This window comes from Clupea harengus, chromosome 5, assembly GCF_900700415.2.
Source record: "Clupea harengus chromosome 5, Ch_v2.0.2, whole genome shotgun sequence".
Lineage (NCBI taxonomy): Eukaryota > Metazoa > Chordata > Actinopteri > Clupeiformes > Clupeidae > Clupea > Clupea harengus.
In genome coordinates, this window is record NC_045156.1 from 10,396,218 (window position 1) to 10,465,905 (window position 69,688).

The window sequence follows — 69,688 nt, forward strand, 5'->3', positions numbered from 1 at the left end:
AAACACCGAACATAACAATGACTGATGGTTTGAAGAGAGTAGTGCTGCTCACCTCCCTTGAAGAAGCCTCCCGCCTTGAACTCATCTACCCCAAGCAGCTCAGGCCCCACACCGACGAGAGCTACTCCGCTAGCCTTAAGGTTAGGCTCCAGCTTGCTGACCTCTGAGGCAGTCCACCTGCAGATCTGACAGCCAAACCGCCGCAGAAAGAAAAGCACCACGGTCTGCTCCCGCCACAACGTCCCCAGTTCCACGTTCTAAGACACAAAGAAGGCATTACAAAAGATGTTTGATAGGGTCCCTCTTGGTATCAGATAGGCCTACACCACAAATGGTTAAAGAGGGGTGTCATGTGGCATATCTCCTACAAGCTCTAGTTTTCTGAGTCAAAATTCAAACCACAATAAAAAAAATAGGCTACGCTAGAAACTTAACTGAACCTCTCAACTCAAACGTCAGGCTACTGAGATTAACCACTGAATAACTATAGCGAATGGAGTAAACTCGCCCCAATGAGACAGCACAAACTAAACAGACAGTAGGGGGCCCACAAATAGCTTCAGCCTACCATCTACAAGACTTATTAAGCCTTATTTACTAAAATGTACAGTAATTATGGTAAAGCTTCAGTACGCTGCGCCTTCATTCCACCCAGAGCTGTAGAACAAACCGGCTCTGATTCCTCCTATACTTGTCCCATCAATCACTCGCAGCATGATACCCTGAAGTTAGCTAACGAGTCCCTAATGCACGCCTTTTCCCACGGGGGGGAAGTGTTTACCATTGACATCGCTCAGGGAACCAATATTAACGTTACAATGGTCAATTACTGACACGAATGTTGCAAAGATAATTCTGCAATGCTGTGCCTAATACAATAATGCGTCGTTAACATACACACACATGAGGAAGAAGATGACATCTCTGATGTGTGTCTTGTGAATTTGAATCAAGTTGTGCATATTCTTCTACCAAACCAGTGGCAAACACGTTAGCTAACAAATGGTAACCTATTTTTTTGCTTGATATGTAGGTGTAACTTGAAGCATTGCCTGGATCACTGCCGTTAATGAATCGTTCTTAAACTTTTTACATACCTCCCCAGATGCAGCGTTTTTCAATACATTCGAACTTATTTTGGCTAGGTCCAAATGTGCCATCTTTGAATATGTCTGTCAGTGATTATCGAGGTTCTCTAAACTAAATTCCTAGCTGTCAAACGAGTGAACATTAGCAAGTAAAACTATTACATACACTGTTTATAACAACTGTCATCTGTAACCACGCCCCAGACTATGTAACTATGCATCGCCTTTTAACTGACGTGTGAAATGGACCCATCACAAACCAAGACACACCTAAGAAGGCGGGTTTAATTGCATAAACTTTCAAAGTCTGCAGTTTACACAAGCAGTGGTCTTGTTGGAGAAAACCAGGAAATCTGGCGTTAGATGTAGGCTACCGCTAAAGAACAGGCTACTCTCATATTGCTGGGGTTCAGCTAAATCGGTCATAAACCACGCACCTGGGTTTCATAAGGTTAAACCTGGGAACGGCATTTATTGAGCTCAAAGGTTAACAGCTTTACATAAACGCAACCACACTCGGTTTAGTAACAATATGAGACTTTTGCGTAGCCTATATTTCAGGGGATTTTGTGGCGTTTTTAATCAAGCCAGTATACTGCATAGCCTACTCATTAGATGCATCTAACTAGGCTAGTCACATGGTGTTAAATTAATTATCAAATGAAGAAGGGTGATTACCTTGAGGAGTTTAAATGTTAGTTAACAGAGATTAAATAGCAATGGAAAGCTTAGATGTCAGTGGCGGCACGTTTAACGGGTGTTTAATGCCGTTGTCTGTGTAGTTGGCAAAAATCGATATATTGCCAATACTCAATTACCCTACGCTCGAGTTTGCTCAAGAGGAGATAGAAGAACAACGTCGCTGCCCACCGACAGGAGCAACCCGCTTGAAGAGATTAGTGATACAACATTTCAAAAAATTCAAAAGAATACTTTCTCTGGCTTCTGAACCATACTTTAAGCATACTTAACCATACTTTCACAGTTTAAAAGCCCAATGAAGTTACACAATTTCTAAGGAGAAATTCTCACTTTTTTTTCTTTTCGGACATGTTGGTGACGTCTCAACAGCTTCAAACTGTACTCACACAACCTGAAAGGTGGTGGGCCTAACATACAGGTCTGGCTCACCCAAGAGAATGAGGGCCCGTGCAGCAGGTGATTCATTTTGATCAACAATTGATGATATTCGTTCGTAAACTGCGCTCATCGCCGCTGTTTATTTGTACGAGTAGAAGCTATATTTAAAAAGTGTTGAAAGCGTAGGTGTTGACCAGAAACACGCAGGCTAAACACCCTTCGTAAACTTGGCCCCTCTGTTTTCTAAATCTTCGACATCCAAGTTTTGTCCTGCGCGGTGGTAATTGTTCAATCGAGCCCACAGCATCCAGCAAGTTAGAGAGTGGTGCTGATGCTGCAGTCGAATGATGGGGCGCTGGGGTAACCTGACGTCACGACGTAGAGATAGGCTAGCATGGGAGGGGAGGGGAGAGAGTGGGGGAAGGCTGAAGGATAATAGCTAAGAAATGACTGCACCGAAGATAGCGCAAGTGGGGGAAAAGACGAATCTTTAAAATTCAACACCATTGCTATAAATGACCAAAACCATGGTGTACCTATTTACCTAGAAAAGAACGCAGTATTAAATGACCAGAATCCCCGAAAAGGTAATATTTTTAATGTTTCCATTTGCACGCCTTGTCCAGTATAAGAAAGCGAACACATGGTTTGGTACGACTGTAGGCTAGTCTTTATTAACCACACTCTGAGCCAAATGACTAGTCACTGAGCTATTACCCATCTGTTATTAGCTACTCAGTGAAATTCACCAAGCCGTCTTTACCGCATCTCCTTCGCTTAGCCACACAACCAACTAAACAATAAGAAAGCCAGGAACAGCTGTTCGAGTGATCTATTCATCAGTTAAGGTATAAATCTCTAATAGAAGTGATATAAATGGCACGTCGCAGTATCGTAATAAATTAGCCAGCGGAAAGGGGATGTAGCAGTCCTTTCTGCTAGACTCATCTCCGGAGCACATGGACTATGCGCATCTCCTCCTCACGAACCTGCGCAGTGGTTGCAGTGTTTCGTGTACACGAGGTGAAATGTCATATCACTTATTACGATTTGGCGATGGCGGTTCCCGATACCGCATACGTCTTGGTATGTTTTGTGATATCCATTTACTCTAATCTGTCATCTCTTGTGTAGATGTAATAGCGTGTTTATAAGTGTTTTCCTCTTCGTGTCCTCTAAATGTCATTATGCTACTGTGTTCGTGCTAGCAAGGCAGCCGGCATGGAGTTTGTTTATGTCACTGTTTGATTCATCCCTGTCTCCTTCCATCCCTCTTGAATATCTTCCACTGCATAGCTGTGTTTTTAGTTTTCACTGCTTTTATTACTTTTTTTGTGGTTGTGCACAGAGTCCAGCAGGTAGAGAGTGATGTCATCTCCGGGCATGGGTACGCCAAGTGATCCCCTCCTGGCCAGCCCAGCGGGGAGCAGAGCAGGAGGGATCCATGATGCCTCCTGGAGGCCTTCCCTCCCCAAGACCTCCAGCTTCCCAACCTCCACGACACGCCACCTCAGCCACCGAGCCAACAACTTCCAAAGGCACCCCAAGAGGCGGAAACTCATCAGGCCGTCGCCGCCTCCGCCCCCTAACACACCCTGCCCTCTGGATCAGCTGGACCTGACGGAACTCCCACCACGCCGGACCTTCACTGAGCTTGTGTGCAACGGCTGCATCCTGTTTGGCATCGAGTTCAGCTACGCCATGGAAACAGCCTATGTCACACCAGTGCTCCTGCAGATGGGCTTGCCAGACCAGTTCTACAGTCTGGTGTGGTTCATCAGTCCAATTCTAGGTACTGGACGTTAGAGTCATGTTTAGTAGGTGCCTTGCTATGTTGCATGAATTGGTTAAGTGACTTATTGTCTGTCTTCTCCACCTAATGCACTGAGGTAGATTAAATCTTCTTGGTCTCTCGCCATCGTTATTATGGTCTTCATGTGCAGGGCTTGTTTCCTCTTATGTTCACATTAGACATGAGTCACCATCCACGCCCATTCCTCGTACACTCACATCAGACATGGGTCACCATCTAAGCCCATTCATTTCCATCCTGTTTTCCCTGCATTACAGGCTTTTTACTACAACCAATATTAGGAGCGTGGAGTGATCGCTGCACGTCACGTTTCGGTCGGAGGAGGCCCTTTATCCTGGCCTTGGCCCTGGGTAGGTCAAATATTCTTAGTTTATTTTCCACTGTCTTTTCATTTATCTTCTAATCACATTCACTCTTTCCCCTAGAGTGGGCCGCAGGGCAAAATGGCTGCCCTAAGGGCTTTCTTCCAACATATTCATATATAGATTTATGCATAATCATACATAAATATTAATGAAACAGATGGCAATAACGCCAATGCGAAGAGAGCAGAACACACTCACACACACAAACACATATAACACATAATAATTTGTCTCACAACGGCATAATGTTTTGTGTCAGACTTCAGTTACATCTGTCAATCTTCCAAAACATTTGCCAGATTAGCATGTTCAACCAGATTCATATATGGACCATTCACTTCATAGGAAATACACTCTGAGTATTTAATATTTAATGTGTTTTTGACTACTAGGCCTTCGTCAAACGCTCAGAGAAGTATAGTCTCTGTGGAGCAGTATTTTTATGTGACATAGAATTATTCATGTTTGTCTGCTATTTTTTGTTTTCAGATTTGCAGTAGGCATGTAGTTTTCAGTTCCAGTTGTCTTTTTGATCATGATCTACTGCCTAGGCTACACATTACTGACTGAAAGCAACTTTTGATAGATATGTCCAAAGTAAAGATTAAGGCCCAATCGCATCTCTTATTTTTACCCCTGCCCCTTGTTTTTGAGTGGCTACTCGGTTTTGAGTTGCACCTCAAAACAAAAGGGTCATTTTTGAAAATATCCCCTATGAACTGGGACAAGCCAGTGTAGTCCTTGCCATAGAAATGTCTGCCCTGCACTGATATCAGATGAGTCGGAAAGAGCAGAAAATATTGTGCATGATTATTGGGATTGGGCCTAAATGTAATGTATGAGCCTGATGTTCTGTTTGTCTGTTTACTGTCTCTCATTTACTTTGTATAGGAGCGCTATTTGGCTTAACACTAGTTCTGAATGGGCGGGACATTGGAGCAGCACTGGCAGACACAGCTTTTAATCACAAATGGGGCATAGTGTTGACGGTGTGTGGGGTGGTTCTGATGGACTTCAGTGCAGACTCAGCTGACAACCCAAGCCATGCCTACATGATGGATGTTTGTGGTCCTGAAGACCAGGACCGAGGGCTCAACATCCACGCACTTCTTGCAGGTATGTGGTGGAACTCAAATGGCAAGCGCACTCTCACACAACATCTAGGGTATGTATGTCATGTTGTGTGAATGTAAATTTGCATTATTGTGAAGTGGAGACTTAGATATAGATTTATAATCAGTGTCCTTAGGAACCATGTATCCTTGATTATTGAGTACAACGGACATCTTGTGCAAGGATTCCAAGACTCCAAGGAGTTCATGTTTATCATTAGGTTAAGGTAAGAGTAATAATGTCAGCATGTCATGATATGTAATGAGTTGTGAAAATACATTTTACACAATGTGAGGCTAAAAATGTGTCAAAATGTTAGGTCTGACATTTGGTCCTAGGAACCCAAACATAGTCTATACTCAGCTAATTTCTGTCACATTGAATACAAATAATGTCCTTTGCTCTTGCAACAACCACTGGTCTGTGTGCTGTTCTGTCACATTCCCATGGTTACCTACTCTAATGTTTCTCTGATGCCTTGTTCAGGATTAGGTGGTGGGTTTGGCTACATCGTGGGAGGCATCAACTGGGATCACACTGAGTTTGGCAGAGCCATGGGTGGCCAGCTCCGGGTCATCTACATGTTCACCAGTGTCACCCTCGTGGCTGCCACGGCGATGACCCTCACCAGCATTCCGGAGCGGACGCTACCTCAGACGCATCCGAGGGCCACCAGGAGTGCCCTGAAGAGCCCCAGCCTACCCCTACCCCCCTCCCCACCTGCCCCACCTGGAACTGGTCTGGAGGAGCGGGACGAAGAGGACGGCTTGTACAGCTACCAGTCCTCCAACCCCCAGCGGCGCTACACGGACCCGCTGGGCCACTCCTGCAGCGCCAGCGCACGGCTCTGCGCGGGCCTCACCAGCCCCATCTCCCCCCTCAGCCCGCTCACGCCCAAGTACGGCAGCTTCATCAGCCGAGACAACTCCCTGACCGGCATCAACGAGTTTGCCTCCTCCCTGGGCACCTCCTACATAGACAGCGTGCTGATTGACTGCTACACGGGGCCGCGGACGCCCCAACCCCTGGAGCCAGAGGCCGTGGGCCCCCGGATGAACGCGGGGGACACCCCGCCTCCGCGGGTGCCCCAGCCCGGTGAAGAGGCCCGGCCAGGCGAGGGCCAGGAGCAGGGGGAAGGACCAGCGCAGTCGCTGACCCCAGTCGCTAACCCTGCTGAGGGCACGCAACCCAACGGGAGCGAGGTGATGCAAGCGAACGAGGGGATGCTACCCAACGGGAGTGAGGGGGGCCCCCAGCCTGGCGTAGGGTCTAAGAGGGGGAGTATCCTGAAGCGCCCCCAGAGCCTGGCTCTCATTGAGGATCCCCTAATCACTCCCAGCATAGGGGTGGAGAACGGGCACAGGCGCACTGTTACCTTCAGCCAGCAGGTGGGGCTAGACTTCATTCCGAAACTAATGTAGGAGTATCTACACTGAGATTGAACCAGGTGTCAGGTGTCACACTGGAGTCCTCTGTTAGACACAGAAAAAAATCCTAGGTAAACTGTAAACAGATATATCAGCTATTCAGTACAGTTATGTACAGGTTATGTGGTTATCTTACTAAATTGACACCAGGGAATCATGAGGGGTGCAGCAGAGGTTCTCGTATCTGTGAGCATTATTGTGTTTAATAGACAGACCTGCACACATGTGTAGGCTTATGGTTGGCTTTGATGAAATAGTAAGCTCTGTCTATATGAAGCTACTTAGGCTGCGTTCTCACTGCAAACCTTAGTGCTTAATTCTTAGTGCTTAGTGGCCAATGTCACATTCCAGTATGAACTGTTCACGCTCCTGAACTGACCCGTATGCACAAAAGAACAATGACGAGACGTCACACGCAGCACAATGTCGTGCAGAAGTAAACATGGAGGACACTGAAGTCAGTGTTTACGGTTTTATTTATAAGTTGATGTGCAGTGGAAGCTAGCAAATTCGTGAGCAGGCGATAACGAGGACCACGGATGAGGAGAAAGAGAGCCAAATCTTTATGAGGTCTAACACCTCACTGTCCCTCCACTGACCACCTCCATTGCAGCTGTACTCCAAGTTTGTATTTACATTTAGTCATTGACATTTAGTCATTTTTCCAAAGCGACGTACAAAGGAGAGAGCAATCAAGCTACGAGCAATAGAGACCTAGTGTTACAATAAATACTATTTTACATAAGAAATTAAAAAAAGTGCAGGAATGTAACTACTGTCAGTGCAAGTTAAGTACTAGTTAGAGGAGATAGCTTTACAGGAAGGATAAGGAGAGGTAGAGGAAGGCAGAGAAAGTGCAAGTTTGTATTCACTTTCATTGAATACAAATTCAAATTCACTTTCAGTTTGTATTCATTGACTCCCACCAGCACAGAATTGTGACGAATGTAAAAGTTGAATAATTTCCGATATGTTCAAGATCAGATTCCATGTGATTTATGCTATCCACACTGTCCCTTAACAAAACATATCTGAGTCATATTTGAGCAAAAAAAAAGTGGGCCAATTTCACCTGCAGTCAAAATGTAGCCGTAGTCTTTTCTGCTTACTTTGACCCTCCAGGTGGCAAATATTTTGCTAAATGGTGTGCGCTACGAAAGTGATCTGAGCGACAGAATTGAATCTGGGGATACACAGATGTCCATGAGGCTGCTCTGCATCGCCATCTACAGGATGCCCCCATCTTTGCGCAGCCTTTGCACCAACCATTTTTTGGGTGAGGAAGAAGTCAGCATGCCCTTGTGTTAGTTCATGGTCACATCCAAATTAAGACATGCCTATTTTTATCCTCAATAGTGTTTACCCATCGGCTAGACTGCCTTACTGTACTGCAGAATCACTGAAAGGGACTGTGTTTGTTCGTCAGGCCAAATTCGCTTTATGCTCTCTCTCTCTTTCTTTTTTCTTTCTCTCTCTCTCTCTCTCTCTCTCTCTCTCTCTCTCTCCTCCAGGCTGGCTGTCCTTTGAGGGCATGCTTCTCTTTTACACGGACTTCATGGGGGAGGTTGTGTTTAAGGGGGACCCCAAAGCGCCCCACGACTCAGAGGCCTACCAGCGCTACAACGCTGGGGTCAGCATGGGCTGCTGGGGCATGTGCATCTATGCATTCAGTGCTGCCTTCTACTCAGGTCAGAGTCAGCCCAGTTCTCAGTGTACATCTGTTACCACGGTTACGACTGTGCCATCATTCCATGTAGCGTTCCAAACTAGCATGAATGCTAAGTCTTACGTACTGATTCGAGGTTAATGGTGAAGCTACGCTGATATATTTAGAGCTCTGTTCAGTTTGCTTTTTGAAGCCCAGTACAGTGATTGAGTGTGGTTGAGAGTGGTTGATGTGTTTGTGAGTTTCATGAAGTGTGCAGTGTACATATGTGTGTGATTGAATTGTTCTGCTGAACAATAGACCATTCGAAACAGAAAAACAAGCTAGTTTCTTCACCTTTCAAATTGTCAGTTGCCTTGGATACAAGTATAAAGGAAGTCTCTCAAAACACTGGTGAAATAAAACTTTGAGCCTTAGTCACACCGAATACGCGACCTTGCATGATTCTCTCAGTCAGCAGCCTGCTTGTCATTGGTGTGTTTCGTCTGGGAGCTCTGGCAAGAGCGTCAGCTAAAATGAATCCTTGTGGGCTGGACAGTGTCTCGACAGCTCCCTCTCGTGTTGTAATTGGTGATCAGCCATATCACACAACCCTATTAGAACTATTTTTTCATAGTCATGCTGCATGCAGTATAGTGTTGTCCCATCTGGCTTGAGCATCAGTCTCAATCTTAACAGATTACAGTCCTTCATGTAATTATTCTGCTGTAATCTCCTGTGATATGTTTGCTATTTTATTTCTGTGTTGTACTGTGGCTGTAGAGCAATTTGAATGTGTATAACATCTCGCGTTGCTCTCCCTGATTCCTCAGCTATTCTGGAGAAGCTGGAGGAGCGTTTCTCGCTGCGCACGCTCTACTTCTTCGCCTATCTGGCCTTCGGCCTGGGCACGGGTCTGGCCACCGTCTCCACCAACCTGTACGTGGTGCTGTCTCTGTGTGTCACTTACGGCGTGCTCTTCTCCTCTCTCTGCACGTTGCCTTACTCGCTGCTGTGTGAGTACTACCAGAGCCCACAGGTGAGACCAACCTCACACCCACTGAATGCTTATTACATTTACATTAAGTAATTTAGCTGACGCTTTTATCCAAAGTGACGTACAAGGGAGAGAACAATCAAGCTGCTTATGGTAGATTAGTCATACCCCTAAATGCTTATGATGGAGCAGTCATACTCACTATTGATCGATATGCTTATGCTGTTAACGTTTATGATAAATTACGCACGCGAACTGTACACTATTGGTAGATTAGTCACACCTATCATATGGTTATAAATGATTGTATCTTTATATTGCATTTTATACTGTACATGCATACATGTTGATACATGCCAGTTGTAGGCATTGTATGCTTATGATAGAATAGTCCTCCGGGGCCAGGTCTGGTCAGGTTGCCATTAAGACTCAACAGGAACATGGCAGGCTTTTCTCCTAAAGGCTGCCAAAAACTTGACAAAGCACCGGTCACCTTTGCTGTTGTCTATTTGAGTCAGCGTCACTACTTTAATCTTAACCTATCAGAAAATCTTGGGTTTAGGATCACACTCTTGGATCAAACACCCTCTTACATGTTAAATCTTACTCTAAAATCTTACAAAGGGCTAGTTGTGTCATGTCAGTAAGCCCACTCAGTGAGGCTAATGTCAGATATACCTTGCCCATGTCAGGACAGGAAATTCTCCAGCAGCTTCATGAAAGGTACATTTTCCCCACCACTTTAGGTCTGCTATCATTATGTCGCCCCGTGAATGCATTAAGGCTACCGACAAAGGTTAATTTAGGCTACCGACATAAGTTAATTTTAGGCTACCGACATAGGTTAATTTAGGCTACCGACATAAGTTCATTCTAAATTTGAAAGGAAACCTACTCCAGGGTGTTACTTGATACTCACACCCTAAAAAAATGCACATTGTCGCCTAATTCATGTTCTGTCTCTTGGTGTTTGCCCCTCTCCATAGTTCTGTGGCTCCTCAGAGGAGGGGACCAGGCGGGGGATGGGCGTGGACATCTCCCTCCTCAGCTGCCAGTACTTCCTGGCTCAGCTCCTGGTCTCTGTGCTGATGGGCCCTCTGACCGCGCTGGTGGGCGGGGCCCAGGGCGTGATGTATTTTTCCAGCCTGATGTCGTTCGTGGGCTGCCTGTACTCCTCGCTGTGTGTGCAGTACCAGCTGCCTCCACCAGAGGGTGAGCCCCCCCCAAACGAGGCCCAGCCACTACTGGTGCACATTTAAAAAAGAACCCACCCCACCCCCACCCCTCATCCCGCCTCCAATGTTGTGTTACACCCTCCTCCTAACCAACTCCAACCCCCACACCCAGCTGAAGAAATGATGCTGCACACACACACACACTCATTCATCACATTTCTCGTCTCCCCCTCCCGATCGTGCCATATCAACTCTCCGTTCACTGCTCCATGTTCTTCAGTGAAAAAATATTGCTTTCACAATTGCAACTACTTATGGCTCTTCACATACTTTTAAGAAGAAAGCCCTTTCAAATTTTGTTGCCCTACATTTTCTAATAAGGTGGCTCCGGCCAGTATGTTTTTGCTCAGTTCATGCAGACAAAGGACATAGGGCTCAAAGCAACCTGACAAAGAAAGTAGATTATATTGTTTCCATACATTTGCAATTGGTGCATTTATGAAAGACCTGTGTGACCACCTTTGCTTTGCGAATGCCTCTGGTTGTGAGTGTTTGGTGTGCGTAGCGTTGTGGATGATGAATGTCTCTGTGTGCATGTCCTTGTACCATCTGACGAGGCATGCTTCTCTTCAACATTTGAACTTGCTTGTGAGAATGTTGATGATCTGTTACATTATGATTCCCTCATCATACACACTGGGGCCAAAGTATTTATCAATGTCCCCAATGGATGGGGTGTTGCATTAAAAATGATCAATGAGAATATCAGCTTTGTGTTACCATAGTTGAAAAAAATGAAAAAGCAAAAAACTTCCCAAAGCAAATATAGTGTGAGTGATTTTGTCGGTAGTGAGTAGTCTGTATGTCTTCTCACAAGGAAGTGTTATCTTCTGTTAATAATTTACCAGTTATACTGTCTTGTAGCACTAATTAGAAACACACGCATACACCATCTCAACGTTTGTATTTATTTAATTGATTCTAACACTGCTGACAGATCTGAATGCCCCTAAAGCAATCAGGCTAGATGGGCTGTCTCTCTTGAAGGAATTTATTTTTTTACTAACCTATCAAATGCAGCCTCTCATCCAAGACATCCTTGATGTCCAGTTTTGATTCTTAAATGTAATATGGCACTTACTAGGCTTATATATCGTAATGCATCACACTGAAATCACTGAAGGTCAAATCAAGTAAAATCAACCAGACCAATTTGGATATTGATACCTAACACATGGTCTTTTACTTGTTAGCATCGACAACTTCATAAACACTGCAGTTAAGAAGAAATCTGGACACTAAACATTACCTGGTTAATCTAGTACCTGAAGATTAAGTGAACAGTAGGTGTAATTTTCAAATTAATCATTCCTTTACTACAATACAATACAATACAATACAATACAATACAATGCATTAGCAAAGCAGTCAAAGTATTTGAAAATCAGCTGTGTGGTCTCAGTGTTGCTCCCCATCATGTCACCATTGAAACCATCTCCAGTACGTGGCGTTTTATGCAGTCACAGACATACACCATGGAGTCCTCCCCCCCTCACTCGCCCCTTGCCCACTGTACCGGGGTGCACTCTCAACCCCTGGTCACCCAGGTTCTGTCGTGATTGTTGTAGTGACAGTCATTCTTGTCGTCATCAGGCAGAGTTGAAGTTGAGACTCGGGTGTGAATCAGCTGTCAATGTGGAACCGACCAAAGCCCAAGGAGGAACCAAAAGACCAAACAAAAACATTAAAAAAAAACAACAAACAAACATGAACCCACAATCTGTTGTGCTGTTGGCTCAAGAAAAAAAAAGGAAGGTGCACCTGATAACTGCTGAGCATAGAGACAGAGCACATGGAGAGAGCTCTTAGGGAGCTTTTGAGTGCTAGTAGAGAATTTTTTTCTCTCTACGAAGAGGTGTCCTTTCCATTTTTCACCTCACATGCTGCCAAGCATTAAACTCTTCTTGCCGTTCTTGTAGTCACCAGATAGCCAGCCTATGAACAAGGAAGTGTATATGTACAAAATCAAGCCAATTTGCTTATAGACTTTATTTCCTAAAGCAAGGAAACAATGCACTACCGATGGCTTTTGGACCACTGGATGACTGATGAGCTTGGTGATATTTGTTGATGCTGCGACTTTTTCTTGTGAAATCCAAGAGTTAAAGCCATCCTCAGCGGAATATGGGATGTTGGCACTTCTACAAACATTTGTCATTGGAGCCTAGATGCGCTGTGGAAGATTTCAAGAGTGACAGCTGTCTAGGAAGTGTTACCAGTCTTAAGGTCAACCTTTTTTTTTACCTATAGGGCAAACACACTACGAAGTTTAAGGCTCAAGACTGTCATATAACCAAGGCTTATTCAGGGTGGATTTATATTGTGAGGTATTGATGAAGGAAAAATCTGTATTACATCAGCAAGACCTATATGTTTTAAAGGTCGTCATAAATTTCAATTTCATGTTCAACTAAGCAGGATAATTCAGGATTGGTGATGGGAATGTATTGTTTTTGTCTCTTTAAAATGTTTTTTGCCCTCCCAGGAGTTTGTGCAAAAACTGTGGATTAACTCTCAAACACTGAATGTAATCCAAACAGGATTGAATTTAAGTCGTCATCCTACTGCAGATTACCCCCACTAGGTGGAGACAAACAACCATTTAAAATGAGAAAGCCTATTTGCACAGTATGTTGAAAAAGCCATGAAAAGGACTACGCTGCTTTTAATTTTGTCTACTCACCCATTCAGAGGTAGCATAGTCACTGATATTATAAAGTACAGTGATCATTTTGAGCTCATTATCATTAAGCCATCAATCAAAATATCAAAATCACTGTATACAAAGCACTTCTATTCCTTTGAGTGCTAACAAAATCTTCCCGTGCATACTTTACGTATGGCTATTTCAAATAGACAGCATGCTCTTATCAGATACATTCTGGATCATTCTACAGCATGTACAAGTTTAATCTGCTCCTAAATACCTTTTAAGAATATTGTTTTAAAAAATATATATTAAGTCAACAGGTCAAATTCTGCTATATGAAATGTAAGCACTGTGTAATGTGTCAACATGCAATAATAAAACTCCCCACACCAAACTTAAAAAGACAAGACTGATTTATTTATAATCCAGATCCAGAATATACAGAGCAGTGGTCGAAGCAACCAAAAACACAATCCATAAAACTGCTCGGAAACAGCTGAGAGCACCACACCTGACATGTTGTTCGGTTTAAGACCACTGTAGCGACTGTAGACTTAATACTTCAGAACTCTCAGCTGTAAATTGCAAACAGGAAAAGTAATCCGAGACAAAACTGTACAATGGATACCAAAGGTAGAATCTGACCAAAATGGATAGAGAACAAAAAAACGACCAAATCGTTAAGATTTAAGAGGGGCTGATACGCACAAGACATGCCAGCCCACGCCCCCAAAAGGGGGGATAGCAGTCTTTTTCATTTTTGATTGGGCTCCATGAGACCCCTTCATTGGTAAGTGCCATCTGCTGTATGCACAGATCAGCCAAGCGAGGGATTAACTACTAGCAGCACAAACAAAAGGGATTTAAGAAGCATGTATTAGCCCCCTGCTTAAAACTTATCTTTGGTCTTCCGTCAGTCAGAGAGGTCATTCGTGAAAATGTCAGAACCTTGTGAGAGGGTGCAGATGCTTGTCTGAATCTGAATCAGCTGGTCGGAACACACAGTAGAAATTGTGCTTTGAACTCATACGTACAAAATACTTTTTCCTTTTTTTTCTTTGTTAAAGAGAAACCTAAAAAAAATGTCACTCTGAACCAATAAATAACATTTCATAAAAAAAAAAGGAAAAAAGTGGGCCATGATGTTATGGGACTCCAGTGCAATAGAATATTTTCCCAGGCAAAAAGAAAATGAGTAAAATATACATAAAAGCACAAACTCTACCAGGTCAAATTGACCATGCAGACAGCTATAGAACAGGGCTGCAATGTAAGGTCTAGGCTTTCACTTCAGCTTTTGTGGAATCCTCCTTTTCTTCTGTCTTCTGTTTCTTCGTTTCAACCTTTTCCTGAAACATCAAGAGGTTTAACGATTAGAGGGAATTACTGTAAGATTGAAATGAATGTGCAAAATGTGATTATATGCAAATAAATACCTCCTTCTCCTCAGCGGGACGTTTCACTGCAAGTCCATCAACTTCCTTATCTACGCCATTCTTTGTCTCCTCCCCCTCTGCTTCTGCAGCTGAAGTTTGAAATAATAATACAATATGTGAGTGGTTTATACACCTCATCACCCATCTTCAGGCATCAGTTTTTAATTTCCCAAAGATAACCTTACCTTCATCGTCTTCTTCTTCTTTTTCAGCATGCTCTTTCTTGTGTGAGGCACCATTTGTCTAATAAGGGACAAAAGAAGTAACTCAGAAAAGTGTTGCGCATATAGCAAAACATTTTAAGTTTGTAGATTTCTTTCCTTTAAGAGGGAGGGGGGGGGGGGGGGGGACTTCTCCAGTTTACATCTGTACCTATGTCAATCTCAACAAAGAAACTCTGGTGGGGGAGGGAGAAATTCAACACCTGCACATCGACGACTAGAAGGAAACAAAAGCTTTTGAGGCCTGCCCCTTAGATTACTCACTGTTCCATTGCCATTGGCAGGTGCGTCTCCGCTGCCGTTCTCTTTCTTTTTCTCCACCTCAACTTCTTCGGTCACCTCTTTCTTTTCCTTTACGTCTGTCTTTTCCTTCACGTCTGTCTTTTCCTTCACCTCTTTCTTTTCCTTCAGGTCCTGTGAAAATACATGAATGGTTGAAATTTTAATTAACTTAAAACTTAGATGTAACACTTTCCGTGTAACTCGGAAGCCTTGATGTATCATCGAATATCACCGGCTTAAAAAATACACAAATAACTCAATTCATTGCGAGACCCGCTTAAAAGGTCGTTGGTTAACTGACTAAATCGCCATTGAAAGCATTGGTTAACTGGCTAACGTTAGCTGACTTAACTTTAGTAAGCTATAAAAAAGGTAACTTATCTAACCTTGTAACGTTTCAGTTGAGGCTAACATTCAGTTAACTAAGAGTCTAACTGCTGGTATTAGCTAATACTACAGATGAATAAAGGTTAAAATGTTGATTGGACTAACAGTTACATAGGAAGTTTACTAAATGGAAAACTGTGAGTTACATTAATTAGCTTCATTAATAAATCAGCACATATCGATGGCAGTATTTCTCAATATTTCTCATTCGGCCGATTCAATTTAACGGTATCTTAAACCACTTTAACGTTACCCAAGGCAGAATATAAACGCTTGTTACTACAGTCAACTGTAGGTAGGGCTACTTAATTTAACTTGGGTTTTAAAAAGTATTCAAGTTTCAGCAAGCTATTAACCTTAAGTTTTAAAAAAAAGAAAGCTTTAGCCTTTTCGGCTGAAGGTTTACACCCCCCTTCCCTCACTGACGACGCGCGCTCCCTGCTGAAGACAAAAGAAATACGGCTCGAGGACCATTTCTTAGCGCGCGCACGGGGAGGTTTGCTGATGTGAAGCGCTTCCCGCCTATTCACCGATTGATTCCTCGCTGTCTATCATTCTTCTCAGGTCTTAACGTTAACCGTGAGGATACACAGAAAAAGTTCACCATAAGGACGTAACGTTAACTACAACCAAGATCAATGAGTTAAAGTTCAAAAAATAACTTCTCATCAAACATTAATGAAAGGCATATGGGAATCAGTGTTCTCTTATCGCGATATAAAGTTATATTAACGTTAATCACTGAAGAAAAAAAGTGATAACCAACATTGGCAACGCCAGGTAACTTAAATTGGCACGTTAATTCCCCATAACCTTAACGTTTATTAATTAGCCAAGTTAACGTTAGCTATGGATAACATCATCCTAAGAATGTTAACATTACCTAGACCTCATCGTATTAAGAAGACATTTCGAATACACTAAAACGAGCTACTTTACAATTTAATTATACCCACCCAACATCATCTCAGTCTTTCTCTGAAAAGGGCTCCAACATAATCCTAACTTCATTTTCGATAGCACGCCAACATTTGCCTCGACGTTAACGTTAGCTAACATTAACATTAGGTTACCTAAAAATTTAACGTTGTTCTTTGTTGACGTTAGGTTGGTAAAGAAGTCATATTTTCGTACACTTACCTTAGCGGTTATCTCTGTGATGGTAGTTGAATCTACTGCAGTATCAGCCATAGTTGATTTTTTTATGTTTGGAAAGGGAGAATATGTTATCCTTGTGGTGATATTGCTTGAGGATGAGACAAAGCGTCTTACAGCTGAGGTGAAATGAATTAAACTAAATACAACTTCAGAAGTGAATGCGACTCTATAATGACGTTAGCACTGGATTGGACAACGGAAAGTTCTAAGGACTTCAAGCGTTATGTCATTGGAGCAGTCACTGTCATTTATTATAAGACCCGCCTCCTAGCTCCTCCTACTAGCAGCGATACTTGATGAGGAGAACAATTTTGAGGGACTGCGGATGGTAAAGTAGACTCATGTTAGCTGTGTAATGTAGGATTTTAGAACACTAATCACTGCAATTATCTCTGGTCTGGTACGTTAGGTTACAGCTTGCTTTCCAAAAATCTTAGTCTACTCCTGCTAAAGTAACTTTCCTCTGAAAGTTCTCTTTTCTTACGACGCTCTTTTCCTCACAATTTCAAACATGTTGACATTAATTATTTGACAACTTCAACTAATTACAGCCTTAGCAATAACTACTCTTCAGATTGGCTTGGCTTGGTTGACTCTACAGTAGTTTGGATGTCAAATTTGTCTAACAACCAATACATTACATAGTAGTACGTATTCAGTTGTAGCCGAATTACAGACAACAGTGTATTTACAGGAAGCGGCTTCTGTGTTCAGACACGCAATAGGCTATATGAGCCGGGAGTCCACTGCCATTTTTCAGGAGGAAAGTGGATGTGCAACTTCAGGTCACAGGGTCAGCAAATAATCTGTTCTTGTCTGGTTTTCTTGTTTGAAAGACAAAGACCAAAGGAAATGGGAGGGAAAAGAAGACTGTCCGAAGCTTTTTCAGAGTGATGCTTTTGTATGTAACAGAAATGTACTAATGTGACAGACATTCAATAAATTCAACTCAATTCAATAAAAAAAAAAAAAATCATTATATTAACAGTGTTGGTGCTGTTGTTGTTAACAGCTCCCAAAGTCAAATATTTAGTCATCCATGGGGCACGCTGAGGGGCTTGGGAATGTGCAAATACATGAAATAAGTTCTTCTGACCAGAGATGGTTGGCCATCCCTGCCATATGCTTGTGTGGGTGCGAGAGACTTTGGCTCTGATGGCACACGTGCCGAGCGAACCACTTTGGGGTCTTTGTTTACAGCCACTGTTTCATTAGCATGTTGTGTGGAGGCCATTGTGACGCAGATGGAGACATACTGGGCAGCTGTTTCATTCAGCACAAAGCCTACACACATTATAACAGCAAACCCCCCACAATTTGCCACTCCAACAAACACACAATGGCAAATAAATGCCTGCCGATCCTAAATCAGGGAAATGATCAGAAACAGGTCTCAAATGGTCAGGTCTCATGTTTTATAACTTTATCACACCACAAATTACGTAAAATGAAAGCTGTGTACTGACCTGATTGGTGTCCATTTAAAAACATCTCTCGGAAGAGTTACAGCATTGTAATGACTAACCTAGTTCCCACTTTATGGGGCCACTTTAGGCGAGTCTTGCTTTCCAATTCCCCCTTTCACTTCTGTTAATACATAATCTCACTGGGAATCTGCATATCTGTGAACCACTCACTAGTCATATTACTGGGAGAAATCCTGGGTAAGATATTACCAACATCCATGCATGTAGATCAATAGGATCTACAATGGCTATGAAAAGGAAGGCTGCTGTTTCCCTAATGACACGTCATAATCTGAACCAGTAGGGGTAGAGCATTTTACATTCGCACAACTCCAGGTGCACAGGCATAAAACAATCTCCCTCTCCCATCATGTTCAGTTTAGATCTCACAGAAAGTTTTGTAACAAAAGCCCCATGGTGGTCACAGATGGCCCTGGCCCCTGTCATATTCTGTGGTTGGGCCAAAGTGGTCCTTTTGTTTCTTGCCGCCTGGACTTGGTTCAATACCTCACGTGGGCTTCGGTGTCCTGGATGGGGTTTAAATGAATACAAATGGGGCTGAAAAGTGAGGAATGGATGATATCCATTTGTGTAATTGAATTAGAGAAAACACAGAGCGTTTGTGCTGGATGAAAATAGAGAACTCCATAAGAACCAATACTGTGCATCCCAGCAGAGATGTTCTGTTATGAATTATAAGGACTGTTTTAGGTCGTCCACTTCTTAATTTGTAGACATGTTTCAGAACTAAAAGTGAATTTTAATATTTGTTTTATTAAATCTAATTCATTCTCAAAAGAAAGGAGATTTTTAAATGAGGAAAAAGGGGATACAAATGGATACCTGAGGCACTTGAAGGCAGTTCTCCTTAAAGACAACAGGTCTATTCATCTAATGACTGATTTTTTTCTGTTAAAACTAACACTATGTAAACCACTTTAGTTGCATGAAGTATGAACAGGCAACTCGGTAGTAAAAAAGGAAGTTTCCTCTGTGTGTGATTAGGTCTCTGTAATTACATGAGAGATAACAGAACTGAATGTGTTCACAGTGTGTGGTGCTTGCAGTTTGTGTGTGTGTGTGTGTGTGTGTGTGTGTGTGTGTGTGTGTGTGTGTGTGTGTGTGTGTGTGTGTGTGTGCTCCTGCAAGGAAGACTAACAGCGAAGATAAATGAAATCGCTCAAAGCTTATGTTTTCATTTAGACACAAATGGACAGGAACCCGTATACAGAGGAGCCCTTTCATTTAGTAAATTAAGTCCATGTGCAGACCACAGAGTCCTTTTAACGGTCTCGGTCTTTGCCAGCAGGCCACCAGCTTGTCTACAGTACAGATCCAGACAAGTAGCTTTCAGAGACGAAGAAGAAGAAGAAGAAGAAGAAAAAAAACATGCATCTTGTCCAAGCATTACTCACTCCCAGCAACTGGAAAATGAGTGCAATCGGAGAGAGTGGAGGCAGTCTGCCTTTGTGAGGTCATTTCCTGTGCCCAGTGCTCTCCACAGAGAACCTATACTACCTCCATTTGTTTCCATGGTTATTGGAAGTCTTCCAAAAATGGGTTTCTGCTTAGAGGGTAATTTGATTGAGGAGAGGTTTGAAAATGGATGGATTAGTTCAAGGGAGAGAATGAAAGGAGGCAGCATTATTACACCACCAATTATACAAAACAGTGAATTTCACACTTGATGTAACTCAGTCAATTTTGTTGGTATTTATTGTTAATTTTCATTGATAGAGTTCAGGTCAAGAATGGAATTAGGCCCAATGCAATCATGTTCTAGCATAATGTGTTGTGTATACACACAAAATCTAAATGAAAGCTTAATTTCAAGGGCTAAGATATGTAAAACTGTGAGAGGTCTGCAGAGGGAAGGAAGTCATTCCAACAAATACACTTGATTTTGGAGACAAAAGAGTGCAACCTGACCTGTGGAATGTCAGTGTTTGAGACAATAATGGGCAAGGATTGGTACAGGTCAAAGGTCAGGATTAGGAGGAAAGGGGTCACAGTAATTGGAAAAATCAGGGGGAATTCTCAGTGGGCTAACTGTGCTCTATTGTTCCTAACAGTAGGGCCCAGCATGGAATGAAATGGGTTTCTCATGGTCCCGCGCGCACCTCACCTAATCCAGAATGTAAAAAGCCAACTCTTTTCAAGGAATCTAATCTACTGTACCACTGTTTGACACAACACACACACAACACACACACAACACACACAGACAATGCAGGGGCTCAGAAAGTATATGCATCACAATGACACAGCATGGGGCCTGAGCGTAACAGCATAACTAATGTAACACCACTCCACCAGCATCTATTAGCCAGGCCATGTCGACGAGCACTGATACACAAGGTGTTGTATGTCATTTTAATGCTATCTTACAGTACTCACTCTACAACAGACATTTCCTTATGTAACTTTGTTTGGCTACGTGATGTAGCTCAGCATAATCCCAATATTTACACTTGTTGCTAAGAAACATCATCCACTAAAATACTTTTGCCAAATAAAACTATTAATATAAGACAGAGAGATAGGGCCTTGCAGGGACAAAATAGATGAAACACTGAGCACAAGAGATGGTGAGGAGAGAGAGAGAGAGAGAGAGAGAGAGAAAGAAAGAGAGAGAGAGAGAGAGAGAGAAAGAGGGAGGGAGGGAGAAAGATGCCCTGTGTCTAATGAACACTCCCACCTTCTAGGGAGTAATCCTTGCTACATGACCCTCTTTCAGTGGAAATTTCCACTCCTTTGCAGCAGGGAGCTATGGCAGGGAGGGTCCTCCAAACTGTGCCCACCCTCCTCTTCACCTGTGTAGGAGGACCAGGAGTTACAACTTGTTATACTTGCTTTTGAACTCACCTCTAGCCCCTCCCACTGGCCACAATTGTATTTTTCTTCCACCGCCAGTCGCTGACTAGATTCGGTTTCAAGGTCCAGCAGGACTCAACATGTGCCTGACTGAAAAATGCAAAACACTATTCCCTATTCTACATGCCATGAAAGGGTGAGTTCTTCCAAATTTTTAGGGAACATGAAGCCATTGTTCATTGAAAATATGAATTGCAACAACCTTTGCAAACAAATTATATATTATTATCAACAGACGTCATCCCTGACATAATTCCACTTGTCATTCCAGACAAATGCATCAGTATGAGATTACCCACATTTTATCCTGGGGACGGGTTTAAATGGCATTTTCAACACAACAACTGAGATAAATCCAGTTTACCACACTTCCATACTGACCCTTGCATGGGGGATTAAGGCTGGATGAAAGAACAAAAACAACTTTTCATGGAGTATGGGAATTCTGTGAGCAAAGAAATACCTCAAAAGTGTGTAATTCCTTATAGGTCAAGGATTTGATGCACACGTCATGCTAACAGATCCTTTCTTTCATGTGGCTGGGGTTTGGGAAGGGTTGGCCTGAAGACTGATGGTGATGGTAGACGGTGGTGGAGGCAGCACTGATCGCACCCTGATAACTTTCACTCCGGGAGGCTGATGGGTTTGCACAAGGGAATAAGCAGAAAGCCCAGTAATCCAGATGGCAAATTAACATTTCCCTCCCTGGCTCCATCTGACATCTCCCTCAGTCTGCATTTGTCAATCTCTCTCTCTCTCTCTCTCACTCAGCACCAGCAAACCTCTAACTACCTACTAAGATGCAGACACCTTGAATTCAGCAATTAAAAGGCAAGTAGAATTAGGGGCCAAGTTCTGATGCATATCGTCTTGTCTTAGATATAAGACAAAATTATATAAACTGAAATTATAGCATATAAATTCGTTTTTAAGGGCCTTAAAAGGCTGAAAAGTAAGAGTAAGGAGACAAGACCATTAGCACTGTGAGACACAGGGCGGCAGCTGACACTGAAACAGGCCTGACACGGATCTGGTCCGGACTTGGCACAGATCTACTTCCAGACAGCTGAGTGGATGTCTCTGGTGAGATCAAGCATCGGTGGCTGGAGTGGAAGAGTGTGTGTCTCTGCTTCTATGGCGAGGCGGGCCGACCTTACACAGCCATTGTGAGGCACCAACAAAGAGCCATCTGCAGAGCAAGCTGAGCAGATAGGAAGGGGGGAGACACACACAGGGAGGGACGTGGCGGTGGGGGAGGGAGAAAAAAACAAGAGAGGAGACCCAGCGAAGGAGAAAGAACTAACAGGACTGAGTGAGAGATAGACACATTCACAGGAAGAGTGGGGAGTGAGTGAGCAAGAGAGAGAGAGAGAAGTAGAGAGAGAGAGAGAAAGAGAGAGAGAGAGAGAATAAGAGAGAAAGAAGTAGAGAGAGAAAGAGAGAGAGAGATAGAAGTAGAGAGAGAGAGAGAGAAAGAAAGAGAGAGAGAGAGAAGTATTGAGAGAGAGAGACTTGTGAGGCTTGTGAAAGAAATGACAGTGAAGGCTATGCGAGGTGAAATCAACTGCCCCTGAGAGACGGCCGGCTGAAAGACTGAAAGACCTTCAAGAGGTTTGCAACTGGAGAGGAGGCCACAATCACTCTAATGCACATTTCCTGTGCATTCTGGGATAAAATTAAAACTCACAAAGACAGACAAACTATAATTAACCCTTTCCTGAACTCAACCACATCACTTTGAAGCTGGGACTGTGTTAAGGGTCTTTCAGACTGGAGCAGAAAAATGTATATGACATGTAACAAAAAATTGTGCACTACTTATTAACCTAAGATAGTTTAGAATATAGATGTGCCCTCCAATCAAAGGAAAGTGTGTGTGCCTTGTGAGCCTCTGCAGTCACAGTAATCTGAGGACCCACCCCCCCCCCCCCCCACACACACACACACACACACACACACACACACACACACACACACACACACACACCTCATAGTTATTGCCTGAGGCAAACACATCTTGCTGGTTACTGCAGTTGCATGTTTACTCTCATTGTGTATTGGCACTGATAAGTTTGGATTTGGTGATGATAAAGAGGCTATGAGAGAGTGATAGCAATGTGACAGAGAGACAGAGAAAGAGAGACAGGCACTCACTGCCTAGCAACACCAAATATGACATTGTTACCCTGTGAAATAGTTATTACCACCACTTTGTGTCAGTCACCCGTCACCAAGCACACCAAGCCCAGGAAGAAGGGTGAAGGGTGGGGAAAAGGCATCTGAGGAAGAGAACCTTGCCAGCCTTTGTTTATACTGACTGCCTCATGGCCAATAATAGCAGGTCTGTATTTAATTCACAATATAACATATTCTGATGATGACAATCTTTGTGTGGGAAGTCGTATTCATTGTATTTAAAGTTATGTTTAGTTAGCTTTTTGGAGAGTTAACTTTCTGACCACCTGTTTGAAAATAAATACTATGCTATGATTGGCCAGAAAATGCCTTACAACCCCATCCACACCCCCTTAACACAAAGGTGTCCTAGCATCTTGTTAAAAAGGGGGTAGCAGTGGGGGTGGGTATACACTCTTAACTCTCTACATTTTTGAGGTGAAGCTGGAGGGAAAATCATGAAAATGCCCAAAAACAAACATTCTGACAGAGGCATAGAGTGATAGTGAGAGACAGACAGAAAATGAGAAAATGTGAAAACAAATCTCCACAAAAAAAAAGAAATAAAGGGGTAACAAAAGATAGAAAAAGAAAAGCAAGCTAAAGATGCGATAAAGGACATAAAATGTGACTTTTTATACTGCGAGTTTAGGTTGTCACAATAATTGATAAATAGCCTACGCATTATCATGACACTCACTCTTTTTTCCCCATTATCCTTTTTATCGAGTAATCGAAATGATGGCATAGTTAAGGTCTTATGCCAGTTAACCTACTCTAGTTTAGAGTATAAATTAGGAGCTATAATAACAATTGGCAGTTGGTAGGGTGTGTTAATATGAACTATATTTATATGAACAAATGATCTGTTAAGTTAATGTTAAATGTATGTATTTGGGGGGGGGGGGGGGGGGGGCCACAAAGCCTCAAAGCTGCCCAGGCACTCTGAGTGTGTCTTCCTTTTCCCATTTAAACTGTTTAAGCAGTCATATAGAGAGACTTCACTGAGGGTTGACTGAAACCTCAGTATGATGTTTCCTGGTGTTTTAACGCATTTAGTAGCATTTCTGATCAGTACTATCCTCTTGGTAAAAGTATTTAACACATTTTAATAACTTTATTTGAAACAAGGTTATCTGCAGCCATTTCATCAACTCTAATAATCGTGATAGAAGCAGTTATCATGATAATTTTCAAAAGTTAGCATGATAACAACCTTACTGCGAGTGTGTGAGCGAGCGAGCTGAACCGGATATGGAGTGTAAATGAGGATAAGAGCACAGTTGAGATAGAGAGGGAACAAATGAACAGGATATGAGCCAACTTGCAGAGTGAGAGATAAGAGTGTGTGGGTGAGTCTGGATGTGCGCATGCGGATATGAAAGTAAAAGTTTGTATGTAAAAAAAAAGCTGAGAATAGCATGCACTCTGAAGAATGTGACTACATACTGTGAGCTCAATTGTTCAACAGCTCAGAATGATAAGATATTTACAACTATGCAAAACACAGCGCATAATCTTTAGAGAAATAGACAAAAAAAAAACAAGAAAGGAGAGAGTACAAGAAACACAGAGAGGGGGGGAAAGTAGAGTCCAGAGTACAGAAATATGGCATGAGAGAGAGAGAGAGAGAGAAACACACACACACAGAAAAAGAGAAAGCTAGAGAATGAGTGGGAGGGAGGGACAGAGTGAGGGTATGAGAAACAGACAGAGAGGGAGGGAGTGTGTGAAGAGAGAGGCAAATAGAGAGAGATAGCAAGGGAGAGACTATATAGAGAGAGACAGATACCGAGAGGCAAGGAGAGATTGGAAAGAGAGACAGAGAGAGAGAGGAAGAGACACAGATATAGCGAGAGAAGGGTTGTGTGTAGAGAGAGAGAGTGCAGTGTGACTGGCTAAACTGGGGAGCCATAGTGGGCGATGTGGCGCTCTTGTCAAGATGAGGAAATGAAGCTGTGTTGTGATTAAAGCCAGGGTTTCCATGGTGACGCAAAGGGCCCTGCACACAGGGACCTTTTGCTGTGAGTGGTGGGGGTTATACATGGGTCAAATTTCAAAGAGCGATTTTCTTACTCCTCCCACTTTGTCATAATCTGTTTTTAGAAACGTTTTTATTTCTCTCTGCAGTCATCAATGAAGGTTCACTTCCCCATTTAAACAGTTACGATTACTCTGCCATGTTTTTCCCTCAGTGACAGTAAGAGAGTATGAGTTAGAAAGACAAAAAGAGAGAGAGTGAAAGAGTGAGAGAAAGGGGTTGAGAGAAAGAAAATTAAAGAAACAGTACAACTTCCCGACTTCCTGATTCATATTTCCTGTTACAGCTTTTGTACCAGGCGATTTCAGGCTTAGAATGAAGAGGATAATGAATATTGCGCTTGCCTTAGATACCTGGTCCATTTTTTTGCCGTCTAAAACCACTGATTTGCTCAGGGAAATTGTTCACCACCTTTGTTGCTTTTGGCTCAGTGCTGGCTGAAAAAAATGACCCTTTAAAAACAGCCAAATCCCATTTTACTTCCCACTACATTTCATTTCAGCTGTAGGACATCATCTATTTTTGTGATGTGATAGTACAAGTTAGTCTTGGGATGCACACCCCCTCTGTTCAGTTATACATGGGGAATTAATTAAGGTTATACAAAACATGACAAAAAAAGTTTCACGGTGAAAAGAGATGTTTAAAAGGGCAGTTATGATTACATTACCTATTACATAATATTGAAAATATTTCAAGTTAAAGTTTGATCTAATTTTCCGTATTTAGGTGTACTGAATCCTCGCCAGCATTTTCAAGTACAGTTGGTGACCAGGAATGAATACAATTGGTACATGCTGCCCCCTTCAGGTGAAGTACAGGATTGCACTGACATTTAACTTTATTGTGAAGGCTCACTGACGGTGGTGAACAGACACACGCATGCCAGATGGCAAAAAAGGACATCAAAAGACCAGATGCCTGCTTAGTGAACAAAGGACTCTGTGTTTGATGATTGGCTTAATCTTCACTTTACTTAATTTGAAACAACAGATGATGTTCCCCATTCCAACAAATACATCTTTTCGATTACATTAACTTCAAAGATAGGCGTAAAAAAAAAGTAAAAACTGAAGGTGATAGATCTAGACAATTCATAATCGGTTTGAGGGTCCCATGCCGAGAGGAAAAGTGGAGCTTCTTCAAAATTAGGTAAAAGGGGAAGCATGCAAGGCAGAACCAGCCCTAGCAAGTCACCACTCTCTGTGCCGTTACCCTGTTACTCAACTTTCAACAGAAAATAACTGAAGTTTCAACCTTGCTGAGGTTAAAAATTCATTTCACACATAGCTAAGCCCTTCTTACCACATAACTAAATGAACTCCTTTACTATAAATGTAAAATCATTTAAGTTTAAATATTTAGCAGATGTTTTTATTCAAAGTGACTTACAGAAAGCATATTTTGTATTTGTGTTGCAAATCACAACAGACCGTGACCTTAATGTCTTCTGAGAAACATAGAAAACTATCCTCATAACATAAGACTGGAGCGGTTCTAAGCATAATCGACGGTCAGTAGATATTTGAGCCCTCACATTCAGGTCCTCATCAGTTCCAGGGTCCGTTCTAGAACCAGATGACATCTGCGTGAACATGCTCAGGTCTCTGTGACGACACGCAAGCGGCTGCTGAGGATGGTGCTGATCCGGGAGGCCTTCACGTCCCTCCCTCCGCTGCTGCGAGGGCCACCCTCTCTGCGTAGAACCTGCGGAGTCACAACATTAAGGAACTGAGAAACTGTCATGGTAACAACAACATAACATGACCAACAGATTACTTTTCCGCAGTAGGCGGATGAATATGTGGGAGTATGTGACTTGTATTGCATCGCTCACCCCTTTCAGGATGCGCTGACGGAGTTCTTCCTGGGTCAAAGGGCGCTCATCTTCATCGGTAAGTGGAGATTCCTCAGTGTCATAGTCATCCCTGAGAAGTGAAGAGAACACACACACACACACACACACACACTCAGACACACACACAAACACAGATGAACAAATGTAATGTTTGGAGGTACCACCTACAAGTAATTCTGTTTTGAAAATGCACTGTGCATTATACAAAATACACAAACCACACAAACGCACCCATGCTGAAATACATATGCAGTCATTCACATCCTTAGCGCACACAACAAACCACACTTTTACGTACAGCCACCACTTCCTTCTGGCAGGACATACCGTGTTACTGGGGGCTGGATGGAGATATTCTGCTTCTGCAGTTCTGGATTCTGACCCAACAGAACCTGAGCCACCTCCTTTGGGTCATAATCTTGGTCCAAATCCTGCAAGAAATGAGTGGATACTTACACTCATCTTTGGAGGCAGATGAAACTATACTATTTCACTTCTGTTTGAGGCTTGCACAGAAATACCTTAGAGTTGACATAAGCTTGCACAGACATGCCTTAGAGTTGACATACGCTTGCACAGACATACCCTAGAGTTGACATAGGTTTCCACAGACATACCTTAGAGTTGACATAGGCTTCCACAGACATACCCTAGAGTTGACATAAGCTTGCACAGATATACCTTAGAGTTGACATAGGCTTGCACAGACATACCTTAGAGTTGACATAAGCTTGCACAGACATACCCTAGAGTTGACATAAGCTTGCACAGACATACCTTAGAGTTGACATACGCTTGCACAGACATACCTTAGAGTTGACATAAGCTTGCACAGACATACCTTAGAGTTGACATAGGCTTGCACAGACATACCTTAGAGTTGACATAGGCTTGCACAGTGAGCAGCTCATTGGCTCTCTGCTCCACCTGGCCCAGGTATGTCATGATGTTGTTGTCCCTGATGCCTGAGGAGGAGCCGAGCAGGTCCTCAAGAACAGCGCGATCACAGTCGATCTGCTGGAACAAACTGTTGACTCCTGCCACAAAAAAAACAAACAATATGATTCAGTTTGCTTCCACTGTCTTAAATGCCACCAGTCCAATTTCATTTCACTTATCTTTCTTTGTATCTCAACTGCTCTTTTTGAAAAGAGCATAAATCTTTGGCCTTCAGCTGTCAAGAGACATCAGTGCACACGAAACCAGACACACACAAACACAGAGACCTGAATACACATACACACACACACACATACCTGTGTACACATACATATGCACACACACACACACACACACACACACACACACACACACACACACACACACACACACACACACACACACACACACACACACACACACACACACACACACACACACACACACACACACACACACACACACCATAAGGTCAGACTGGTAATTTTCTGCACAGTGTGGCTCATTAGTGTATATTACCAGTCTTGATCTGGTCCAGGATCTTGCTGACAGCGTTGGCCAGGGCCTCGTGCTCCTGGGCCTGGGCCTGAGCCTCCCTCTGCTGCTCCTCCACCTCCCTCAGCACGACATGGTGCTCCTCTTCCTGCTGCTGCCCTGCCAGACGGAACTGCTCCAGTTCTTCTTTGGTCTGTCTCACACACACAGACACAGACACAGACACAGACACACAGACACAGACACAGACACAGACACAGACACAGACAGAGACACAGACAGAGACACAGACAGAGACACAGACACACACACAGACACAGACACAGACACAGACACAGACAGAGACAGAGACACAGACACAGACACAGACACACACTCACACACACAGACACAGACACAGACAGAGACACAGACAGAGACACAGACAGAGACACAGGCACAGACACAGACACACACTCACACACACACACACACACACACAGACACAGACACAGACACAGACACACACTCACTCACACAAACACCCACACACCCACACAAAGACACACAGACAAAGACACACAGACACACAGACACACACACACACACACACACACACACACACACACACACACAGACACACACGGACACACATACACACACACACACACACACACACAGGCACACACACACACAGATGAACAAATGTAATGTTTGGATGTACCACCTGCAAGATATTCTCTTTTGAAAATGCACTTTAAATCATTTGAGACCGATGAGATAAAAAGATACAATTTGAAACATAATTTCATCCTACAATTAGATATAGTTTAAAAAGTAGAACATTGATCTAAAGACATACATATACACGCATACTGTACATTTGTACACTTCACATCCAAGGGGGAGAGACAGCACTGACCTGATTAATTTCATCTCTGAGAGCCTCAGCATGGTTGTTCTGCTCATTGACGTAGTTGAAGAGAGCAAAGTTCCGGTCTTCCACTAAGTGCAGATGAACAGTTAATTAAGAACACAGTTCAGAGTACATGTTGGTAATGCATTTACTGTCATGCCATGCGTAGTGGCTCTATGTAGCACTGTGAGTAGGATTTTGGCGCTCCCTAGAGGTTCAGATGGTCACATGTCTGAAAAAAGCGAACCCCTGCCTTTAGTGTCTATTGTGTATTTATTGACATTCCTGGAACTAAAGTCTAAAGTCTTCTAAAGTCCATAATGAAAGTAAGTATTCTGCCATATTTCTGTGCCATTACAACTCATTACATTAAGTTGTTTTATGGAGTGAACACTGCATCACACCATTACAAAACCACTTCAATACCTGTCTGCCTGAGGACCACTCAAGAGTTCAGGTATATTATACCACTATTATATCAAACAAATTTACATACTCCTAATTCCTTATATATACCTTTTTCCCACATCCACTGTTCCATGAGCACATTTTAAAACGTTCTAATGGCATGGTAATGTAACACTGAGGTATGGTAGGCCCATATAGGGTGATGGGCATCCACATCAGAATAACTCAACTGACCCTGAATGAACTTAGTCACCAACACGTCCAAATCGTCCTCTCCCGTCACGCTCCGGATCTTGCAGAACACTTCCTGAAGAGTCTCCGCACTGTCCTCTCCTGACTCTGTCCTTCTCTGGTCCTTCATCTCTGTCGAAAAGACGTTATCGCAGCGTACATCATCAATGTCATCATCACTCGCACAACAACTAACACGTTCATTGCTTTTTATCAAAAAGATTTAGGGGTCAAGACTGAAACTCAGATGTTCAACGGATTCAACTCACATACACACACACACACACAAACACACACACACACACACACACACACACACACACACACACACACACACACACACCTTGCTTGCTGCCTATGTCCTGGCCCTCATCCTGGGTGCTCCTCTCGTTACACTTGGTGCTCATGAACTCCTTGAGGCGGCGTTCGTGTGCGATGACCCTCTCCAGCTCCTTCATCTCAGCGCTGTACTGCACCAGGTCCTTGACTGCTTTCTCTTTCAGCATGGTCATCTTAGTCTGGGCCTCCACCCTGAGCAGGCCGCAGACGCACAGAAAGACAGACACACAGACACACAGACACACAGACACACAGACGCACAGACGCACAGACACAAGCTTCTTCTAGTTATTGTCATCTCAAAAGTGAATAGGGAATTTGTAAAAGTCAACAGGCTACACAAACTACATAAACTGCATGAGCTTTGGATGTAGAGAATATCGAACAATAGTTATCCAATATCCTCATAATCTATCACGGACACAGTAAGTTACGTCCTCACCTGGCATCATAAGCAGCTGTGGACATGCTGATGACGTCTCCAATATCCCTGCGAATCTCCAGTAACTCCTCCAAAAATAAAATAAAATAAAGCTCTGTGTAGGCTGATGGTAGGAAATATTACGTCCATTCTCATAATAAGCTCTGATTGGCTAGGCCATGACCTCTGACCTTCTCCAGTCGGCGATGCAGCTGCTGGAAGCGTAGGCGTTCCACGCGTAGCGTTTCCAACTCCTCCCTCAGGCGGCTGTTCCTTGTCAGCTGCTCACTGAAGCGAGTGAGGGCCTGTCAAGGTACCCCAGACCCCAGAGGTGAGTTTCACTTCTTAAAACAAGCATGCACATATTTTTATTAGCATGCTAGGGGGAAAAAACATGTTGTACTAAGGTAGAATTTAGGAATTGCAACTTACAAACAATGTACATACTTAGAGCATAGAATTAGAGCATGAAGTATGATATGACAGAGATATGAAAAGGTGCAGAAACATTTCATTCAGGTACGTTTAGCATCATATTGTAGCATGCAGGGCTGTGTGCTCCTATGTTGTGTTCCAGTTATGGTGAGGTCACCCATAATTCCTAGCATGTAAGATGTAATGGTAATTCTATGTTTAACGTTCAAATTAAGAGCGTATCCGTGTTCCCCTCTTATGTTTAGATCAGCATGTATCAAATAATCACGTGATGCTCTCTGAGGAATGGCTGCTTAGACGGTGAGCTCCTGACACCAGAGTGTACACTACTAGTCTAAGTTTACTTCCTGCAAATTGCTTAACGGCATCATAGTTTGGCCAACTTCTAACATGACAATTCAACCGCCAAAAGAAACGCGACGACAGGCCGACAAGATAAAAGATCAGCATGTATCTTCTGTTAGCGAGTAGGAGTCTGTGTGTTATGTGTGATGCCTCGTGTAGTTTCCTTGCGTGTTAGCATCTGTGCCCACCCTGCGTATAAGACCCAGAGCCTTTCCCTCATTCGGTGTCAGTTGTCCTCCATCTGATTCAACAGTGCGGGTGCCCAAGTGAAGCCTCGACTCTGTTTATCACTGCAATCTGTAACCTTTATTATAATTTTCGTGATATACACTTCCTTTTGGGGATTTAGGAAGAAAAACTGGAAATTCAATTTCTGTCCAGATCTTTGTCATCTATTTCCGGTTAGTCTTGATGTCCTTACAACAAGAGGGTTTTTCCCATAGATATATTATATATATATACCCGCACTTGACACAAATAAGTAAGGGATAATGTATAGAACGCCGGTCATTATCGGGAAAATAAGCCCCGACAGGTCTTGCTTTGCCCTGAAGGGGCTTACGCTTAATACACGGCTACTTGCCAAAATGAAAAAATAACTTAACACAGTGAGTCTTTTTACAATTTATTTGTTACCATTCTTAATGTTGATCAGCAGAGAAATAGTTCGCCAAAGACGTTGAACTTCAAAGACGTTGAACATTCTTTAGAACACAGCTGCTCAATTATCGTCGCAAAGCAATGGAATACGCTGGGGTTGATAAGTTACCGGACTACTTGTGGAGTGCTACGAAAGATGTGAATCCGAGGCAAAAAGGCCACTTCCCTTGACAGCGGTCAATTATGCATAGCAACGGTCAAATATGGAAAAATAGTTGACCACAGAACGTTGGGACGCTCCATTCAAGTGAATGGAGCATTCTACAGCATTAAGAAGAGCCGTGTAAACTACATTTATGTTCAGCATATGCTCTGTGGTGTTTTTGTGGTGTTGTTCTCACCCGGTCCAGTTTGTTCTCCAATGTGCGGGTGGCCTTCTGCGTGTGATTGGCCTTGTCTGTGAGACTGTGAGCGATGCTCACCTCTCCCCGCCTCACTTCCTCCAGCTTCCTATGCATCTCTGACATCTGGGTCCACCAGAGACGCAGAAAAGCAGAAACACAGAAACAGAACATCAGCTCACAAGTCAAGCGTTGAGTTTTAACCTTTTTTGGCCTGATACACAAGAGTAAGGCCAACTTACTATACATGTATAAAATCTAAGTTTAGGTCTTCTGCTTTCAGTTATATATATATATTGTCAGTTGTTTTGGATAACAGCCTCTTCTAAATACTTAACCATAACCATATGCAAGATATGACAGTGCCTTAGGCCAGTGTTTTCTTTCTTAACGATTTTCTCCTATCATTATGTACTGAAAAGGAATTCTATTGGCACAACCCGCATGACTGAATCATGTATTCATTTTTGAGTATATACATGTATATGTGACTGTACGTGTTTGTGGGATGTTGTGTATTGCTTGTTTTGAGTGTGTGAGAGAAAAACAAAGTGTGTATGGGGGAATGTGTGTGTGTGTGTGTGTGTGTGTCATAGGTATGTATGTGTGTGAGGAAACCTCTTGCTGTAGATCTGCTTGGTTCTGCCTCTCCTTCTCCATCTGTTCCTCTACCTCGTCCTTCTGTGTTAGGTGAGAGCGCAGTTGCTCTGCATCCTCACTGTCCTGCTGACGCCGGGATGCACTCTTGGACGCTCCCAGACTCTTCTGCAGTTCATCCTGCTCTTTCCGCAAACGCTCAATCTCCACACTACGCATATGCGTGTAGGGTGGATTCAGGTATATTGGGACATTTTTTGTAATTTTATCTTCTGAGCTTAAGTTTGTCATCAAATTACAAACATAACCCAATAAAATAAATGAGACTTTTCTGAATTCCTCAAGGTATCCACATTATTTAAGTGTAAAAAATAAGTCTTCATTATATTTTATGAATGCATGGCTCACTATTTTAGTGGAGTTGACACAAAACTAATTTTAAGCAACTTGTTTGGTAATTTGGGACAGTATGTTTGGTAATTTGGGACACAGACGTATGGGTGTAGATTAATGTATTGAACAATAATTAAACATTTAAAAAAAACATTGTAATGGATTTGTTAACCATAAATATATCTTTAAGGTTGTGCATTATGTGTTATCTTCTGATCTGGCCTGCCCTTTCAAGTTATCTGTACTCCTGTAATGCTCCCTTCATTCTGTGCTCCTTCCACATGTTGTAGCCTACTTGCCCTTTACTTTTCCCTGTTTGTTCACTCTCCCTTGCACTTCACTCTCCCTTGGTCTGTCTGTATCTTTCCTGGGTGCCATTCTATTCCCCAAAATGAATAAGTTTAATAAATGAGAACAACTTGTAGATTAGGCAAAGTGCAGACGAGTCTACACCTACATACATTAACAGTAAGATAGGTTTACTGCTTGATAGCTCACTTAATATGTGTTGTGAATACCACACAAGGCCTACATTTGCTTTTGCTTCAATGTTTTAACAACATGGCCATTATTATTAAAACATTTTCAGGATATTATTGACATAAAATAATCTGACCCAAATTACAAGGCCCACTACACACAGCTCTGACGGTTAGCAACTCTAACCTCTAATTCCTTCCGCTAAAAATTGCCTAGGATACATCACTTAGGTTTTGTGTTGTTATAAATGTGACTTTTTCACTTTTAATCAGGTTATTTATGACTAAACTATTGACACATTTAATTTTATACCCTAAAAATGTTGCCCCAAATTACCTGAAACATGCTGTCCCAATTTACCACACCAAAATTGGAAGAGATCTGATAGGCTGCAGATAATATCTTTTAGAAAAAATGCATTTGTGAATCTAAACGCGTTAGGAAAGTTCCAAAAATCCACACAGACGAATGCAGGGATTTGTAACTCGTGTTCGTCAGGTTGCAAACAAATGTCATGGGGTCATTTATTTGTGAATCATGAAATACATTTGTGAATCGCGTTTCGTTTGTTTGAATCGCGTTTCGTTTGTTTGTGACTTGCGTTTCGTTTGTTTGAATCGCGTTTCGTTTGTTTGTGAATTATGAAACAAATCTAACTCCATATGCGGACAGTAGCTGAGTTTATATCCAACTTTGAAATGCGTTTTGACCACTCCAATAAGAAATCCTGACTGGAAACGTTTAAAATTGGCATAAAATCGAATGCGAATAAAGGTGGGGTGGAGTTGATTTGTAATGTAATACTGCGACTGAGGTGGTTGGAAACGGGTATATTCGCATACATTCGCATTTGTTGAAATGTTATCAGGAGCTTCCGTTAAAGTTTATGCTTCTGTTAACCTTATGCCTTGATATCACAGCTGTTCACAACTTCTCTCTTAATTATAAGTATCCATTTTAAATTCACAGCGGATGGAAAAGCGGACAGACTCGTATCTTCAGCCGAATTTTCATGAATGCGCTTCGGATATGTTAATGAGTAGAATTGTAACCCACCTACTATCACAGTCACGCGCACATTGGCTCACTGGTCCATAGTTTACACATTTCCATATTTAAAAAATCAGGATTTAGAAAAAAAAACATAGTGCATAGTGGACAGGGTGCTCACTAAAAGTAACGTTAGACGCACCGTTGCTTGCGTATGAGCTCCTGTGACTGGATGCTGTAGGCCTTTCGGTCTCCTTCCATGATACGGAACTGTCTCTGGAGTTTGACCATCTCCGTGTCAGCTGAGGTGCACCACAAAACACACAACACATGCAAAGCTTCTTCAATTAGTTGCACAAGACACAATAACGATGGACAAAATCTAAAACTTAAAAAAAGTGTATTTTTCATGACTTGGGTTACTATATTGTTGCAGAGTCTCAATTTTATCATACCAATTCCGTCGATATCAATATCGCTGCTCTCGGAGCGGAAACTTGAGGCCGACCTTCCTCGTGGCATTTTGTACCCCCTGAAAAAGCCTACAAGAGACCGTCAGTGCCAAAAAAAGTGGGCTAACCATTCAAAGTACTAGTAGCGCTTATTTCAACTTTTCCAAACTCCAACGATAAAGAGACCAAGAACAGTTTGCAGACTACTGTGGACTGATAGAAATGACAGTGTTGTGTCCCTTCTTCAACACTCTGATCTAGTTGTTAGCAACCGTAACCAAGTTGGATAAGGTGCATTGAGCCACAACAAGGGGCGCCAAATCCCCACATTTAAGTTATAACGCAGACAGGGAGACACCAGCAGCTGAAGGATGTCGCTTTGACCCCCAGGAGCCTGCAAAGATACAGCAGCCCGTTCTGCATGCATGCACATATGGCGACAACGTGGAGGTAGAGACCTACATTTCTTTACCAGTAGTGGGGCCTACTCTTGTCAAACACCCAATGTAAAATGTGATATCTCTTTCTGAATCTCTTGTGCTCTAAACCTCTTTCATGTGAGTGTGTGGGCACCTGTTTTATTCTGTAAACCTCGGAACCTCTCATGCCCAAAGTTACAGTTTGTTGATGGTTGCTATTGGATAGTGTTGAGCACTGTGTGTTGTTGAAATAAAGCTTTGTTTTTTTTAATATTCTACTCAAACTCTTTTCTTCTCATTGTGGAGTGCTATTTTAACCGCGCCGCCCAACTGCGCCCCCCCCCCCCCCCCCCCCCCCAAAAAAATGTCACCAGCCGCCACTGGACCTAGGACTAGGAAGGGCTAAGCTACACGACTAAGCCACCCTGGGAAATAGTTATAAGGGCACACAGGTCCGTTACTGAAGAGACAGAGACGTGGTTTCCATAAATTAAAAAAATATATGTTTTATTAAATAAATCACCAGATAAGCTGCAGCAGGAGAGATCAGACAAGGGGCAGTACAGACAGACAGACAGACAGACAGACAGACAGACAGACAGACATGACAAAAACAATATAATAATAAGCTCAAAGTGCATAAAAGCAAAGAAATAACGTGCACAAAGAAATTACATGCACGGTGATCCACTTAAAAATAGACATCAAATAAACATAAAACAAAAAAACTAGGATAGAGTGCATTAAATGAAATAAAATGAACATAGAGAGGGGATAGAGTGCATAAAGTTTTAAGATAAAAATAGATGAAATGTATAGCATAAGATAAAAAACAAAACTCTGCAGAGATATAGTTTACCTAACCCCTTAATATCACGTTATAATATGATGAAGATCAAAGTAAAACATTAAAATGTTTAGCAAGCTGGCTTCCCTGATGTCTATAGGCAGTAGCTATTTTCCATAGCTTTGGGGCGTAATTGATAAAGGCTGCGTCCCCGATTTTCTTACGGCTTTTGCTGGGAACATCCAATAAACCAGCATTAGATGATCACAGTGATCTTGAAGGCCAGCATTTGACAATAAAGAAACAAAACAGAACCTGGACTGAGGCTTACCAGTAGGGGCAGATAATTAGGCAGAGGGGTAGCTAGCATTAAAGCTTTTAAGGAGCTTTTTTGATGAAAGCATGTGCTGTGCTCTTTGCTAGTATCCTAAGAAGTGTGAGGCCTAGTATATTTGTGCTGTTTGTATTTAATAAATTACAAGCCACGGAATTTGTGTCTCCCTGCTGCCATTTTGTGCCTACCCTAAAGATTCTCGACACTTTACCTTTTGACACTCATACCCTTTTTGTTGACCACCTGACCTCCAATCAGCCACAATGCGGTGAACATACTGGCACACCTGCATCATCTATGTGATACACTGTGGTGGTGACGAGGCAAGCCACTCACTACCCCACTGACCCGAGCCACTGAACTTTGGTTCTGAACCTTCATTACAAAATGACAGCCTAATATCTTTTAGACTCATGGCTTCATCTTGAGAGAGGCTTAGATGATCTTAATTATGTGCAATTAACTTAAATTTTACAAATACTTGAAATACTTGTGAAATATGAAAATAGACACATACAAAATATTGAAAATGTTTATTGGTGAGCCAGATCCTAGTTTTTGCTCCTATCCCAACCAATCATCTGTTTCTTCAGGAGTTTATTGCTGGTGGTGTACATCTGAGTAGAGTTGTGACGATCCAGGTTCCTGTCGGCTTTTTCATTCTGTTGCAAAATGAAGGCTAGCTGGGCTTGGCTTGCAGCCTCTTTCTCTTGTGCTATCCTTTTTATCTTCTTCTGTTTCTTTTCTTTTTCCCAGTCAAGCCAGGATCCCTCTAGTTTTTGTCTGGTTGCCTCTGTGTTCAGTAGGCTCTTGCGCTTCTCCTGTTCTCGCTGGGCCCGGGGTATGTAACCTCTGAAAGCTAGAGACAGAAAAGATTTGATAACTTATTAAAGTAACTGGTAAAATTAAAACAACATAACTCAAGAACATGAAGTCAAAATATTTAGATTTTAGGAAAGATCTCAGACAGAATATATACAGATATATTGGGTACTTACCTCCAAAGTAAGGTTCATCCCCTTCCTCCTCTTCCCTCTTAATAGTCTTCTCAATCTTTGTCTCATTTCTCTCTTTCACCTTTTGATTGACCCATCCAAGGAATCTTCTTCTTTTACTCTTATCTTGGGCCATCGTCCCATCCTGGGTTTGATGATCTTCACTCCCATCATCATCGGTTTCTGTCAATCTTCCCTCTTCCTCCCGTTGTTCCATCTCTGTCTGTCCCTCCATTTCTTCCTCTTGTCTCTTTCTTGCCATTTCTTCTTTTTCTGTCTGTCTCTGAATTTCCTGTTCTCTATCTCTTTCCATTTCCAGTTCCCTCTCTCTTTCCAATTTCTTCTGATTTTCTAATTCTAGTTGGAGTTTCATCTCAATCTCCTGTTTCTCTATTTCCTCCTGTCGCTCATTTTCTCGCTGCCTTTCTCTCTCACGTCTCATTTCATCCTCAATTTGTTGGTCCACTTTCTTTCTCTCTTCCATCTTATTCTGTTGCCTTTCTTCTTCCCATTCAAGCCAGGATCCCCCTAGTTTTTGTCTGGTTATCTCTGGGTTCAGTAGGCTCCGACGCTTCTCCTGTTCTCGCTTGACCCCTTTTTCTAAACCCCCGAAAACTATAGAGAGAAAAGATTTGATAACTCATTAAAGTTACTGGTAAAATTAAAACAAGAAAACACAAAAAAGAACATGAAGTCACAATATTTAGATGTGGATTTTAGGAAAGATCTTAGACGGAATATTTACAGATTTATTGGGTACTTACGGTGAAAGGTTAATCCATCACTTTCCTCCTCTTCCCTCTTGATAGTCTTCTCAATTTTTGTCTCATTTCTCTTTTTCACCTTTTTATTGACCCATCCAAGGAATCTTCTTCTTTTACTCTTATCTTGGGCTACCGTCCCATCCTGGGTTTGATGATCTTCACTCCCGTCATCATCGGTTTCTGTCAATCTTCCCTCCTCCTCCCGTTGTTCCATCTCTGTCTGTCCCTCCATTTCTTCCTCTTGTCTTTTTCTTGCCATTTCTTCTTTTTCTGTTTGTCTCTGAATTTCCTGTTTTCTCTCTCTTTCCATTTCCTGTTCTCTCTCTCTTTCCATGTCCAGTTCCCTCTGTCTTTCCAATTTCTTCTGTTTTTCGAATTCTAGTTGGCGTTGCATTTCAATCTCCTGTTTCTCTATTTCCTCCTGTCGCTTAGTCTCTCGCTGCCTTTCCCTCTCACGTCTCATCTCATCCTCAATTTTTTGCTCTCTTTTCTTTCTCTCTTCCATCCTCCTTGTCTCTTCTTCCCATTTTTTCTCCAGCTGCAGTCGTCGTTCGTCCTCTTTCTTGATGGCTAGCTCTTCCTGGAGCTTGCGCCATTCCTCTGGGTGTTGAGACCAGTACTTCTCCTCTTCATCTTTCTTTCTCTTCTCCTCTCTCCTTTTAAGCTCTTCTTTCCATGCCTCTTGTGCCTTTCTCTGCCTCTCACCTGCATTTCTCCTTGCCTCTCTCTGTTTCTCCTTCTCTTTCTCCAGACGTATTTGCCATTTTGATTTGAAAGGCTGTCCAGAATTTATTCCCGGTGCACTAGTTTTTTCATCAGTTTGAAGCTGGTTTTGAAGTTTTTCTCTTTCTACCTCTTGCAATTTCTCTTCCTCTCTCTTTGCTTCTTCCACCATCTGTCTACTCTTTGCCTCTTTCCTTTGTTTCTCTATTTGTTCACATCTCTCTTTCCCCTCATTATCCTTTTGCTGACCAGTTGCCTTCCACTTTTCATCCATTTGTCGCAGCTCGGACTCATTTCTGTCTTTCATGCTTCTCTCAGCTTCCTTGAGTATCTCTGCCTCTGCTGCCTTTTGTAATTCCATTTCTTGTTTTAGCGCAATCTCTCTTTGTCTCTCTTCAATGTGCCTCAGTCTTTTCTCTTCTTCTCTCTCCATCTTCAACTCTTTCTGTCCCATATCTCGTTCTCTCTCCTCCATCTCTCGTTCTCTCTCCTCCATTTCCATTCTTTGGGTCTCCAGGAAACTATCTCCCCTTTTTTGTTTATCCTTTTCAGTTTGAAGCTGCTTTGAAAGTTTTTCTCTTTCTACCTCTTGCAATCTCTCTTCCTCTCTCTTGGCTTCTTCCACCATCCGTCTACTCTCTGCCTCTTTCCTTTGTTTCTCCATTTGTTCACATCTTTCTTTCCACTCATTCTCCTTTTGCTGAGCAATTGCCTTCCACTTTTCCTCCATTTGTTGCAGCTCAGACTCATTTTTGTATTTCATGCTTCTCTCAGCTTCCTTGAGTTTCTCTGCCTCTGCTGCCTTTTGTAAGTCTATTTCTCGTTTTTGCTCAATCTCTCTTTGTCTCTCCTCAGTATGCCTCAGCCTATACTCTTCTTTTCTCTCCATCTCTAACTTTTTCTGTTCCGTCTCCCTTTGTCTCTCATCTATCTCCCTTTTTTGGATCTCCAGAAGCCTTTCTCTCTCTTTTTGTTTTTCCTCTTCGATTTTCATTTGCCTTTGTAGTTTTTCCCTCTCCAGTTCTTGCAATCTCTCTTCCCCTTTTTTAGCCTCTGTTTCTGCCTCCTCTCTTTGTTTTTCAATCTCTCTGCATCTCTCTTTCCATTCATTCTCTTTTTGCTGAGCAATTGCCTTCCACTTTTCCTCCATTTGTTGCAGCTCAGACTCATTTTTGTCTTTCATGCTTCTCTCAGCTTCCTTGAGTTTCTCTGCCTCTGCTGCCTTTTGTAAGTCCAATTCTCGTTTTTGCTCAATCTCTCTTTGTCTCTTCTCAGTATGCCTCAGCCTATACTCTTCTTTTCTCTCCATCTCTAACTTTTTCTGTTCCATCTCCCTTTGTGTGTCCTCCATCACCTTGTTTTGGGTCTCCAGGAGTCTTTCTCTCTCTTTTTGTTTTTCCTCTTCGATTTTCATTTGCCTTTGTAGTTTCTCCCTCTCCAGTTCTTGTAATCGCTTTCCCCCGTTCTTAGCCTCTGTTTCTGCCTCTTCTCTTTGTTTTTCAATCTCTCTGCATCTCTCTTTCCACTCATTCTCCTTTTGCTGGGCTACTGCTGTCCACTCCTCCTCTGCTTGTTTTAGCTTAGCGATGTTTGTCTCTTGTATGTTTCTTTCAATTTCCTTGAGTTTCTCATCCATCTCTGCTTCAACAACTTTCTGTAACTCAAGTTCTCTTTGCCTGTCTTCATTATGGCTTTGCTTCAGTCTCTCCTCTTCTATTCTCTCTTTGTCCAGCTTTCTCTTCTCCATCTCTCTTTGTCTCTCTGCATTATCTCTTCTTTCTACCTCTCTTTGTTCTTCCATTTCAATCTGCATTTGCTGCTCTTTTCTCCTTTGCTCTTGTAATATCTCTTTCTCTTTGTTGGCTTCTTTTTCTGCCTCTTCTTTCTGTTTTTCTATCGCTCTATATCTATCTTTCCATTCCTCTTCCTTCTGTTGGGCTGTTTTTGTCCAGTTTTCCTCCATTTGTTTTAGCTCAGTCAGATTTTTTTCTGTCATTCTTTTCTCCATTTCTTTGAGTATCTCCTCTTTTTCTGCTACTGCAGCTCTCTGTAATCCCAGTTGCTGTTTCTCCTCCATCTTCCTTTGTTTGCTCTCCTTCCTCTGTATCTTCAAGAAGCTCTCTCTCTCTCTCTGTAGCCCCTTTATGATCTGCCTTTGTTGTTCCTCTCTTTCTAACTCTTGCAATCTCACTCTCTCTTCCTTGTCCTCTCTCTCTGCCCTTTCTCTCTGTTTTTCAATCTCTTTACACCTCTCGTCCCGTTCATGTTCCTTCTGCTGATCCAATACTCTCCACTTCTTCTCCATTTGTTGCAGCTCACTTTGGCTTTTCTCTTTCAGCCTTTGCTCCATTTCTTTGAGTTTTTCTTCCATGTCAGGTTCAGCAAATTTCTGCAACCCCAGTTCTCGTTTGTTCTCCTCCATTTCCATCCTCTGAACCTCTAGAAGTCTTTCTTTTTGTTTAGTTTTTTCCTCTTTAATTTTGATCTGTCTTTGACATTCTGTTCTCTCGAGTTCTTGTAATCTGTTGTACTCTGCCTGGGCATCTCTTTCTGCCTTTTCTCTCTGTTTTTCAATCTCTTTACACCTCTTGTCCCATTCATCTTCCTTCTGCTGAGACAATACTCTCCACTTCTCCTCCATTTGTTGCAGCTCACTTTGGCTTTTCTCTTTCAGCTTTTGATCCCTTTCCTTGAGTTCCTTTTCCATCTCAGATACTTTCATTTTCTGCAACTCCAGTTCTCGTTTTTTCTCCTCCATCTCCCTTCTTTGGATCTCTAGAAGTCTTTCGCTCTCTCTTTGCTTGTCTTCCTCCATTTGTATCTGCCTTTGACATTCTGCTCTCTCCCGCTCTTTCAACCTCTCCTCTTTCATGGCTTTTCTTTCCAGCTTTTCTTTCTGTTTTTCTATCTCTTTGGTGTTATTGTTCAACTCCTCTAGCTGCTTCAGCTCCATCTCCCTCCGTCTCTCTTCTCTCTGCCTCAGTTCCATGTCTCCCTTCTTCTTGATCTCTCTCTCCATCTCTTTCAGATGCTCCATCTCCCTCTCTGTCTCCTGCCTCTCCTCCTCAATCTTTTGCTGCCTTCCATTCAAACATTGCTCCAGTTCTTTTTGTTTTTGTTTAAGTTTTCTTTCCATCTCTCTCTGTTTTTCTTCCATTTGTTTTTCCAGTGTCTTCTGTTTCTCTTCCCATTGCTTCTTCAGTTCTTCCTGTCTCATAATTTCTTCCAATTTCTCAATGTCTTGCTTCAGTGCTTTTTCTCTTTCCAAGTCAATCAATCTGTCTATCTCATTCTGCCTTTCTGTTGCTCTTTCTTGCTCCTGTAGCTGCTCCATCTCTCTCTGCTTCTGTTTTTGTAGTCGTTCCATCTCTTTCTGTATTCCTTTGTCTCTGTCCAACTCTGCATGTCTCTCTGATGCCTTCAGTTGCTCCATCTGTCTCTTTCTCTCCTTCTCTCTCTCCATTTGTTTCAGTCTCTCTGTCTTTTGTAGCCTCATCTTTTCTCTCTCTAGGTTTTTCAACCAGTTTATCTCCATTTCTTGTTCATCGATAACTTCAGTTCTTGGCCCTAGCTCAATTCGATCTCTCTCCTTTTGTCTCTCCATCTCTAGTATTCGTTCCTCAGTCTGTTTCAGTCTTTCCATCATAAGCTTTTGCTCCTTAGCTTGCTCAATCTCTCTCAACCTCTGAATCTCCATCTGTAATATTATTTTTAATGGTTTAATGGCCATGCGTATAACTGGATGAAACAGATTAATCCATTTGATATATGCCCATACTGTTCATACAGGTATGACCACACTAGATTGAAATAGGTTGGTTTATGTATGTGTCCAAGTTTACAATGTCTTGTGGAGTTCCACAAGGATTAGTTCTTGGGCCTGTTCTATTCCACCACATGCTACATTATCCTCAGTGTGCTTAGCATATTGTCCCTACTTTGAGATAATTTCGCTGGCTTCCTATATTTTTTCATTTTGATTTTAAATGATGATCATCTCAAGAACATTTAATAGCCTGGGGTCTAAATGTGCTGTCCATGTGATGCAGACATATGATTCAGATTTCAGATATATTTTCTATTACCTTATATACAACAATGTCTCTCTTGTGAGAACCTGTGTTTGAAGTCACATGCATGTTTTAAAGACACTTACCGTCTTCCTGCCAAGAGCACATCCATAAGATTGGCCAATGCCCCACGGTCCTGCCCACTCGTATCCGACCAATTTTTCAATATCTCTTGTGAAAGCGGCCCCTCTCTCTTCCTCCCTCCTTCTCTCTCTTTCTTGTCTCTGCTGTATTTGCAACTGTTCTGTTTGTTGTCTCTCCAGGGCTCTCCTTTTCTTGTTTTGGTAGTAAATTTCAGCTTTTTGTAGCCCCTCCAACTCCTTGCGAGCCTGTTTGTATGATATGGTAAGATAAGATAACACTGTATTGATCCCCAGGTGGGGAAATCTGGGTCTTAACAGCAGCACAAAGACAGATGAAGCACACACATAAAACATTCAAATAAATAAAAATACAATAAAAAAGCAACAATTGCGCAAAAACAACTCCACGTGTTCTGCAAAAGGAGTATGATAGTAAGCAATACACAAATGAGCAAAAACAGGTTCAGGTACTGACAGTTATTTTAGTGTCCAAATTGTAAAGTGTCTTTTACCATGTCGTGCAGTCTCTTGTCCGTTCCTGACCCCTCCTGGATAATTTGTATTAATTTTTCGATGTCATGGGACAACTCCTGCTCTTGCTGTATTGCCATCTCTCTCTGTCTCTCTGCCTTCTGCTTGGCCTTGATGTTCATCTGCTGCTCTCCTCCTCTCTCTTCCACTACCTGCTGCTCTCGCTTCGCCCGCTGAAGTCTCTTCAACTCTCTCTTCCTCTCCAGCTCTCTCTCCCTTTCGACATCACGTTGTCTTTTGTCCTGCTTAAGTCTGTCCATCTCTTGTCTACTTCTTGCTTTCTTGGCTTTCATATCCATTTCCCATACACTTTCTGTGGTGTATTCATCGGACACAGAAACATTTCCGGACTCAGACTCCTCCGAGTCTGGGTCGGAGACTCCATCTAGCACCTTGTTGACCTCTCTCGTAAACTCCTTCAGCTCCTTCGTCACTTGTCTTTTCCTCTCTTCTAAGCTGATATCCATCTCGTTCTGCTCAGCATGCGCCATCACCTGACTAGCCCTCATGTTCTCAACCTCTTGTTCCTCTATCTTTCTCAGACCTCCACTGAGGTATGCGAGTAGACGTTCCTGGCCTTGGCGCCGTATCTCACTCTGCTTTTGCCATTGTGCCCGGACGTCCTCACTTATGGTAGCATGGTGATCCGTTGTGCTGAGCTCTCGATGTTCCTCAGTCTGGTCCTCTCCCCTTACCCTCCTCATCTTGGGCTTTAAAGCCTTCAAAAGGCAAACAAATCAACTATAAAATAGTGCACCTCTTTATCACAAAGTAAACAGCAGTTTATTTAACAAATGTTTTTCCTTTTGGAATAAACCATTTTTGCAACCATACAGCACCCCATTATACAGTATTATTTTCTTATCATTAGTATTGATATCTGTGCACATAAACACGTATTTTTTAACCTTGCATTAAAAATATACTGAAGACTTATTGACTGGCATTATATTGCTCCTCATACCTTCTTAGGCTTTGATGCCTGCCTAGATCTCCTGATCGATCAAATATCTGGTCTGGGATTTACAGTGTGAGGGGGGGAAACCCCACAGTCTGTCACCTTTCAGGTCTTCCTATAACAAGACAGACATACATATCAAATGTCAAATCTTACACATTAATGTCCTAGGTACAACTTGTTTGATCCAATTATGAGGAAGTAACAACATTCCATACAAAAATAGTTTTGCCTGCCTTTATATTCCTTATAGTGACACAATTTACAGACACATACATAATAATATTAATTTAAAAAGAAAATTACCATAACGTTAGTTTGCCAGTAAAAACAAAATAAAAAATAACTTACCTGAAAGGGGACTCTATAGTTCTTACAAAATATATAAAAAATCTGCTCCTTAGAAGTAAATGTGTGTACTCTCAACTCCTTGGTCATACAACTGACAACCTGTCTCTATGTGTTCTACTTTAAAACTCCAGACGTGTAGTAACCTCTGTGATGTCATGCCTATCACTGTGACATCAGTGTTCCCTTTACCAGCTGTCACTGACATCATTAGATAAAGTTGTGACACAAAAGGCCCATTTTGGGCTGCCAGTGTTTTTTCAGTTAACACTTTTGAGTGTTTTATTTTCCTTATTTGACACTAGAACTACATCAATCAATTTCAAATATGAATCTGATTTGAGATATTTCTGAATTGGGCATGGCATACCTGATGACGATTAGTTACTGTAACTATATTTTATCTACTGTAAGCCATATCAACTAGAAGTGATGATTTGATACTATCACGATATTTGGGTCATGATCTGATATTATTACACTTCTTTACATTTTATGATACAGCAATATAAGTATAAATGTATCAAGCATATCCCTTCTGTGATTTATTTCTCCCATATATCACATTTCTTGTACAGGGAGATTCTGCAAGAAAAAAAACGCCATGTTCTCAGAGTACACATATGAACCAAAATTAAATTAAAATCATAATATTAAACAAATAAATATCGATACTTGTTTGTAATATGAAATACAGGATTACTAATACAATCTAGAGATGTAGTAGCATGTTGCTCCCTAAGGAGGGCGCACTATGCACAACCATAGGGTAAAGAGGCTACGTGCATCTACCATCTCATTGTGCTTTGAGATCTCGTCTGGAAAACGTGTCCTTGAACCGACTACCAACTGTTGCTATAAAACGCCACAGAATATTCGAATCTTTTTATTATTTCCATTTATCAAAGTTAATAAATATTTTAATTAGAATCCCAGCTGTAAGCGTGAGAGAAGACATTTCTGGTGAGCTTGAAGTGTAAATTTACATTAAGAAAAAAAGTTCACAGAGCCTCATCTCCCTTGAAATCCCACTTACAAAAACTAATATAGGTAAAATAGCTTTTAAGTTCTTTGCTTCCCATAAATGGAACACTGTTCAAGTGGAGTTGAAATTAACCAAGTATTTGTCTGTCAACCAATTTTAGAGCCTTTTAGATAATAAGGATGTGCCTCAATGCTGTTGTTTTAAATGATTCTCTGATTTAATTTTACTTTATGTTATTTTTTTTATACTTAATTTATTACTGAGTTGTTTAATGTGTTTTTTTTTATTTATTTTGTCTGTTTTGTTATGGTTTGTTTATTTATTGTTCTTCTGTACTATGTAGCCTCAATCATGGCATTGCTGCAAAAGAGCCCTGTGGTCAGTCAATTCTCCCTGAATAAACAATGATGATGATGATGAAGTTAATGAGGTGTCATATTTGAAACCCTAAGAATAGAATACTTATTAGTCTTCACTATTTGTGTAGGTTAATTACTAGAAGAGTTTGTGATGGCGAGCCCAGCCCACTGAGACTGGACGGTCGTGGAAGCGGTGTGGCCTACCATAGGATCTGTTCACAGAAGACATCTGACACCAAATAAGAACTTATACACAGTATTTCCCCTACCCGGGAAGAAATAATCATAGGGATAATATACACACACGAAACTGAACTTTTTGGACCCACACGCACACGGATCAAGAACTGACCTGTTGGATCTCAGCTCCTACATTTGAGAAACCGTCATTGAGAGTTGCAACACAAAAGAGATTGACTGTGTTTTTTTCCTATTTTATTTGTTATTCTAAGAGCTCTATTTTTTATTTTCTTTTATACAAGTTCAGTACTGTGTACATTACATTGCTGTTGTGAGGCAATAAAGTTCCATCTGTTCAACTCATCAACATCAACTCCTGTGAGTTAGTCAAGGCATACCACTCCCTGAACCCAGGTGGATGTTAGTGCCTCTACTAGTACCCCTGGTAAGGGCTACAGGTGCTACACATTGTATCGGAAAAAAATATATGCACCTCCCGCCACCTAGGCACAGAGTTTACATTAGCATAACTGTGACAAATAGAACAATGTGTAAATATGAATGTAGCATATATGTTTAATCTTGAATTCATCTTTACAATATGGGCAGAAGTCTGATTGTGGTAATGGCAATATAATTCATGACAATCTGAAGTATCTGGTTGCGTTTCTGAGAAGAATGATACTAGTAATAATGCACATGACTCTGTCTTAGTCAGCTGTAGATGAGCAATCAAAGGGTTAGTTGGGAAGGAATCAGTACTATTGAATTGGGTTGTAGCGAATGCATAGGAATGGAGGTTAGGGTGTGTAACTAGCCATTTAAAATATTAAGGTCTCTTCTGCTCTTTGTCTCTTCTTCTCCTCTTGCTCTTGCCGCCTCTCTGCCACCCTCATTGGGGGTTGGCACCTTGTTCTCTCTCTGCCACCCTCATTGGGGGTTGGCACCTTGTTCTCTCTCTGCCACCCTCATTGGGGGTAGGCACCTTCTTCTCTCTCTGCCACCCTCATTGGGGGTAGGCAACTTCTTCTCTGTCTGTCTTTTCTATCTCTCCCCTAGTCATCCCAAATCACGAAGGTGATGCTGTAATATTTACTGCTCTAATGCGTACTCCTGTCTCTATTCCTATCATATAATGTCTGTCATTGGTAATTGTAACTATTGTTTACTGTTGTTACAATCGAGGCGATCAAACCGCCATTTACAATACTATCTATCAAGAGTGTATATATGTGATGGCAAAAGCAACATAACAGACAAGCAACTCTATAATTTAAAATGAATAAACACACAAATATCTAGTGAGCGGGATTATGTTTTGAATGTCAGCTACTGTCCATGGTACGTGTGTGTGCACAACTGAATGAAGAACAAGGCAACATACAACATCTGTGTCTAGTATTAGGCTCCTTGTGATAACTAATGCAACCAAAAAATGTGCACACAGATCTTACAACGGTTTGTATATGTCAGTGTTCAGGTTCCCTTCGTATCAGTAACATCACTGTGATTTGCTTTGCTCACTATCTGTCACTATCATGAGCTCCAGTGAGGTTTGAATATTGATGGAGTAAAATGTGCTGAGCTAGGAGGCTTGCTTGGATGGAAGCTTTTGGTAATTTCCAATTTTGAAACGTTCCTATTTCAAGCACAGTGTTCCTCATGCCCACTAACTCTTTTAACTAACTTTAATACTGTAATACATGTGTAAATATGAAAATAACACATCCTGTAAGAAGTACATCCTTTGTCATTGAAAACTTTATATGTTGTAAGATGATGCCCTGTTGTAGGGTGTGGATGAGGTCTACCTCACTAAATCCTCCTATCCCAGCCAATCATTTGTTTCTTCGGGAGCTTGTTGGCGCCGGTGTTCCTCTGGTGGTTGTGGCGCTCCAGGTTCCTGTCGGCTTTCTCGTTCTGCTGCAGAATCCAGGCCAGCTGGGCGCGGCTCCTCTCCTCCTTCTCTCTGTTCTTTCTCTCCTCTTTTTTCTCCTTCCGGTCTCTCTCCCACTGAAGCCACTCAGACTCCACGAGCTGCCGTGTGGCCTCTGCCTTCAGGAGCTTGCCTCGTTTCTCCTGCTCTCGTTCAGCGCGGGTGCAGATCCTACCCAAAGACAAGGAAGGCCCGCCAAAAAACCCTGCAAAGATTCATAAACCAAAACAATTATCCATTATTGATACAAATGTATTTAATAATACATTTTGAAAATGGGCATGCACACAGTTCCCCTGGAATACCCGGGTGTTACATTACATCATAAAATTAAATTCAAAGTTCTAAACTGTTTTTTTTTTTTTAAATGAGCTGAGGTTTTGGAACTTGCCTGAAACGTATATTTCATGCCCCTCTTGAGTCTCCCTCTGGATTGATCTGTCAATCTTTCTGTGATATCTCTCTTTCATTTTGTCATTGACCCATCCAATCAGTCTTCCCCTCACACTCTTCTCTCTGTGGGGAACCTCAACATTATACTCAGAGGGGATTTCATCTTCCTCAAGGTTTTTGCTGTACTCGCTTGTCTCCTCTGCATCTGTCAGAGAGAGGCCGTCATCCTCGTGTATGTCCAAGCTTCTCTCCTCTCCTTCTTCTTGCATGTCTGTCTGCCTTTCCATCTTATCTCCCTCCTGGCATTGTGAGTCTGTTTCACCTTCTCCCAGGAGATCTCGTCTTTCGGCCTCTTTCTTTCTCTCCCTTTCTGCCTCTTGGTCAGATTCTCTTTGTTTCTCTTCCAGCAGCCTCCTCACCTGTCTCCTGAACTTTTGTACACTTTCACTCACTATTTCACTTTCCACCTCTCTAAATCTCTCCTCTCCTTGCTCTGCCTCATCTAACAGCTTTCTCCTCTCTTCCAATCTTCTGACATCTATCGCCTCTCTGCCTCCCTCGTTCCACTCCCGGTTTTGGTTCCTTTCCCTCAATTTCTCCTTTTTCTGTTCTTTCATCAGCGTGTGCTGCCCCATTTGTCTCAGTCTCATCCTTTCAATCACAAGCTCTTCCAGACGTTCTTTTTCTCTCTGTATTTCCTCTTTTTCCACTTCACTCTCTACTTCTCTCAGTCTCTCTCCTTCTCTCCATTTCCCCTCTCTCTCCAGCGCTTTTATTTGTTCCAACTCTGTCTGTCGCTGCCTGTCTTCCCATGGCTCTTTCAGTCGTTTCACTTTCATCTTCTGTTGCATCCTAGACTGATCAGGTTCTTCAAATGCCAGTTCCTCAGTTTCCCTCAAACTGCTCTTGTTCCTCCTCTCATTCAACTGATATATTTCTTTCTCTTCCTCACTCTGCCACCCCAGTAGATGTTCTGTTCCTGTGGTCTCTTCAGTTTCCAGATCTTGCACCTCTATATCATTTTTACGTCTCCTCATGTCTGATGTCTTCTCTCTATCCCTCTGTCTCACCATTCCTGGAGGTCTTCCATCTGTATGTCGCCGTCTCTCTTGGACTGTCAGTCTGTCTGTCACGTCCTTCAGTTGTCTCAAACCCGCAGTCATGCTCTGTAATTTATGTTAAATACTGGATTAGAGTATAAACAGGTTCAAAACGTTTTGTTCTAGTTTGTCATTTGCTCTTAACACTACTTCTCGGTTGTTACATTATTGTATTAAGCCTGTTTTTGAAAAGCTACTCAAACTTGTTTGACCTCTCTTAGCCTTTTTTCCTCATGTGTTTGTTTAGAATCTGTACATCTCTTCTATCTACCAGCATCTGTCCCTATTTCAGTCTCTTTTGTTCTTCTGACTCAGGTATGTGCTAAAGTCACCCCTGTTGTCTCTACTCTTTGTCTTTCCAGTGTCTTTCTGCCTTTCAGTGTTTTTTCTTTTATAAATTACATCAAGCTCTGTTAGTCGTGGTTACTCCCTCACAGGCTCTCTGTTCAATGACAAGTCCTTGATGGTGTGCCACCTCGTATCTCACCCCTGTCCCACTAAAGGCGAAGGTCGACGCCAGTGGGCATTAGCCCTGACGGTTGCCTGCAGATGCATTTCTCTTTGCCTCCCTTCCCCTCAGTTCTGTCAATTAATTATCATCCTTCCCTCACCCTGTCTCCCCCTGCCTTTCCTCTTCATATCTTGGTCTGATGAATACTCTTCCTCAAATTACAAATGCACTTTATTCCCTAACCCCATTTGGACATATTTATCTGATTATGTTTTTTTCTGTGTTGTTCAGGTCTAATTTGACTTTGTGTTTCTGTAATTGTGTTGTTCCCTCCCACCTGTTCTCTCCTGTCTTCCTTCGTGTAGCTGAAGATCTCCTTCTGATCATCTGTTAGAGCCTTTATGGTCTCGCTGCTGGAAGTAGCATTGGCAGTTGAGAAGGCATAGGTGGCGCTGTCATCATACTCGCTGTTGTCATTGTTCCAAGCAATTTTCCTTGAACTTGCTGGCTTGAGTTGTGAGGAACCCCCTGATGATCTGTGAGTGTTGCTGCTCATAGCTTCCCTTTGGCCTGGGATCACGATAGGGTCTTGAATCCATTGTCGAAAACCACTCTCTGCCATCTTTCTCCTGCCCCTCTGCCAAAATATAGTTAGTATAATGCAGGTTCCGAATTTTTATTTGTTATAGTTTTGAAACAAAAAGTCTTGAAAGCAAATCAGAGCTATGGTGTAGCATGTTAGTTTAACTAAACCTGGTAGGCCTACCCGTGTTTATTTAATAATTTATTTATTACATAGAGTTAGATGTTAAACATACCTGAGGGGCACCTCTGGTCAATAGCCCTATTCAACACAACTTCTGTCAGCCTAGCTAACTGCTTTATTATTTAATTGTAAAATATTGTCAGTTCGAAAAATGCCACAAATGGACTGCTTAACCATGGTAGCCACGGTGACCTTTCTATGTCATATCCATGGTGATAGCACTGCTGGCTAGTTCTGGAATGTTCGAGCCTGTTAAAACAAATCTCTAAGAAATTCCTTCCAATAGACAAACAATTTTCCGTACAAGTTTTTATTTGAAAAAGAAGAATGTAAAAAATGTGTTATTACTGAAGCTTCTATATGGAAGGTCCACAGAAAGGAAATACCTGTTGTAATATTATTTCGCTGCCTTGTTTGTTTACTTCTCATTCAGACAATGTTACTATGGTAATACTATACTGTATGTCACGAATGCAGTATACCATTGTAATGCCCTAACTGCATACTCCAACATAAATATTCACATAATTGATATTGAAATTGCCTAATTCCAGACTGTTGCTCTGTCAATCTCCTTGTTACTGATGATCAAAATATAGAACACCGTTTGTAGAAATGGATCTCTGCTACTGTCACGTCTGCTCTGAACTCCGCTCTGGCCACGCCCCCTGTTCAACGGTTGATGCTGTAAGTAGACGATGGGTTGACTCAAAAACGATCCGCATACGGATGTAATTCTAGAATGTTGATTGGTTAAGATGAGTTACCAGGCAGGAACGGAAAACACCATTTATTTGATTGGCTAATACCAGGACCTCTACTTTTCCCGCTGAGCTGCAACGTCGTTTGCCTGACATTTAATGTGGTGTCACGTTTAACGTTGCTGTTCAACATTAATAGCAACTGAATTACACGTGTGTTAGGTGTAATCTGTAGCGTTAAATAACATAAACTGAGAGTGATTGATAAAGGATATATGTTACACATCACAAACACACATAATCGATGGGTTTTTTGTGTGAAAGTTATTTAATTGGTTAGCTAAAATTACAGTATCTTACATAGGCTGACATGGCTACGATAGCTAACTAGATAGCTACTGTACTGTGTTTGGTTAGCTCAAGCTAGCACTCTTACAAACACACATACATACACAATCGATAGGTTTTTGTAAAAAATAGTTCATTGGCTAGCTTAAATGACAGTAATTTATGCAAGCTGACTAAGTTTGGAAGACTTGAAAACTTCAAGACCTGAAGACAAAAGATCCTTTTTGAAGACAAAAGCCTCTGTTGAAGTTACCTAAACTTCATCAGCAGATTACACATCCCCATCCAGCTAAGGTAAGTTGATTTACTTGCATTACAAATAACCTCAGGTAATGTTACAAGTCGCCAACAGCGAGCCTTCCCTTTAGTAGTGCTATATGCTTAGTTACCATGCTATTAAATAGAGGACCTTCACTTTTAATTTCGTGACATTTTTCTTACAAGTAATGTTAGCCCACAGTAGCATATCCTGCTGTCAAACGCTTCTGGTCAGTGCGCATTTGGCACGAATCAGTCACGTTAAATGCAGCGATCAGGGATTTAAATCTCCCGTGCTATTGCAATAGTTTCGATGTTTTTGCTCTTTTTCACGATGTGTTAATGACATTGTACATTGTAGCATAGCCTGCTGTCAAACAGTTGTGGGGCAGTTGATGAGGGAAAATAAAGCGCTAGGTTGCGCTGCGCGCCAAAACTTTATGGATGACATTTAGCACGTTAAATGCAGCGATCAGAGGATTTAAATCTCATATGTTTTATGTACATGTACATTTACAGACTTTCTATGTGTTTCATCAACTAATGCTGTCATGTTCTCTCTCCCTCTCTCGTTTGTGACAGTGTGCTACGTTGTGTTTTGTGTGTTTGTGAAGTGTAAGTGGACATATTGTGTTATATTTAGACATCCTTGAGAGATGAGGAGTTTTGCACGTCTGGACGCTATATTTTATTACCTTGCAAATGGTTCCCACACTAGGAGTAGTAAGATACAGATGTCTTCTGTCGGTAGAGCAGCAAAGCAGTATGTGTTAGATATGGTATGTTGTACTATGTTAATTCAGGTAAGAGACGTCTGGTTGTACGTACCCCTGAGGAGAGGGACAGGGTACTGTATGAGTGCCATGACAGTGCAGCCACTGGAGAGCACCCTGGTGTACAGAAGACTGCACAGAAGGCAGTGCAGCATTTTTATTGGCTGACTTTGAAAAAGGATGTAGAGGAATTGGGTTGGGTTCCTGTGAGCCATGTCAGAGGCATGACAGAATTAAGACTGTAGCACCTACGCTACACCCTATTAAGGTCCAGGGTCCCGGGCAGTCATGGGATTGATTTAATTGGGCCGCTCAAAACGACATCCAAGGGTTACATCCATATCATTAAGTTTTACTGATTTGTTTCCAAGTGGGTCATGGCTAGGCGCTCTGAGAGGCAAGAACGGTCCAGGGGTAGGACTTATGGTGACACAAAACTGTTTTGGCACAGGGTGGTGTCAAAAAGATTATCACTGATATGGGAAGAAGAGTTTGTTAAATGACTGTAACAAAGCTCTTTTAAACCTTTGGGATAGAGGATGCTGTACTTCAGCCTACCACCCGCAGAGCAATGGGCAAGATGAGCGCTCAAACCAGAACATTAGCGCCATCTTGCAAAGTACTGTAATGAGGAGGCAGAATGACTGGGACGTCTATCTGCAACACGCTGTTTATTCGATAAACACCTCGAAGCAGCGTTCCACAAAGGTGAGCCCATATTTTTGCAATTATTCGGGTTCATCACGGCAGCAGCGCGATCAAAGGTAGATGACTTTGAGATCGCGAACAGTGAAGAGACGCTGCAGAGGAACGTTGGCTGGACCGTTAAGGTGGAGTCCATGACAAGCCAAAAAGTGTCCAGATTGGTTGACAGGTTGAATGTTCGCCATTTGAAGCCATATGTTCGTCGAACAGACACGCCCCAAAGATTGTCGGCATCGCTTCTGATGTCCAGGAATTGAGTGTATTGTGCGACATCTCGATGGAAGCTGTAGGTGCTGAATGTAGGTATTTATACATCTCCCACATATGTACTGTCATGTCAGTTCAATGTAGAGTGTTGAATGTGTTTTATGTTCCTTTTCCTTAAAAAGGTGCAGATGTTGATCACACATTGGAAGTTGTCGTGCCACGTTTCGCGACTTAGACAGTCTGGCAGGCCCCAGAGTTCAACTGGCTGACCGATGATGTAAGTAAAACTTAGAAATACATTTTTATTTTACTTTTTTCCTATCATGTTGTCATCAATTTCTTTTCTTTCTTGTAGATTGTGGAATACGTGCGTTGCAGTGATTGCTGCAGATCACAAACAACGTTCCACTGTAAGTAGTTCTATTTTCTTCTAGTCTGACAACTTACCAGTATCTGTTATTGTTTTGTAGAAGTTTACTCTGGGTTTTTTTGTTTTCACAGGACAAAGACCGTGTTCCACGCCCTTACCACAGACGCATACACGTTGTGGTGTCGTGACTGGACAGCACATAGTTGTGTTACGGAAAGACTTTAAGCTGTATCAATGGCATTAAGCCAGATGGCGTGGTGCTACTGCCCCGTCTCGTTGGTCTGCGTTGAAATAAGCTTTACAGGTTTGGTCAGCGGACACTGGGGTTAAATGCGTTGTACTGTAGCTTTATAGGTTCGGTCAGCGGACACCTGGGGTTAAATGCGTTGTAACTGTAGCTTTACCAGGTTCGGTTAGATAAGGTAAAGCTGTGCCCTGCTGCTGGCGTTCCCTAGTCAAATGCCAGTCACTTGGAGTTAGACATGCCTGGCTTCTGTCACCGGTCCATGGGTTAGACTTTGTCTTACAGGTGTGGTTAGCGCACACCTGGGGTTAGAAAGATGTGCCTTTTTTTACTGTCTTACAGGTGTGGTCAGCGAGCAGTGCGTGCGTTGCGCTTGTAGGAAGTCCTTTACGGTTCCCAAGTGCGGCGTGCTATCTGTCAGCGCACACCTGGGGTTAGACGTGCGTCACAGGTTGTATTTACTGTTTTTTGTAAGGGGACAGGTAAGTTTGGTTCTCTCTCCATTTTCCCCTTTAAATGTATGTTATATGTATACCATGTTCTATGTATGTCCCTGTGAAGTTTGTATGTCTGTCACATATGTCTGTTATACACATTTGTTATTTAAAAGTATCTAAGCATCCTTTTCTTTTTCATTAACCTTGTGTGGAGGCTATCCTATAAGCCTCAGTGTGGACGGCGTGTGTTCCCCGCCATCCACACCTTTCCCTAATTGAGTAATCACACCTGTAGATATACCCAATTTCCTGTGACGAGCCACACCCAGTGCAATACTCGCCCAAGTGGCTAAAATAAGTAACATTAAAATAAACCTAACTAAAAGGTGGATAGAAATGGCTCCTACACCTTGTCTTGTCTTGTCTTGTCTTGTCCTGTCTCACTAACACCCCACCCATAACCTGTACCTTGACGTGGTGAGTGGGTGTCAAGTTATCAGGGGTTTTTTAACTTCTGCCCAAACTTGAAAAAGGCCTTGGCCATCAACAGGGTTAAAATGGTAACGACTCTGACGGTTTCTTCATTCTTCTTTGTTTTATTTGAGTTCAAATACTTCTTTAATGCAACACGTCTTATCAGGTTGAAAACCTTTACAAGAAACAAAACATAAAATACAGCACTCCATCAAATACACAAACAACAGTGCATGTAAACTACCACAAAACTCAAACACTAAAGCACACTTTTGCAATAGATTACCAGATAACATCAAACATTGTCTTACCAGTAGCATCCCTGGTAGTGGCCAGCAGGTTAAGTCCCCCATTAGCAGTCACCATATGCTTTCCAAACACTCACACTACCTGTGCTTAAGTGACTTGACTTCCTGTATTTCCTGTCATGAGGACCACTTCCTGCTTCACAATAAAAGTTGTATTTTCAAAACAAAAGTCCCTTCCCGGTTACAATCTGACAGCACACCTCCCACTTGAGCTCCTGGTGCCAGAACCCAAGGAGGTCACGTCACTCTTCTCTGGAGCGTGCCACTTGCTCCTTACAAAGAGATTCGGGCCTGCCAATTGACACCACTTCTTCCAGAACTTATTCACCTCCGACTGGATCACTCTCAGCCTTTTGTAGGGGTAACCCTCAAACTGGAAGTCTCCTGGGTCTCCTCTCAAGCTCGCCCCAGCAGGAGAGAGTTTGGAGTGAAATCCTTCTGCGGACATGTCACTGACAATGTCAGTATGAATGGCTCTGGATGCCATGCAACTGAACACGATACCCCACACCTTCAGCCTCACTCTCTTCTTCACCTCATCTTTCACTTCATATGACCCCTCTTCTTTTGAGGGTGATGCCTCCCACTTTGATTTCTTTGGAGTCTGGTTTTTAAGGCCTAGCCAGCTATCAGCAGCCCGTCTTACCCAAGCAACGACATTCACCAGCCTGGACAAGCAGCTAAATCTATTGACCTCCAAAAGATTTTTGAAGGCTGAGTTTGAAAGTGCTACTCTCAGCACAACTTCACCCTGTCTCATTTCTGGATCAGTTCCGATGCATCAGGGCAGACAATCAGGTGGGTTGGGTCAGTATCATTTTTTTCAACAGAGTCTTCAGCTTTGGTGTGGTCCTGGGTGGTGACCCCTCGGCATCTCTTCACTTGACCTCTTGTCATTACTGCTGAAAAGGCCTTCCTCTGCAGCTTACTGATGCTGTCCCTGGCGTCAGTTACCACTTCCTCAGCTGACTGACTTGGCAGGACAAATGTTTTGTGCGTCTCAGAGGGTGTCCTCGTTGTGGTGTCTGCTACTCCCCTTTCCTGCCTCCCACTTTGCGTAGACTGGACCCATGGCTTCAGAGAAAATCCACCTGCTTGCAGAATTTCCTCAATCTCCTTGGTCACTTCGCTCAGTCTGTTTGCATTATTGTGGGATGTTAGGACATCATCTGTGTAGCTGTCTTCCTCCAGTATCCTTCGCGCCTCCTTGCACTCAAGGACGTCACGGTGAGTTGCAGCTGTATGCCTAGCTTCACCGATGGTGTCTTGCATGTGAACTGTCTTGGTCATGAAGGGGACCTCAGCAGGGATCTCCTCATATTTGATGGCAGCTGTTCTCATAGAACGAGCAAAGTGTGTCTTTGACTCATGTGCCGTCATGTTTACTTGCTCAAACAGATCAGGGTGCGCTCCGCCCACTGTCTTTCCAAGAGGGCTCTCCCACAAGACGAGATCTCCAACAACTTTCACCCTTTGTGGGGCAAGTCTCCCTTCTCTGTGACTTATGAGCAACTCAATCTGCTCAGGTCTCCTCAGCTCCTCAGGTTCAACTTCTGGGAAGAATCTCGTCAGCTCTTCAGGCTTGACAGCTCGGTGAACTTTGGCGATCTCCTTCAGCCCATAACAGATTAGTTCATGGGCCCTCTCAGTTCCCTTGGAGGTTTTGATTCGAACTCTGAGGAGGTATCTTCTTGTGGCTACTTTGGTAGCCATTCCACCCACTCCATGCACAATTAGTGTGATCTTCTCACTCCTAAGATTCAATCTTTTGGCTGCTTTATGAGTAATGTAGTTGGTGTCTGAAGCCAGATCCACCAGGGCTCCGATTTTTTGACCTGCATTAGCGGTCACTTCCATTAACATCATAATGACGGGAAGTTCTCTCAATCCACTTTCTTTGAGGAGGCTCACCTGGTTCTTAGCTGGACAGCTGACGTTCGACGAATTATTGGTGAAGGCCTTCCTGCACCTCTCAGCTAACTCGGGGGTAAGTTCACCCAAGAATCTCTTCTGTTCCTCAGTTAAGTTCTTTTTGTCTCTGTCATCTGTTTGAGGTTTCTCAAGTTCACGCCTCTTGCTGTTCCCTCTTGGACAGAGAAAGAAGTGGTGATCTGAGGAGCCTCTCTTTTTGCAGTCTACATTCCTGCACAGGTAAGTGTCTCTGCAGCCATCATCATACTCATGACACCCTAAGCACTCCCTGCATGCACCAATCCTTTCCACAAGCAGCTTCCTTTTCTGATAACTTCAGAGCCCTGAACTTTTTGCAGAAGAAAATCCTGTCCCTTATGTTTCTCATCCCACAGATAATGCATCCATCCTCAGCATCTTCACCCTTTGTGGCTTGAGTTGAGGCATATTTTTTGTTAAATGTCCTTTCTGCTTTGTCTGACTCTCTGGCTTGTCTGTGATTTGTAGGTGCTCTAGCCTCTCGAAGATCTCCTCTTGCTTCTTCAGAAAAGCTAATAGCATGTCAAAGTGCTTATCTTCAGTGACATCATTGCTGGGATCCACCATGAACATTAGCCAGTCCTTCTTCAAACCCTCAGGAAGCTTGCTCTCTTAAAGACCTCACCACCAGTGGGTTTTTGATGGCGCCGGTACTTCCTAGGTCTGTGAGGTCAGCGAGAGCTTTTCCAATGGTCTGAATAAGGTCTACTACTTTTCTCGGCTGATTTCCTCTGACTGGCTGAATCTTTCTCGAGCTCATCAACAATTTCTAGAGCAATGGCACATTTGTTACCATAACCTATTTGCCAGCACTCTGAAGACATCATCAGCTGTGCTGTAAGTCGACAAGCGGAGATCTTTCACAATCTTTTCTTCCACACTATCAAGAAGCTGAATCTTTTTTACCTCTGGCGAACCGGTTGGCTCTCCCTGCTTCTGAAGGCTTTCCCAGTCTGTCCTCCAGCGGTGGAAGTCTCTTTTGGCAGCCGCTAAACGTGGGGCAGTTTGGTTGGTTTTAATTCTCACTACTGGTATTGTCGGTCCAGTGTGTTCTTGTTTCACGCCAGTGCCTTGCTTCTCCACAGATTATTCTCCGGGCTCTGGCAATTCACGCTTTTTCATGTCTAGCTCATTGTAAGCTACTCTCAGCTCCCTGCTTCGCTTTCGAAAGTCTCTTTCCTCTGCTGCAGGAATCCATGACTCCCAGGCTGCGAATGCGTCAGATGTTTCTTTAATCAACTTTCCCCACTACATTATGTTGGATTTCAATCCTTCACAGTTACTGCTTTCCACAGGTAGTCCATATGTATGCCTACAGGCTTTTTCTGCTTCTTTCAAAAGCAGCCTCTAGCATCTCTGATCCATAATCTGCTCCACAGGTTGGTTTGAACAATCTGCTTTACGTCATTGAACTTTTGCTCACATTCACTGCCGTATTTACTTAGGTCTGCATCTTGCTCCAGACTTAGCACATCATCTTTACCATCTTCTTTGGCTGCTAGCTCTGCTTCTAACCCAGTCCTGTAGTCATCGTTGGCCTCAATAACTTTCCTTGAATCGGCAGAGAGCTTTGCAAATTCTTGTCTGAGTTCTAACTCAGTTAAATAGCCTGCTTTCCGACTGAGATAGTTAGCTTGCTTGGTTAAGGAGGTCTTTGCAACCATCCTGTATTTCTTAAGCTGATCCAGTGTTTTTGCCGAGAGCTTCGGCTGCCATCTTGAATGTGATTTCTCTTTAACTTCCAACTTATTTATTTAGGTTAACTGATTGGGTTCCCAATGCCCTCTTGGAATAGCCTTGCTGTCTAGCAACTCTCCTCTGCATCCACACTCTGGACTCACTGAAGCCAATAATCTTCTAGTCTTGATGCAGCTCTTTGGTTATCAAATCAGCTTTGGTTTTCAAACTGTCAGTTATCAGGGGTTTTTTAACTTCTGCCCAAACTTGAAAAAGGCCTTGGCCATCAACAGGGTTAAAATGGTAACGACTCTGACGGTTTCTTCATTCTTCTTTGTTTTATTTGAGTTTCAAATACTTTCTTTAATGCAACACGTCTTATCAGGTTGAAAACCTTTACAAGAAACAAAACATAAAATACAGCACTCCATCAAATACACAAACAACAGTGCATGTAAACTACCACAAAACTCAAACACTAAAGCACACTTTTGCAATAGATTACCAGATAACATCAAACATTGTCTTACCAGTAGCATCCCTGGTAGTGGCCAGCAGGTTAAGTCCCCCATTAGCAGTCACCATATGCTTTCCAAACACTCACACTACCTGTGCTAGCAGCGTTCAGTGAGCAACTATAGGCAAATGAGCTCGAGCGACTTCCGGTTACGATTTTTCAAAATAAAAGTCCCTTATTAGCCCCGTGTTTTCTTAAACTATCAGAGATATTAATTTCATAGTAACATCAAAATGGGTTAAAAACGATTCACTGATGTTACAAAGTATGGTTTTCTTGTTTTAATATAATGAACAATGACTAAACAGACAATATTGTATTAAGAAAAAGTAAAACACACCCCATTATGCTGATAAAAGGATTATGCCTTCATTAAAGTTGGTTGAACTTGTTCAGAACTGTAAAGAAAGGGTAAAATATGTTTAGCAGTCATTATTCTGGTCATTCACTGTGAAAAACACTTGACACACAGATCACACAGGTGAAAAGGGATTATCTCCAATGCCAGGGTATTGCCATGTGACACGTATCACTCTTTGCTGAAAAAACTAAAGATTGTGTCTCAATGAAAGGGGGGTGGAATATGTTCAGGACACTCCACATTAAATAAAATGTGTGAAGTAGTTCAGATTTGCGTCCCTGAAGGCTCCACAATACTTTAAACATAGGTGATCAGACAGGCGAAAATGCATTATCTTCAATGGCAGGGCCATGTGACATGTATCACTCTTTGCTGAAAAAACTAAAGATTGTGTCTCAATGAAAGGGGGGTGGAATATGTTCAGGACACTCCAAACATTAAATAAAATGTGTGAAGTAGTTCAGATTTGCGTCCCTGAATGCTCCACAATACTTTAAACATAGGTGATCAGACAGGCGAAAATGCATTATTTTCAATGGCAGGGCCATGTGACATGTATCGCTCTTTGCTGAAAAAAACTAAAGATTGTTGTCTCAATGAAAGGGGGGTGGAATATGTTCAGGACACTCCAAACATTAAATAAAATGTGTGAAGTAGTTCAGATTTGCGTCCCTGAAGGCTCCACAATACTTTAAACATAGGTGATCAGACAGGCGAAAATGCATTATCTTCAATGGCAGGGCCATGTGACATGTATCACTCTTTGCTGAAAAACTAAAGATTGTGTCTCAATGAAAGGGGGGTGGAATATGTTCAGGACACTCCAAACATTAAATAAAATGTGTGAAGTAGTTCAGATTTGCGTCCCTGAATGCTCCACAATACTTTAAACATAGGTGATCAGACAGGCGAAAATGCATTATTTTCAATGGCAGGGCCATGTGACATGTATCGCTCTTTGCTGAAAAAACTAAAGATTGTGTCTCAATGAAAGGGGGGTGGAATATGTTCAGGACACTCCAAACATTAAATAAAATGTGTGAAGTAGTTCAGATTTGCGTCCCTGAAGGCTCCACAATACTTTAAACATAGGTGATCAGACAGGCGAAAATGCATTATCTTCAATGGCAGGGCCATGTGACATGTATCACTCTTTGCTGAAAAAACTAAAGATTGTGTTCTCAATGAAAGGGGGGTGGAATATGTTCAGGACACTCCAAACATTAAATAAAATGTGTGAAGTAGTTCAGATTTGCGTCCCTGAATGCTCCACAATACTTTAAACATAGGTGATCAGACAGGCGAAAATGCATTATTTTCAATGGCAGGGCCATGTGACATGTATCGCTCTTTGCTGAAAAAACTAAAGATTGTGTCTCAATGAAAGGGGGGTGGAATATGTTCAGGACACTCCAAACATTAAATAAAATGTGTGAAGTAGTTCAGATTTGCGTCCCTGAAGGCTCCACAATACTTTAAACATAGGTGATCAGACAGGCGAAAATGCATTATCTTCAATGGCAGGGCCATGTGACATGTATCACTCTTTGCTGAAAAAACTAAAGATTGTGTCTCAATGAAAGGGGGGTGGAATATGTTCAGGACACTCCAAACATTAAATAAAATGTGTGAAGTAGTTCAGATTTGCGTCCCTGAAGGCTCCACAATACTTTAAACATAGGCCTACACACAGGCGAAAATGCATTACCTTCAATGGCAGGGCCATGTGATACGTATGACACTTTGCTGAAAAAACTAAAGATTGTGTCTCAATGAAAGGGGGGTCGAATATGTTCAGGACACTCCAAACATTAAATAAAATGTGTGAAGTAGTTGAGATTTACGTCCCTGAGTGCTCCACAATACTTTAAACGTACGTGTCACATGGCCCTGCCATTGAACATAATGCATTTTCGCCTGTCTGATCACCTATGTTTAAAGTATTGTGGAGCATTCAGGGACGTAAATCTCAACTACTTCACACATTTTATTTAATTTTTGGAGTGTCCTGAACATATTCCACCCCCCTTTCATTGAGACACAATCTTTAGTTTAATCAGCAAAGTGTCATACGTATCACATGGCCCTGCCATTGAAGTTAATGCATTTTCGCCTGTGTGTAGGCCTATGTTTAAAGTATTGTGGAGCCTTCAGGGACGTAAATCTCAACTACTTCACACATTTTATCTAATGTTTGGAGTGTCCTGAACATATTCCACCCCCCTTTCATTGAGACACAATCTTTAGTTTTTTCAGCAAAGAGTGATACATGTCACATGGCCCTACCATTGAAGACAATGCATTTTCGCCTGTCTGATCACCTATGTTTAAAGTATTGTGGAGCCTTCAGGGACGTAAATCTCAACTACTTCACACATTTTATTTAATGTTTGGAGTGTCCTGAACATATTCCACCCCCCTTTCATTGAGACACAATCTTTAGTTTTTTCAGCAAAGAGTGATACATGTCACATGGCCCTGCCATTGAAGTTAATGCATTTTCGCCTGTCTGATCACCTATGTTTAAAGTATTGTGGAGCCTTCAGGGACGTAAATCTCAACTACTTCACACATTTTATTTAATGTTTGGAGTGTCCTGAACATATTCCACCCCCCTTTCACTGAGACACAATCTTAGTTTTTTCAGCAAAGAGTGATACATGTCACATGGCCCTGCCATTGAAGACAATGCATTTTCGCCTGTGTGTAGGCCTATGTTTAAAGTATTGTGGAGCATTCAGGGACGTAAATCTCAACTACTTCACACATTTTATTTAATGTTTGGAGTGTCCTGAACATATTCCACCCCCCTTTCATTGAGACACAATCTTTAGTTTTTTCAGCAAAGAGTGATACATGTCACATGGCCCTACCATTGAAGACAATGCATTATCGCCTGTCTGATCACCTATGTTTAAAGTATTGTGGAGCCTTCAGGGACGCAAATCTGAACTACTTCACACATTTTATTTAATGTTTGGAGTGTCCTGAACATATTCCACCCCCTTTCATTGAGACACAATCTTTAGTTTTTTCAGCAAAGAGTGATACATGTCACATGGCCCTGCCATTGAAGATAATGCATTTTCGCCTGTGTGTAGGCCTATGTTTAAAGTATTGTGGAGCCTTCAGGGACGTAAATCTCAACTACTTCACACATTTTATTTAATGTTTGGAATGTCCTAAACATATTCCACCCCCCTTTCATTGAGACACAATCTTTAGTTTCATCAGCAAAGAGTGATACATGTCACATGGCAATACCCTGCCATTGAAGATAATGCATTTTCGCCTGTGTGATCTGTGTGTCAAGTGTTTTTTCACAGTGAATGACCAGAATAATGACTGCTAAACATATTTTACCCTTTCTTTACAGTGTTCTGAACATGTTCAACCAACTTTATTGAAGACATAATCCTTTTATCAGCAGATTGTTGTGTGTTTTACTGTTTCTTACTACAATATTTACAATGATGCCTGTTTTAGTCAGTGTTCCCTATATTTAAACAAGAAAATCATACTTTTGTAACATCAGTGAATCGTTTTTAACCCATTTTGATGTTACTATGAAAGTAATATTAATTGTCAATTTTCAGCTACATCTTAGTCATTATCAAAGTATCCTGTACGCTTAAAATTAACTCACTATATCTTACCTTGTTTTAAAGCAAGTTAATATAATGCACAGTTAACAAAATACCATTATAAAGTCTGATCTAGCGAGTAGACAGATTAGGACTTTATAATGACAAATAGGCTACTATAACTTTCAAACACGCTTTTAACTATTTTCCCGATCATTAGGACAAATGGAACAATAAAACTCGTTGCATATAAAAGGTTTTTATATTACCCAGTCGATTAACAGGGTTGTTTGTTGTAAAAACCTTTCATTTGATACAACAAACTCATTTTACTTCCTCGTTTCGTTTTACTTCCTGGGGTTATTGTGGGTTATCGTTGCTAGCAGAACGGAACTACCTGTGCTTAAGTGACTTGACTTCCTGTATTTCCTGTCATGAGGACCACTTCCTGCTTCACAATAAAAGTTGTATTTTCAAAACAAAAGTCCCTTCCCGGTTACAATCTGACAGCACAGTGGGCTTTCAACTAAACAGGTCTTGTTTTGAATGGTGTTAGTAATCATGTTTTTAAAACAAGTATATGCTTTGCAGTATATTTCCACAGGTCTACTGAATGGAACACATCAAGACTCAATTAATTTAGACTGACCACAGCATACAAGACACTGCACCTGAAGACAGGCACCTATCTCCCTGCAATCACCCGACACTGAATGTCTTGCATCAAATAAAAAAAAAAACATACACTGTCATAGTTTTTTCAATGTTTGCTATTGAATTGTATTTAAATTCGTTCAGATGTTGTTTATCATGTGTGTGCATATACATCTGCACCCTAGTGTAATTACTGCACTTGGTTTGGAAAATGTATTTATTGCTAGCTCTACTGATGGCTGTAATGTGTAAGTACTCAGCTGTCAGTCAAAGTTCAGAGCAGTTATGTGACACTGTCAAGATTATGTCACTAAATAAATAGATTGGTTTCAAAGACGTTAATTGGGAACCTTTTTTAGAACCTAGTTTCTATCAACCAATGTTTTCTATACCTCTGTAAAACTGTTGACTGGTTGTAACTAACATTACAAACAAATTGCGAGGAAGGTTGCTCTTTTCTTCGCAAACATATTTGTTGTTTGCCATTCTCGGAAACTGATTTCAATAACCTGTAGTATGCATAGGAGTTCAGGGGGCTTAGCATTTCTAGGTTGCTGCATTGATATGCTATATTGTCTTGGATATATTTTGCATTTGTGCATAGTGTTACATACAGTTAGTGTAGCAACTTCGTGACATGAGGAGTAGACGTTCAAGGTAAGAGACGTGTTTATTAATGAATTAAACCCGATGCGACCAAGATAGGATGTCAACAGGTTGACTACCAGGCTAAGCTAACGCATCGTTTAGCTACGTTAGCTTGCTGCTATGTATTTTCCACGGTTGAAAAGTTCGGTGAACAAGTCGGTTGTTTGTTTAGCCGTATGACTTCGTAAAAATTCGGTTAACAAAACAGTTGAGTATTAAAACTTCACAGAATTAAAATAAAAAAATAAAACGATCGTTTAAAAGTCAGGCAAACGACGTTGTAGCTCAGCGAAAAAATAGAGGTCCTGCTAATAGCCAGTTCCTGCCTGGTAACTCATCTTAACCAATCAACATTCTAGAATTACATCCGTATGCGGATCGTTTTTGAGTCAACCCATCGTCTACTTACAGATGCAAACACCTCTGCTACAGCCTGTCACCAGTGTTGCCAGGTCCGCGGTTTTCCCGCGGAATTGGGCTACTTTTGAAGTGTTGCCGCGGGTTGAATTTTTTGTCCGCTGGTTCGGGTAGACCTATTTTGCATGCAAATTACATGAATGTCTTTAAATAAAAATCCATATTTTAAATGAAATCATTTATTTATACCCAAATCCTACCAAACTGACTCCAGATCAGCATGTACACACATGGACATGGGACACGCCCACATACACACACGCACGGGGCGTATTATTAATGATAATATACTGTATCTAATTACACAAGGCCATTTTAGGACCTTGATGAAAGAACTGTTTAGGGAAAACTGCTTTTAATGCTGGCATATTAAACATTTGGTGTTACTTTGTAGATATTACAATACATTTGGCAATGATAGCAATGCTGTTGGACTTTAAAAGCAGTGTATATGGTTTGGCAGGGGCATATTTTGAGTTCTGATATTGGGCTGGTTTTTGGGCTGGTTTTATTGGCCATTGGGCTGGTTTTGATTGGCCATTGGGCTGGTTTTGTCACACAGACCTGGCAACCCTGCCTGTCACATTCACTCTCCCAGCTGCACTTCAATCACCTTCCGAATAGCCTGCACCTGCATCATTCACCTATTCACTAATCACTCCTCACTTCCGTCTGGCCTCATCGCTCAACGGACAAAGATACGTCCCCAGACAGCCAAGCTGCGACATGTTCAGCATTCCCAGGATTCTCCCTCTTGGTCAACTGCTCCAGCGATATCAACGTACCTGGATTCCCCCAGCGCTTTTGTCTTTTCGAGAGACAATCCCCCCTGCGCTTCTCTTCCCTCGTGTTTGTGAATACATTGGGAGTGCAGTTCTAAGATCTCCGTAGTTAACTTTTGTAGTCTCCTCAGTTTATGTCCTTAGTTTATTATTGTTAGTTTGAGTTCTTCCAGCGTTATACGGCTGTGTATTTTGGTTTAGGTTTTTGTATCATCTTTAGTCTCTCGTTAAATTGTTAAACTTGTACTTCTGAGCTTTTACCTATTGGTTTGTTTGTCCTCCCTGTTTGTGTCCTGTGCCCCTTTCCCCTTAAAACCCACCTCTTCAGACATGCCTTCCTCAACTAACCCTCTAACTCTTTTTGTTTTTTGTGTGTCTTTATTTTAAGCGTCTTTGAGTCACGAGAGGGCTACATCACTCAGAGGGCCTGTGAAAAGCTGTCTGGTATTACTGTTGAATGAAAGCAGTGTAAAATGAATGTGTTCAATTGAATGAATGAATCCGTCATTAGGTCTCTCTTTCTGTAATCATAGCCACTCTCACTTTCAGTATACGTACGATTTTAGATTTTTTGACAGTTTTATGAAGATAGTAATCCTTCTTTTCAAACTCATCACTTCACTTCAATCACTTAATTAACACATTTGAAGTCTGCTTTTAATGAACCAATAAATACGTTCATCTATTAAACATGTAGTTACACAAATTCTCTTCAATGAAATCTCAGTATAATATATTTGCATGTGTATCATCGAGCCTGTCCCCCTTGAGAAGATGTTATGGTCTCCTCCAGATAGGCACTGAGGTGATCTACCATCTTGGGGCTCTCAGCAAGGTCAAATCATGCAGACATGTTGTTATGATGTTTCTTAAGCTCACACTAAGGCATTACAGAGTGTAGAAATGTGGGCACGCGGTATCATACCTGAGAGGTTCCTGCCAATTTCCCTCACACTGGTCTCCGCTTTGATCAGTCGATATGTCAGCGTCCTCTCCATCTCTCTCATTGCTGACGCTTGGGCTGCGTTTTTGGAAATCCGTTGTGTGATGCAGGGCATTCAAACAGTGACATTTCATGCTGGATGACGAAGAGGCAAAGCAAAGTAAACAAAATCACCTTTATTCTCTCTCTGGAGCTCCTCAAGCCTTCTCTCACTGGTCCTGAGTCTCGTGTCCTAGTTTCATTCAAAATGGCCTCATCGCGTGTGCTTGGAGACAGGCTCTTGGTGTCTCCTGTCGCAAACCTGTTCTTGCCATGCTTAAGTTGAGCACTGGACATCAAGCCACAGCTGAGACACACCAGCATCGTGATGCCCATCATGTTGGTGGAATGACAGTTTCAGAGGTAAGCAGTGTAGTATTGCTGCGGCATCATGCTAGCAATTAAATATTAGCTTGGGGTGGGCTGATGAAACACTGTCAGCAGAGCCCCAATGGCTGTAAAACATTACACAATGGAGCTAGATGACTTTCCAACTCAGTGTGTTCAACTTTTGAAGCCATGCATTATGGGTCACATGGGAGAAGGATTACTAAATTGTCTGAGTGCTTTAAGAACAGAAACTGGTTACATATCTGTAAAAACTATTCATGTAATTATCTTTAAAAGCATTCTCACATTACAGCATTTTTCACCAGTGCCTAGAACTTTTGCACAGTACGGTGTAACAGACCGAAACCTAATATACAAACACGGATGCTGACTTCAGACCACAAACATTTCTTATGTGTTTGATCAGCCCAAACTATCCAACTTTTCCCATTAATGAGACATAAGAAGGCAAACTGGGGCAAATAGTGTTCAGAAATATATGATTCAGTGCTATAGATTAACAGTTACATTTATTTCCCAATTAATTTCTTTATTTATTTTCAGTGAAAGTGACCCATACACATAACATCTCCTTAAACCCTACAGTAATTAATAACTGGCACCTAAACTGTAACTACTCACTATCTACACAGTATCTGCTGCTCATGTTTTCCATGAGAGTAGTTTTGTCGATATGAGCAGTTGTGAAGTTCAGAGAGAGCCTGCATGAAAAGCAATGATTGCTATTGCAAGTGTACAAGTGTACAAAACACAGGATAAGAATCTTGTATATCAATATACACAAAACATAGATATTTGTTCCTTTTTTTTGTTTGTAGTTATGAAAGTTAGCAAGCAGACTTTGTAAACGACAACAGACATACAAAAAGTCCCCCCTTGACTTGCATATCTTGATTTACGTGTTTATGTGCTCAGTAGATACTTGTTTTTAAAGAACATTGGACAGCTTCTCAGAGGTTACATCAACAGATGTCAACAATCACACTTGAAATCCACATCCTGTGTGAAATTGCATAATGCAGTAGA

General features: G+C 42.0%; 7 protein-coding genes across 9 annotated transcripts in view; 1 reads left to right on the plus strand and 6 right to left on the minus strand.

Annotated features, from left to right (window-relative positions):
• prxl2b (peroxiredoxin like 2B) overlaps positions 1–1,291 on the minus strand; it is a 15,474-nt gene extending 14,183 nt beyond the window's left edge. The window contains exons 1-2 of the mRNA XM_012838538.3: positions 1,098–1,291; positions 53–257 (exon numbers count right to left, since the gene is read on the minus strand). Of these exons, the coding sequence (XP_012693992.2) occupies positions 53–257; positions 1,098–1,160 (268 nt within the window). The 5' untranslated portion in view covers positions 1,161–1,291. The remainder of the gene's footprint in view (positions 1–52; positions 258–1,097) is intronic.
• A 1,252-nt stretch (positions 1,292–2,543) lies between these two features.
• On the plus strand, positions 2,544–12,448 carry slc45a1 (solute carrier family 45 member 1). 3 transcript variants are annotated; one of them, XM_042707814.1, is made up of 10 exons: positions 2,544–3,254; positions 3,517–3,960; positions 4,239–4,331; positions 5,238–5,462; positions 5,946–6,847; positions 8,009–8,162; positions 8,398–8,574; positions 9,365–9,570; positions 10,515–10,740; positions 12,357–12,448. In XM_042707814.1, the coding sequence occupies exons 2-10, from the start codon at positions 3,537–3,539 to the stop codon at positions 12,383–12,385; spliced, it is 2,436 nt and encodes an 811-aa protein (XP_042563748.1). In that variant the 5' UTR covers positions 2,544–3,254; positions 3,517–3,536; the 3' UTR covers positions 12,386–12,448. The 3 variants fall into 3 exon arrangements, with proteins under 3 accessions (XP_042563748.1, XP_031423535.1, XP_031423534.1); XM_031567675.2 differs by having other exon boundaries at positions 10,515–12,448; XM_031567674.2 differs by having other exon boundaries at positions 2,544–2,755; positions 10,515–12,448.
• Positions 12,449–13,808: 1,360 nt separating this feature from the next.
• On the minus strand, positions 13,809–17,037 carry si:ch211-222l21.1 (prothymosin alpha). The gene is made up of 5 exons (XM_031567676.2): positions 16,880–17,037; positions 15,335–15,484; positions 15,035–15,092; positions 14,850–14,938; positions 13,809–14,762 (listed from the first exon to the last, which is right to left on the minus strand). The coding sequence occupies exons 1-5, from the start codon at positions 16,928–16,930 to the stop codon at positions 14,691–14,693; spliced, it is 420 nt and encodes a 139-aa protein (XP_031423536.1). The 5' UTR covers positions 16,931–17,037; the 3' UTR covers positions 13,809–14,690.
• Positions 17,038–26,276: 9,239 nt separating this feature from the next.
• odad1 (outer dynein arm docking complex subunit 1) lies at positions 26,277–36,008 on the minus strand. Its single transcript, XM_012838517.3, has 14 exons — positions 35,736–36,008; positions 35,483–35,582; positions 33,439–33,628; positions 32,821–32,946; positions 31,231–31,344; positions 31,061–31,128; positions 30,623–30,810; positions 30,283–30,411; positions 29,647–29,729; positions 28,770–28,938; positions 28,185–28,348; positions 27,639–27,742; positions 27,291–27,381; positions 26,277–27,160 (listed from the first exon to the last, which is right to left on the minus strand). The coding sequence occupies exons 1-14, from the start codon at positions 35,800–35,802 to the stop codon at positions 27,053–27,055; spliced, it is 1,701 nt and encodes a 566-aa protein (XP_012693971.1). The 5' UTR covers positions 35,803–36,008; the 3' UTR covers positions 26,277–27,052.
• Positions 36,009–37,848: 1,840 nt separating this feature from the next.
• LOC105909852 (trichohyalin-like) lies at positions 37,849–40,657 on the minus strand. The gene has a single exon (XM_042707815.1). It carries the CDS (start codon positions 40,641–40,643, stop codon positions 39,009–39,011), a length of 1,635 nt encoding a protein of 544 aa, XP_042563749.1. The 5' UTR covers positions 40,644–40,657; the 3' UTR covers positions 37,849–39,008.
• A 3,147-nt stretch (positions 40,658–43,804) lies between these two features.
• LOC122132885 (trichohyalin-like) lies at positions 43,805–45,058 on the minus strand. Its single transcript, XM_042707732.1, has 2 exons — positions 44,420–45,058; positions 43,805–44,153 (listed from the first exon to the last, which is right to left on the minus strand). Exons 1-2 carry the CDS (start codon positions 44,945–44,947, stop codon positions 43,884–43,886), a joined length of 798 nt encoding a protein of 265 aa, XP_042563666.1. The 5' UTR covers positions 44,948–45,058; the 3' UTR covers positions 43,805–43,883.
• Positions 45,059–49,028: 3,970 nt separating this feature from the next.
• Positions 49,029–52,043, minus strand: LOC122132886 (trichohyalin-like). Its single transcript, XM_042707733.1, has 3 exons — positions 51,967–52,043; positions 51,486–51,785; positions 49,029–50,763 (listed from the first exon to the last, which is right to left on the minus strand). Exons 2-3 carry the CDS (start codon positions 51,768–51,770, stop codon positions 49,549–49,551), a joined length of 1,500 nt encoding a protein of 499 aa, XP_042563667.1. The 5' UTR covers positions 51,771–51,785; positions 51,967–52,043; the 3' UTR covers positions 49,029–49,548.
• Between the last annotated feature and the right edge of the window lie 17,645 nt (positions 52,044–69,688).

Bases quoted from the DNA above. Each gene is read 5' to 3' on its own strand.
- slc45a1 (XM_031567675.2), top strand. From the start codon at position 3,537: ATGTCATCTCCGGGCATGGGTACGCCAAGTGATCCCCTCCTGGCCAGC. The intron at 4,332-5,237 runs GTAGGTCAAATA...TACTTTGTATAG, and splicing joins TATCCTGGCCTTGGCCCTGG to GAGCGCTATTTGGCTTAACA. The intron at 5,463-5,945 runs GTATGTGGTGGA...TGCCTTGTTCAG, and splicing joins CATCCACGCACTTCTTGCAG to GATTAGGTGGTGGGTTTGGC.
- si:ch211-222l21.1 (XM_031567676.2), bottom strand. From the start codon at position 16,930: ATGGCTGATACTGCAGTAGATTCAACTACCATCACAGAGATAACCGCT. The intron at 15,093-15,334 runs GTGAGTAATCTA...GTCCCTTATTAG, and splicing joins CTGCCAATGGCAATGGAACA to ACAAATGGTGCCTCACACAA. The intron at 14,763-14,849 runs GTATTTATTTGC...TTGATGTTTCAG, and splicing joins GTCCCGCTGAGGAGAAGGAG to GAAAAGGTTGAAACGAAGAA.
- odad1 (XM_012838517.3), bottom strand. From the start codon at position 35,802: ATGCCACGAGGAAGGTCGGCCTCAAGTTTCCGCTCCGAGAGCAGCGAT. The intron at 33,629-35,482 runs GTGCGTCTAACG...GCATATGCGTAG, and splicing joins GAGCTCATACGCAAGCAACG to TGTGGAGATTGAGCGTTTGC. The intron at 30,412-30,622 runs GTGTGTGTGTGT...TCTTTTCGACAG, and splicing joins GGACATAGGCAGCAAGCAAG to AGATGAAGGACCAGAGAAGG.
- LOC105909852 (XM_042707815.1), bottom strand. From the start codon at position 40,643: ATGGAGAGAAAAGAAGAGTATAGGCTGAGGCATACTGAGGAGAGACAA.
- LOC122132885 (XM_042707732.1), bottom strand. From the start codon at position 44,947: ATGAGGGCTAGTCAGGTGATGGCGCATGCTGAGCAGAACGAGATGGAT. The intron at 44,154-44,419 runs GTAAAAGACACT...TCATACAAACAG, and splicing joins ACAAGAGACTGCACGACATG to GCTCGCAAGGAGTTGGAGGG.
- LOC122132886 (XM_042707733.1), bottom strand. From the start codon at position 51,770: ATGGCAGAGAGTGGTTTTCGACAATGGATTCAAGACCCTATCGTGATC. The intron at 50,764-51,485 runs GTGGGAGGGAAC...CATAAATTACAG, and splicing joins AGGAAGACAGGAGAGAACAG to AGCATGACTGCGGGTTTGAG.